Raw genomic sequence first — 72,089 nt, forward strand, 5'->3', positions numbered from 1 at the left:
ACAAGCTGCTATAGCCATCTATTTAAAACATTCTTGTTCTTTTTTGAATGCATGCAAAACATATTTGTAATATAGTGTAGAAAACTCCTCTTGCCTGTGGCAGAAGAAGGGAATAAAAAAAGCACACAAGGGAAGAGAAAGAAAGAAGGTGCTAGAAAGCAAGAAAGCCAGTAGGTCCTCTGGGCCTGCAGGGCTAACCTTCCTGGGGGTTGGCTTTCTGGGATTGAATGGCTTTGTAAATTTGTGTTTGATTTTGGGGAAAAAAAGGGGGAGTTTTCAAGGTCAGGCTTGGCCTCTGAGTCTTCCTTTTCCTACTTGGACTACTTGGGCACTAGATGAAATTTTGGCCTCATAAGGTAAAGCTCTCTTCTCTCCTGAAAGTTTTAGCCTAAACTTGTTATCCACAAGCAGAGTTTGTCAGCCTTGGCACTGTTGTTATTTGGAACCGGATAATTTTTGAGGAGCAGTCCTGTTCATGGCTATAAGATGATTGGCAGAATCCCTACTCTTCACCCATTAGATGCCAGCAGCAACTCCCCCTCCAATGCAATTGTCACGACTAAAAATGCTTCCAGACATTACCAAATGTCCCCTGGGGGCACCTGGGTGCTCAGTGGGTTAAGCCTCTGCCTTCAGCTCAGGTCATGATCTCAGGGTCCTGGGATCCAGCCCCACACCGGGCTCTCTGCTCAGCGGGGAGCCTGCTTCCCCCTCCTCTCTCTGTCTGCCTCTCTGCCTACTTGTGATCTGTCTGTCAAATAAATAAAATCTTAAAAAAAAAAAAATGTGCCCTGGGGTACAAAATTTCCCCCATTTAAGAATCACTGCTCTAAACTTATCATTGAAGAGAGATTAGAAGTAGGCACAATATTTGCTGGGTTCAGAGATGGTACAAAATTGTATAATGTTTTGAAAATATTTGATTTACAGAAGTCTAATCAACGCATATCTTATTTCTCCCCACCACCAAAAAAAGTGCTTAGTTAAGCAAAGTACACCTATATAAAAACAATGCTTTCTTGGGGAGCCTGGCCGGCTCAGTCAGTAGAGTGTGACTCTTGATCTCTGGGTCCTGAGTTTAAGTCCCACATTTGGTATAGAGCTTGCTTAAAAAAACAAAACAACACCTTTCTTAAAAATAAATGGCACAGGGCTGCCTGGGTGGCTCGCTTGGTTAAGCGACAGACCCTTGATTTTGGCTCAGGTCATGATATCAGGGTTGTGAGACTGAGCCCCACAGTCTGGCCTTCACAGGCAGCAGTGCGTCCCGTTGAGATTGTCTCCCTCTGCCCCTCCCCCCAATTGTACTCTTGCACTCACTCTCGCTCCCATAAATAACTACATCCTTTTAAGATGGCCCAATTAATACATACTATTGCTAGGTTTGAAAAAAAAGGCACCACCATGACCAATTCAACTTCAACCTTAGGATTTAAATAAAATATTGAGAAGGTGATTTCCCCTATGAGCCTCCCTTTGGAACAGGAACAGAAGTAAGTCTTACAGTAGAGCAGCCCAAGGAACAAGTCTCCTAGAATATGTCTTTGCGTTTCCTGTTCCCTCTGGCCAGTAGACTTTTTCCAAAGAGCTATGCGTCTCGCTTGCTTACTTCGTTCGGGTATCTGTTTAAATATGTCCCTATCGGAAAGGCCTTCCAAGAACAACCTTTGAAAATGGCACCTTCTCCAGTCTGGCACTCCTTTTCCGGGAAGGCGCCTCTCACTAGTAGATATACTGTCAATTTCATTTCTCTTTGTTGTCTGCCCTCTGCGCCCCTAAAATGTCAGTTCCAGGTGATCAGGGTTGTTGTTTTCTTCTCTGCTGTCTCCTTGCCCCTGCGAGTAGTGCCTAACACTAGAGAATTCTTAGTAAATATTTGTAATGGAGGTAGTGAGTGGTGGGCAAGGAGATGCCTGTCAGATCCAAGGAAGTCTCAAAAGTAGTCCCCTGGGCTGGGGCAGGAGGGAGACTTTTCACTGAGTAGGATGCCTTTTGAGTTTTGAATCCTGTAAAAACAGTAGCTACTTAAAACAACTGAAATGTAAAAGAAAAACATGGTCCGTTTGGTTCTTCCTTTCACCAAAGGGGGCCAATCACTCCTGCCCCACCATCTCCACACTACTGTATAGGAGGGTGGTACATCAGAGGTGTCTCTGCCATGTCTCATGTATCCTTGGTGTAAAACTGGCTTGTGTTTATTGTTTGCATAACACAAAATGATAAGATTGTTTTAGATGTTCGTTCCTCATTTTGAGAGCCTTTTGGCCTCTTAAGTCATGCATCAGTGTTTCTTCAGTTCTTCAAGTATTTTCAGCCTTATAAAAGCAAAAAAAAAAAAAAAGCAAAACTATCACTATGTGTCATCTACAATTATGAAGAGCAATTATTTGAAGCGTATTATATCCACTTAACTTGATAGCTGCTTTCTGAGAAAAGTGAAGTGCAAATTCAAATTTTGTAAATCAAAGAGTCTAAATGCATCATGGAGACATTCTAAGATGATCCTGTGGTGAATATTTTTATTTTTCAAAATATGGAACAAAAATCCTTGTATGATGCAAGTAATTATTCCTGGGGTATTGTGATTTATAATATGAAATATATATTTGGTCTTTGTCCCAGGTTTCCACTGGAGAGCTCCTAAAACCCTTAGGATTTTCAAAAAGATGTGAGTGACACACGTGTCTTTTGTTATGTTAATAAAGTGACTTTTGGACCACACCTAAGGATGGGGCTGGTTGCCAGGGGAACCAACCTAGGGATTAGAAGGTTGGAACTCTCAGTCCCAGCTGGAACTTCCCTTCCCAGCGAAGGGAAGAAGGGCTGGAGTGGCCAATGATTTAATCAATCACGCCTATGTCCATTCTGGAAAAATCTAAAAGGACAGGATTCAGAGAGCACTTGAACACGTGGAGGTTTGGGGAGAGTGGCACCCTCCCAGAGGGTGTGGAAGCCCCTGGTCCCTTCCTTATACCCTGCCCTACGTATTTCTGCCATCTAGCCGTTCCTGAGTTATCCTCCTTTTATAATAAACTGGTGATCTAGTAAGTAAAGGTTTCTTTGACTTCTGTGAGCCATTCCTGCAAATTAATTGAAACCTAAGAAGGGTGTCGTGGAACCTCTGATCTACAACCCATTGGTCAGAAGCACCGGTGATAACCTGGACTTGTGGCTGGAGCTTGAAGATGCGGGGAGGGAGCAGTCTTGTAATAGGGAGCCCTTGACATGTGGTAGCTGATGCTATCTTCAGGTACGCAGTGTCAGAATTCAGTTGAATTGTAGGACACCCAGCTGGTGGCTGAGAATTGCTTGGTGGTGTGAGGGAGAAAGCTCCACACACATTAGAAGTGGGTGTGGAACTGTAATCCCTTATTCTATCCTGGCCCATCCTTATCAGACTCAAGCTTCACGCAAACATCACATCTGGCTTCTTGAGTGACATGACTGAAAATACAAAGGGCAGGGTAGAATTACAAAGATCCTAAAACGCATCTGCCTGCTCAATGCATTTGAGCTCTGGTGGGCAGGGTACATGGAATGGTCAGGGTCGGGGTGTGCAAAAGTGAATAAACATATAAATGAATGAGTGACAAACAGATAGTAGGACTGCTTTATGGCAAAGCAAAAGCAGAAGTTTATTGCACAAGTCATTGTATCTTTTTGGAACTCAGTGCAAGGGAGCAAAATAATGCGGAAAGCAATTTATGCAGAAAATAATCACTTTAGGCAACTTTTGGGTAGCCTGATAGTTTTTCCGGAGTGCCATAAGTGTGCAGAAGACAGACCAGCCTGACATTCAAAATTTAGAGAAGTGACAGCTCCTGCTGTGGCCAAAATGACCACGGGAGGTGACGAGGCAAGCTGGGTATGCTCAAGGCATCCGAATTTGCCCAAACCTAGAACTAAGGGGTAGTACTGAGAGCCTCAGGGCCAAGCAACCTTTTCACCTGCTTTTACAAAGAAGAAATAACCATCAGCACTGTCATTTTGAAATTCAAAAACAGACTCTTTAAGGAAGTAACATGCCCAGATCACCTGCGATGATACAAGGATATTGGGTGGCAAAGGACTTGTTGCTTCTTCGGAGCTTCTATGTCCCTCTGCTCTCTGGGCAGCTCAGTGCGGCAGGAGAGAAGGAGGACAATAGCTTAGTGTCCTTCAGGATACAGCCTGAGCACCTCCTTCAACTTCTCCTTGCACACTTAATGTTTGATCCTTCCAAAATGACAGTGTTGAATTGGTTTGTCCCCATTTAAAATAGACAGTTTCACATCAAGCTGCCTTTAGTCTACATATGGCTGGCTTGGGCTGTGGACCCATCCCCTGGCCAGCCCCATCAGCTGCAGCGAAAGAGCATGGTTAGTCGTTCAACACAGAAGGCACAAGCCATGACAACTTGTGCAGAAAATGATTCTGCTACTTTGAGTAAAAGGCAGGTGTGCTTACACTGGGAAGAGGTTATTTCCCAAGCAAACTGTGTCTCTTGATGGTAGGGCTGTCCTAGCCTTCAGGGTTATCTGCAACCTCTTGTCTGTGTATCTGACCAATCGTCAAGACTTCTCAGGACTTCTCTGTCAGATTGTTCCATTCTTCCCCTCTCAGAGCAGATAGACATGCCTTGCTCAGAGCCTGGTGCAGGAATTGACTTGCTGTCCAGCTGTGGGGAGTGTGACTTGTCCAATAGCCTCCAGCAGTCGGCTGTTTCGGGCTCTGCCTCAGCTTCTCAGGTCAAAGTACACTCTTTTGGGGAGGCTCCCAAGCCAGTAACTGAACAAGATGGTGATGCAAACACCTAGCCATTTCCCCTCAGTGCAAGATTCCTCTAGCAAGCTATTGCTGTGACGGGGCTCCTCATGGGGCTAGCCAACTTGGTCAAATCTGATGGCCTTCTGACTGCCCTGCCTGCCCCAGCTCTGCTTCCTCCCCTTCTCCTTGGTAGGTCTTTCCTCTCAGTAAACCTTTTGTAGGTGTGTCTCTTTCTCACCCTCTACTTCCTGGAGAACCTAGGCTTCGACAGTGGCTCTCTTCCCTCAACCCTGAGGGTTTGTCAGATCCTACAGCGGATTGTGGTGTCATTTGAAAAAGTCTCCCAAGACCCTGCACCCGCCCCAGTGACTCTCATATTTCCAACTGGAAACGGTGGAAAGTACTGCTGACTTTTTCCTTGAGAGGAGGGGTGTCAAGGAAAACACAACTGATGTGTTCAAAACTTGAGTAATCATCATGTGAAAACAATGAAAAATGGGTACAAATCACCAGGTTAAGGTTCCATGTCAGAATTTTTTTCTTTTTTCTTTTCTTTCTTTCACTTAAAAAAAAAAAATAGCAGAAATATTCAGCAGCAGTCAAATTAGTGGCTGCCTGAGATGGGAAACTCCTAGCACTGGGCTATTCAAAAGGCTGTATTTATTGAGTGAGCGATTGGGCCACATGAATTCTAAAGTCTAGGTTCTATGATTCTAATGAGAATTCAACTTTCTTCACCTGCTGCAGGTGACACAAAAAAGAAAACTGTCCTTGACTCTAATAGTTCACAATCTAATTAGCAGGACCCTGTCTCAAGCGGATCTCATTTAAAGTTATTCTATATAAATAGAACTGTTTACAATACCATCCATTCTATACCAAATCTGTGTACTCCACCAATATGTAAAGTCATAAAAACATACTTAAAAGCTAGAATTGAGCTACACACAACCACACACACACATATTAGAAGCAGAGACCCCTTGCTCCTGTCATTTCCTCCCTCTACTACAGGTTTGGAACTTTGACCTTCAGGTCGTGGAATAAGAACCATCTATTTCTTTGAGCTTTTGTCCAAGTAGGAGCCAGACTAAAATGGAAAAGGGGAACTATCAAGATTTGAAAAAAAAAATTGTAGTTCAAAATTAAAATTTTAAGAAGTGCAAAGGTGAAAAAGAAAAGAGATAAGCAAACGTTATAAGATAATACTCAAACTCGTTTGTTGCTTTTCAATATGCTAAGTAAAAATTAATATTGGTAAATAGCAATATTCATCCTTTACACTAATCCTTGGGAATTTTTTGATATTTTTTAGTTGAATGGAATATCAGTTGGAAGAAATCAGCTTCTAGATCTTAGGCCTATAGGGGAGAAAACCTAGGTATGTTTACCAGATCACATATTGTTCAAGTTTATACATATGAGTTTCCAAGAAATGTATAGGATAATATATATGTTGATATCTGCAAACATAGTTGAGGGCAGGTTTAAGGCAAGGTGAGTTCTAGGATAGTTCAAGCTTAGAAGTACAAATAAAGATGGGAGGCAGGAGACCGAACTGCCTAAAATCCTAGTGCTTAAAAAACCAGTGTCAGAATCTGGCTTTGTTTGGATTCCTGCTCTGCCTCTTCCTAACTGAAGAATCTTGAGGGAGTTACTTCAATTTTGTGTGTCTCTGTTTTCAGTGAAATGAGAATAAAGAAACCTATTTCATATTAGTTATAAAGCACTTAGCACACAGCTTGGCACATGGTAAGTGGCCAATTAATGAAAATGACCTATAAAAAATGCAACACTAAAATAAAAATCTTATCACAATAATGACTTCTAATGTTTAAGTAGTTAACTTAAGCTATAGACTAGGAAGACTGAAATATGAAAATAATAGTTATTATTGATTGACCCTCTACTGTGAGCCAAGCATATTAGCATATATTTTGTTTACAAAATACTAATTTTCATGTTATTCTGATATGATTATCTCCATTTTATAGATGAAGAAACCAAGGATCAGAAGTTCAGAGAGGGGGCAAGAGTCTCTACACCCCAATCTCCCTACTATGCCAACTGCCTCTAAGAATTGTGATGCAATCAAATCAATCTATAAACAAAATTATGAAATTTTTAAAAAGATTTTTATTTATTTGACAGACAGAGAGAGATCACAAGTAGGCAGAGAGGCAGGCAGAGAGAGAGGGGGAAGCAGGCTACCCGCTGAGTGGAGAGCCCGATGCAGGGGTTGATCCCAGGACCCTGAGATCATGACCTGAGCCAAAGGCAGAGGCTTTAACCCACTGAGCCACCCAGGGACCCCAAAGTTATGATATTTTAAACAATGTAACTAATTGTAGACTTCCACATCATTCCTGTCAGATATCATACAACATTTGTGGGAATATTTCCAATGGTGGGACGCTTACTGTCTTTGAGGTGGCACATTTCACTACCAAAGGGCTTGATGCCTACAGAAGTCTCCTTTATTTTAGTGAAATATGCTGTAATGGTTGATTGATAGCAGTGAAAGTAGAGGAATTGCCTCTTCTGTAGTCGGTATGTTAACACATTTTACAGTGTGATTAACTTGTATTCCTGGGTTGGCATCATAGATCTTGTAGAGCCTGGTGGACCCTGATCTCAAGTCTACTGCCAGTTTTTAATCTACTGGATTGAAATGAAAAGCAAGATGGGAGATTCCACTGTCCTCCCTCCCTCTCTAGTGCCTTACTTTCTGGATTTGTGGCACTTACTGCTGTTTCTAGAAGAGGCATGCATCGAGACACATTTTTTGCAAAATAGAGAAGCTTTTCAAAGTTAGAAGAAGGAATGATTACCTTTGGGAGGGGTTGGAAAAATTACTAAGAAGAGTTATTCACTAAAATCCTAAAACACTGGCTTAAATAAGTTAATTCCTTCAACATGTAGTTAGCAGTTTGACCACCAAAATATCATGTTTATTTTAAGTCATCAAAGAATGAGCAGTAAGCACTATATGTTTTTTAGTTATTCGATTATATACCCTTCTTTAAACAACTTAGTACTGTACATGGAAATCCAAATATATATACCAGATAAATTACAATACTTTTCTCTCTCTCTCTCTCTCTTTTTTTTTTTTTAAGATTTTTATTTATTTATTTGACAGACAGAAATCACAAGTAGGCAGAGAGAGAGATTGGAGGAAGCAGGCTCCCCGCCGAGCAGAGAGCCTGATGCGGGGCTCGATCCCAGGCCCCTGGGATCATGACCTGAGCCGAAGGCAGAGGCTTTAACCCACTGAGCCACCCAGGCGCGCCCTCTCTCTTTTTTTTTTTATGAGGGGCAACATTTTGTTTTCTGAAAGACCTGAGATCTTTAGAACCTGGAAAGAACTACTTCAAGATTCCTTTGAAGGTACGCTTCCTCAAAACACTTACTTGGTATTTTTTAGACACATAACCAGTAAGACCAAAAAAAAAAAAAAATTAAAAATGAGGAAAAATAAGAAGTTACACAAATGGCAAGTAAATACATGAAAAAATGCCCAACATTACATTAGGGAAATGCATTTTAAAACCACAAGGAGATAGCACTACCCACCCAGTAGAGTGGCTATTATCAGAGACCGATAGTATTAAGTGCTGACAGGATGTAGAACAATTGGAGCTCTTATATATTGCTTGTGGGGATATAAAATAGTACAGCCACTTTGGAAAACAGTATAGCAGTTTCTTTTCTTTTCTTTTCTTCTTTTTTTTTTTTTTAAGATTTTATTTATTCATTTGACAGACAGAGATCACAAGTAGGCAGAGAGGCAGGCAGAGAGAGAGGAAGGGAAGCAGGCTCAATGATGTGGGGCTCAATCCTCATGACCTGAGCCAAAGGCAAAGGCTTTAACCTACTGAGCTATCCAGGCACCCCAGTATGGTAGTTTCTTATAAGATCAAACATATACTTACCATACAATCCCTCAATCCCACTCCTAGATATTTATCCAAGAGAAAAAAAAGCATATGTCCATGTAAAAATTGGTATGTGTTCCCAGCAGCTTTATTCATAATAGCCAAAAACAAAAGCAAAAACAAACAAACAAAAAAATAGCTAAATGTCCAATATCCAGTGAATGGATAAAGATCTTTACTATGTCCATACATGGGATACTATTCAGTAATAAAAAGAATGAACTATATAGACCAGTGCTAATAATGCCCAACTGATTTTTGGCAAAACTGCTAAAGAAATTCAACGGAAGAAGGATAGACTTTCCAAAAAATGGTTCTAGATCAATTGGACATCTATAGTCAAAAAAAAAAAGACCTCAACCTTGAGTCATAGTATCCATGACAAGTATACAGAATAGATAACCATTTTAGGGCTGTTTATACCATTATTGGTAAGGATTAGGTATGACTTAAATGATATAAACCCCAAATTAACAGGGACTTAATGACATAAGGGTCTAGTCATTAACAACTAAAATGTGGATTAGGGCTAGCACCCCAATTCCCATAAGTTGTGAGAGCCCCAAGCCACTTGTGCTTTGATGTTCACTTTCCTTAGAATTCCAGCTTGGTCCAGGTTGGCTGCCTGAACCATCCCTGGGTTTACATTCTGACCATTAGGAAAGAGAAGGGACAAAGCAGTGGTCATCCTTCTCCTTTATGGACACTTGTCAAGAGTCTCATGTGAAATCTCTCCTTCCACTTCTTGGCCATCAGTTAATTTACAAGGCCCACCTTGGTGAGTGCGCTGTGATAAATATGATCTTTATTCCAGGTAACACTGTGCCCAGATGTATATTAGAAATTGCATTGCTATTACTAAGAAAAAAGGAGGAAGGTATATTGGAGAAAACTTTCAGACTCTCCCACAGGCTACATTTACATTTTCTTCTTCAAAGGTTCTCAAGCCTCTATTATCTTGAAAGATCTGAACAAGAAATACACTTTTTCTATAAAAATCTAAACCCAACCTTACTAACTAAAGTATCATTCATTCAATAAACATAGAAATAACACAGAAATACTTTCCTTTTTCAAGAATCTGTGCTAGTCCAGGACCAACAAAAACCAAGAACTTGTGATCACCAAACCAGCCCTACAAGAAATATTGAAAGGGCTCCTCTAAGCAAAGAGAGAGCCTAAAAGTAACATAGATCAGAAAGGAATGGAGACAATATACATTAACAGTCACCTTACAGGCAATACAATGGCACTAAATTCATATCTTTCAATAGTTACCCTGAATGTAAATGGGCTAAATGCCCCAATCAAAAGACACATGGTATCAGATTGGATAAAAAAAACAAGACCCATCGATATGCTGTCTGTAAGAGACTCATTTTGGACCCAAAGTGAGGGGATGGGAAACCATTTACCATGCTAATGGACATCAAAAGAAAGCTGGGGTAGCAATCCTTATATCAGACTAATTAGATTTTAAATAGCATCTTTTCTTGATTAAAACTCTTCACAGTGTAGGCATAGAGGGTACATACCTCAATATCATAAAAGCCATCTATGAAAACACACAGTGAATATCATTCTCAATGTGGAAAAACTGAGCTTTTCCCCTAAGGTCAGGAACATGGCAGGGATGTCCACTATCACCACTGCTATTCAACATAGTACTAGAAGTCCTAGCCTCAGCAATCAGACAACAAAAAGAAACAAAAGTCATCCAAACTGGCAAGGAAGTCAAACTCTCACTCTTTGCAGATGATATGATACTTTATGTGGAAAACCAAAAAGACTCCACACCAAAACTGCTAGAACTCATATAAGAATTCAGTAAAGTGGCAGGATATAAAATCAATGCACAGAAATTGGTTCATTTCTATACACCAACAACAAGACAGAAGAAAGAGAAATTAAGGAGTCAATCCCATTTACAACTGCACCCAAAACCATTAGATACCTAGGAATAAATATAACCAAAGAGGCAAAAAATCTGTACCCAGAACACTATAGGCTACTCATGAAAGAAATTAAGGAAGGCAAAGAAATGGAAAAATGTTCCACGCTCATGGATTGGAAGAACAAATACTGTGAAAATGTCTATGCTACCTAGAGCAATCTACACATTTAATGCAATCCTTATCAAAATACCATCACCTTTTTTCAAAGAAATGGAACAAATAATCCTAAAATTTATATGGAACCAGAAAAGACCCTGAATAGCCCGAGGAATGTTGGAAAACAAAGGTGGAGGCATCACAATTCCAGACTTCAAGCTCTATTACAAAGCTATAATCATCAAGACAGTATGGAACTGATACAAAAACAGACACAGAGATCAATGGAACAGAATAGAGAGCCCAGAAGTAGACCCTCAATTCTATGCTCAACTAGTCTTCAACAAAATAGGAAAGAATGTCCAATGGGAAAAAGAGTCTCTTCAACAAATGGTGCTGGGGAAAATTGGACAGCCACATGTAGAAGAATGAAACTGGACCATTTCCTTACACCACACACAAAAATAGATCAAAATGGATGAAAGACCTCAATGTGAGATAGGAATCCATCAAAATCCTTGAGGAAAACACAGGCAGCAACCTCTTCGACCTCAGCCGCAGCAACTTCTTCCTAGACACATCACCAAAGGCAAGGGAAGAAGGGCAAAAATGAACTTTTGGGACTTCATCAAGATAAAAAGGTTCTGCACAGCAAAGGGAACAGTCCACAAAACCAAAAGACAACTGACAGAATGGGAGAAGATATTTGCAAATGACACATAAGATAAAGGGCTAGTATCCAAAATCTATAAAGAACTTATCAAACTCAACACCCAAAGAACAAATAATCCAATCAAGAAATAGGCAGAGGACATGAACAGACATTTTCTGCAAAGAAGACATCCAGATGGCCAACAGACACATGAAAAAGTGCTCAACATCACTCGGCATCAAGGAAATACAGATAAAAACTTCAGTGAGATACCACCTCACACCAGCCAGAATGGCTAAAATTAACAAGTCAGGAAATGACAAATGTTGGTGAGGATGAGGAGAAAGGAGAACCCTCCTACACTGTTGGTTGGAATCCAGGCTGGTGCAGCCACTCTGAAAAACAGTATGGAAGTTCCCCATGAAGTTGAAAATAGAGCTACCCTATGACCCAGCAATTGCACTACTGGGTATTTACCCCAAAGATACAAATATAGTGATTGAAAGGGGCACATGCACCCCAATGTTTATAGCAGCAATGTCCACAATAGTCAATAGCCAATAGCCACAATAGCTACCGTGTTTAATCCCTACCTTCTTGTAGCCAAATTATGTAAAGAGCCAAATGTCCATCAACAGATGAATGGAAAAAGAAGATGTGGTATATGTATACAATGGAATGTTATGCAGCCATCAAAAAATGAAATCTTGCCATTTGCAATGATGTGGTTGGAACTAGAGGGTATTATGCTAAGCAAAATAAGTCAATCAGAGAAAGATAATTATCATATAATCTTGCTGTTATGTGGAATTTGAGAAACAAGGCAGAGGATCATAGGGGAAGAGAGAAAAAAATGAAACAAGATGAAACCAGAGAGGGAGACAAACCATAAGAGACTCTTAATCTCAGGAAACAAATTGAGGGTTGCTGGAGTGCAGGGGGGTGGAAGGGATGGGGTGTCTGGGTGATGGACATTGGGGAGGGTATGTGCTATGGTGAGTGCTATGAAATGTGTAAGCCTGATGATTCACAGACCTGTACCCCTGGGGCAAATAATACATTATACGTTAATACATTCAAAAAAAAAAAAAAAAAAAAAATTTTTTTTTGACCCAAAAAAAAAAAAAAAAAAAAATCAATGGAAGAATAAAAAGAATAAATGTGGTCTTTCCAGAACCCAGATCCATCGATGGTGTTCTGTTTTCCCAAAGATGATGAAAGTGATCCATGGTTATCTTGCTCATTTCACTGATGTTCCAGAATCCCCTGGTTCCGATAATATTTACTTGCCCTTCTAGAAAGTCCTTTGAGAATTTTCGGCAAAGGAGAACAGCAGGATATCATACTCAAGGCCTCATAATAGAACATGCTCTTCTTTCTGGCTATGCAGAAGACATCAGGTGCTTTCCCTGCGTTTAACATTCCCTTAATTCTTGGTCAAGTGCAACACCCAATTCTCCCTGACCTCTGACTCTCAATTTACTCTAATAAAACAATCAAGCCTTTTTTTTTTTTTTTTTTTTTGTCTGTCAGCAGCTCAGGGTTAATTGTTCTTTCTAAAGCTTGACCTTCGTACTGTTTTTAATCCCTACCCTCTCGTAGCCACAGATGCTGCCTAGCTGCTATATTTATATATTTTAACTTATTTATGCTGCTCGTATGTATAAGCTCTTGCTACCTGTGCTGCTGTGATAGGAAGAGTCACCAAAGGAAGGTGACCTCTTCTTATAAACTGCTTAGATAGATCTTTTAACAAATGGTGGTTTAGAGAAATAGTTGTACGCCTGTGTCCTTTCCTTTCACTGATCACTTACCAATTCAAATGTGCCTCTAGTTGTTATTTATTCTTTTTTTAATTGTTCAAGCCTGAAGCTTACAACTATGTATTAGCCTGACTGAAAAAAATCAATGTTTAACAAATAAGTGAGGCATTAACTGTATGAAAGTTAGTCATGTCAAAAACACACATCTGACTCACTCAGAATAACCATCTTACGTCCCAGAGAGAGGGTTTGATGTAAATTTCTTATCAAGTTGCTGAAATATTGAAATATTTCAGGGATTCCTGAGGATTTCATGGCCAAGAAAGTGTGTGAACTCCTAAAAATTATTTCAAGTTGAGAGCAATTGCCCAGAGGAAGATCAGGAAAACTAGAAAACAGAAATTCTGCTCTTAGGTCCAGGAAAAATTTTATATCAGGGCCTGGGAAAACTGCCAGAAATTCACTTTGCCCTTGATTCCTTTTCCAGATGCCTGTTTTACTAGAGGGGGGATTTTTTTTTTTTAAGTGCCTTTTGATATGTATGCATTCTTATTGTATTTTAAATCCTTAATGAATTCCAAATGTTCCCTTTGCTTATTCTTGGGTACTCTGAGACTGAAATACATGCCAGAAAGGAACAAATTCTTTTTCTGACCTCTTACTCCATGATTGCCACTGATCACTTCTGAATTGTAAATTATGCACTTTTGAAACTGTGAGCTCCCAGTTGCCTTTACCTTCCTCAAGCCATTGTCACCTGGTGACAAACTCAACTGAACAAGCAGGTATGGTAGTACCTGTCTTTTTTCTTTTTTCTTTTCTTTTTTTTTTTTTGTACATATAAGTACCTCTCATATGAAATGACTCCTGAATTTAGACAAAATTCCTGGTATGTATTATAAACCAATACCTTCATCTCAGATTACCACTAATCTCAGTGGTGACTTCCAAAAGCTGTTCTAATACTTAACATCAAATTAAAGTCTTTACCTTTGCTTTTACAAAATATAAAACTATGATACCTTAAAAAATTTAACAGGTCAAGAGAATTAGAAGACAAGCTACATACAAGAGAAAATATTTACAAAAGACATATATGATGATAAAGGACTGTTATCCAAAAATATACAAAGAGCTCTTAAAACTCAACAATAAGAAAACAAAAAACCAGATTGAAAAGTGGACCAAAGACTTCACAGACACCTCACGAAAGAAGATCTACAGATGACAAATAAGCATATAAGATGTTCCATATCATATCTCATCGGAGAAATGCAAATTCAAACGGTGAGAAAAATAACACCAACAACAATAAGGAGCTACCACTACATACCTATTAGAATGGCCAAAATCCAGAACCCTGACAACACCGAAAGCTGACAAGGATGTGGAGCAAGAGGGACTCTCATTCACTGCTGGTAGGAATGCAAGATAGTACAGTCTCTGTGGAGGGCAGTTTGGCAGTTTCATATGAAACCAAAACATACTTTCATTATACGATCCAGCAATGGTGTTCCTTAGTATTTCTCCAAAGCAGATGAGCTTTATTTATAATTGGCAAAACCTAGAAACAAATAAATAAACTGGTAATCCAGACAATGGAACATTATTCAGCACTAAAACAAAACAAAAAGCTATGAAGGAAAGCTATGAAAAGACATGGAGGAATATTAAATGCATACTACTAAGTGAAGAAGTCAATGAGAAAAGGTTAGATACTCCATGACTGCAACTCCATGACATCCTGGAAAAGACAAAACTATGGAGACAATATAAAGATCAGTGGTTGACATGGATACAAAGGAGAGATGAACAGGTGCAACAGAAGATTTTTGTATGATACTATACGGTATGTGTGTATGTATGTATGAGATGATTTGCACGATACTGTAATGGTGGATACATGTCATCATACCTTTGTCCAAACCCATAGAAAGTACAACACCAAAAGTGAACCTTAACGTAAAATTTGGACTTCAGGTTCATAATGATTTGTGAATTTATTTTGACAAAATAAACCATTCAATTTTAACAAATCAATTCTAGGAATTTTAACAGATATACTACTCTGGTGCAAAATGAAAACCGGGGGGCTGTGCACGAGTTGGGCTATGGGTGAGTATATGGGAAATCTCTGTACCTTCCTCTCAATAGTGCTGTGAATGTAAAACTGCAATAAAAAGTAAGTTCTATAAAATATATGTTAAAAATATATACATATGTTTATAAACACAATTTAACTGAATAAATTTTAAAGATCCAATTGGCTTTGTTCAATAATTCATAAATTGGGTAGCATCCTATCTGGCATATAGAAAGAACCCTACAAAATGGAAGACTTTTATAGGCAGAGGGGGCAGGACAAAACAAAAGGGGGTTAGAAGCAAAGAGTGGGTTGATTCAGGCAAGGTCACCTTCTTTTTGGGTACGGCAGGGGTCTATCAGGTGGATTGCCTCTGGAGTACTGACCAGGAAATTCCAGACTCACTGGTTAAGATTGCATTCCTGAGAAAAGCTGAAAATGCAATTACATTAGGGATTAAATCTTGGTTTAGCGACGTGGGCTTAGTACAAGTGACTCCATTTGGGGCCTGTTGTCTCTTTTTAAAATATATATATATGTAGGAGAAGAGTAAATGAAGCAAGATGGGATTGGGAGGGAGACAAACCATAAGTGACTCTTAATCTCACAAAACAAACTGAGGGTTGATGGGGGTAGGGGGGTTGGGGGAGGGTGGGGTTATGGACATTGGGGAGGGTATGTGCTATGGTGAGTGCTGTGAAGTGTGTAAACCTAGCGATTCACAGACCTGTACCCCTGGGGATAAAAATATATTATATGTTTATAAAAAATAAAATAAAAAAATATATATGTATAAAAGTGTGTGTGTGTGTGTGTGTGTGTTTGCATGTATACACACAATTGACTGGAGACATGAAGGTTAAGATAGTAAAAATGGTGTCAAGCTAAATTCATCTTCCCATTAAAATACCATGAAGGAGTTTCTGAAAAATAAGAGTCGACTATTTATAAGAGGAGTTTCCATTTACAGTTTGGAGGAGGCTAAATCTAGAAACTTTATCATGGATCATTTATCCTTTGAAAAAGAAGAGTAAGGGTTCTTGGCTGACTCAATAGGTAGAGCATGGGGTGCTTCATCTCAGGGTTGTGAGTTCATGCCCCACATTGGGTGTGAAGCTTACTTAAATTAAAAAAAATTTTTTGAAGTTAAGCCTTCAAACTGTTACTCTGTCGGAGTCTACAACCCCCCAAAGGTGGCGCCAAGAAAGGACAGAGGGCTAGGGAGGCAGGGGAGGCAGGTTACAGAATGTGATGGCTAGGCCCCAGAAATAAGGAGCTGCAGATAAAGCAGCCTGTGGAAGCACACTGAGAGCCCACAGTATTCATCCTTGCTGTTTTTACATTTATCACAGCTGATTAAAAAAGAACCACGGAGAGGCTCTGATTCTTGACAATGCAAATTCTCATTGCGGACAACTGGACAGTGAGTCAGGACAAGATCTTGTCACAGTGGCTGCTCAGCAGGCGATAAATGTAAATGCCTGCTGGATTCCAGAATTTGGCCAAGGGAGCATGTACTGGCACGCTCCTACAGCTTCAGACCCAACAGTTTTCAAGAGTATGGTAAAGAGAAGCAGAGGAAATTTCATCTATCTGTTGGCCAACTCAGACTGAAGGAACTTCCCTCCTTGTCATGTAATAGGAAAACAATCATCACCACAACATAAGAACGACCAAAAATTCTACACTTCAAGGAAACAGAATGCTATCTGAAGATTCCAATGAAGGGCACATATTTGAAAATGACTTGCTGTAGGTAAAGAATACTCTAGAAACTGTCTGTGTCCTTAATAGAATGCGAGGAGCCATGATATCTATCAAATAGTGACCCATCAATTAAGAATGCAAGGAAACTAAAAATTTCACTGGGGAATTAAAAATTTCATTGGAGGCCAGAAAGCAAAATAGACTCTGCTGATAATCAAGTCAGTAATTCATAGGAATTAGTGTGCGTTTTTTCAGGGAATCTTCCTCACCTTTCTATGGACAGTTAGTGCTTACAGCTCAGATTTCCCCCCCACACACATAGCTGTTACTTCACCATCCTTCACTGTAATTGCATTTAGTGTCTGTGTCTGTCCAAGACTGTGAGCTCTTTCAGGGAGGGACCATGACCTACACATTCTTATCCCCAGTGAGCAACATAACCCCTAATCAGTGGGACCTCTTTTTTTTTTTTTTTCTTAAAGATTTTATTTATTTGACAGACAGAGATCACAAGTAGGCAGAGAGGCAGGCAGAGAGAGAAGGGGAAGCAGGCTCCCCGCTAAGCAGAGAGCCCGACGCGGGGCTTGATCCCAGGACCCGGGGATCATGACCAGAGCCAAAGGCAGAGGCTTTAACCCACTGAGCCACCCAGGCGCCCCCAGTGGGACCTCTTTAAGTACTTAATGAATTTACGAAATGAGAGCTCACAGTTGGCTTGGTTTTGCTTATGTCTTTGACTTTTTAAATCATTGTGCAAAAAAACCTCATCTATGACCAAAGTAGAACATAGGGCCAGAATCTGGGCTGTGAGGCTAGAATTTAAAAGGTATGGGCTGAAAAAAATACAAATTTTTTTTTTTTTTAGAAAAACAAAGCTAAAATAACAAAGGAATGAGGATGGCATCAAGAGTAAATTGTTTTAAATTTTATTTTCATTCCAGTATAATTAACATGTGGTATTAAATTAGTTTTGGTGTACAATATAGTGATTGAGCAATTCTATATAGTACTAGTGCTCATTAAGATAAGTGTACTCTCGGGGCACCCAGCTGGCTCAGTCAGTAGGGGCACATGACTCTTAATCTCGGGATCATGAGTTTGATTCCCACAGTAGGCATAGAGATTACTAAAAAAATTTAATTAAAAAGATAAAGTGTTATCCCTCAATAAAGTCTAAAATGATCTATATATTGATCATATATATTTTATATATGTATATATATATATTATATATATATATATTCCCACTCTCCTCTAAAGCCTTGCAATCCTCTCCATTCAGTTGGCAGAAAGAGGTTTATTCAGGGACTGAACAGAGGTTCAAATGGGAAGATTTTATGGGACAGGCCCCCAAGTGCAGTGTGTCGCTTTGGTCATGCGCCATTAGTTAGTGCTCACTCACATGGCCACACCAAACAGCCAGAGAGACCCGGGCAATGGAGTCCAGTTGTGGCTCTGAGAGAGCACAATGGGTTTGGTCAAGAGCTGATGAGTCTGCCTCTGGCACAAACTCCAGATTATTCCAACAATAGATAATCATAATCTAGAGCACTATGTGCAGCTCTCTCCTTTCTTACTTAATGCTTGCAATAATCTGATGGAATTGAGTATTAGTATATGCAGTTTAGTAGCCTAAGGTCACATAGCTCTGATAGACAAACCAAGATTTGTACCCAATTCTGATTCCAAAGCCCACTGCCCTATGCTGCATTTCTCCAATTAAATCATAATGTTAAAAAGTGAGACTATAACCTGACTGATTGGCAATTAAACTTAAAAGATCACCTAACTGTTGCTTCATCAGTACAGTCCATCTTTTGCGTTTTTTCCAATTTGAATAATGCACCTGTGCAAATTCCCCTGAACCCTTATTTTAATATATAGCTTAGATATGAAGAGGTCACGGAGTCCCTTGTACATGAGTGGAGCCTATTCACTGTCTCATCCCTTAATTCTCATTAGTGCTAACGAACTAACACAGATTTGTTTCCAGAGGGAACATCCTTATACCTCATTTTTTCTTTTTAGAGATTTTTATTTATTTGAGAGAGAGAGAGAGAGAGAGAGAGAAAGCACAACCAGGAGGGGCAGAGGGAGAGGAAGAGAGAACCTCAAGCAGGCTGCATGCTAAGCGGAGCCCAGTATGGGGCTCCGTCTCAGGACCCTGAAATCACGACCCGAGCCAAAACTAAGAATCAGGCGCTTAACTGACAGCACCACCCAGGTGCCCCTTATCTCACTTTTTAAAGACAACTTAAATATATCATTCATTTAATATTCATTACCTTTTGAACAGTAGAGACATCAGATATGTCCACTTATTAGTGAATAATAGTTCTATTTGTGCAACGAATGATGCTAAGCAATATATGATTATCACTTACATCTCTTATAATTATGAAAGACGTATCTTATATATAATAGTTATTATATAAGATACTTACATCTTATATATATATATATAAAACTTCATTTAATCCTCAATACCACTTAATAAGTTAAGTGTTTTTATTACCAGTATTTTATTGATATGGCAGTTAAGGCATAGAAAGTTGAGTAAATTGACTCAGGCAACAAAGTTCATCAGTGAAGAAAATAAAACAGGTCAGGCTACATGAAATTCTCCCAGTAATTTTTCCCAAGTTCAAGTTCATAGTTCTTTTTTTTTTTGTCATTATCCTTGCCATATATATTCCTATTCCTCAAAATACTTACCACTTGAGGCTTTCGTGACTCTCTATTCTTGCTTCCCTGCAACTGCATTACACCTTTATTCCATGAGCTCAAATTCCTTGAGTATGTAAACCTAATAATTCCTATTGTTTCACACACACATGCCTATTTAAAACACGAGGTGAACACCTAATTTAGCTGTGTCCTAAAGTAAATCCAGTTTATTGATGCAGAGAAATCCCTACACTTCCTCTAAAACAAAAGGGAATATATTCTATCTAGACACATAGTTGAGATTAGAGAAACATCGATTTCCATTTTAATTGAGATTTAACTTAATATCTTTTTTATTTTATTTATTTAAGTAATCGGCACACCCCATGTGGGGCTTGAACTCATGACTCCGAGATCAAGAGCTATAGGCTCTTCCAACTGAGCCAGACCTAACTTATATCTTCTGTCAAATTTCAGGTGCCATGCCTAGCACAAAGCCAAAGACAACTTAAAAAAAAAGGAGGGGGGTTTGAAATATTTTAAATGAAAAGACTTTACTTGGGAGTAAGACTTTACTTGGGGACTTTAACATCTCAGAAATAAAACCCCGATCAATTAAATCTAGTATGAATCTGTTCTGATGTGAAGTTGGGAAAAAAATAAAACACTCTGAAACTGAACTGGTCACTGGGAAACTCTCTTCCTGGTTTATACTTTACTATCTAAATGCCAGCTGGAACCTCAGGTAAAACGTAATTTGCATAATGGTCTGGGGCCTGTACTGTATCCAACAGAACAGAACACACAGAGCAGACAAAGTGCTGGAAGAGTGAGGACGGATTTTATGTGTCCGCTACTGATAAACTCAGTCCTCTGCACAACTTGAGGCTGAACTCTTTAGTGAGGCTCCTTTGTCAGCTGTTTTTTAGGCAGGCCCCCTAGTAGGTGCTCAATAAAGGTGTGTTGGGAGAAATAGACAAACCAAGAAACATACTCTTGACTACGGAGAACAACAAACTGATAGATACCACAGGGGAGGTAGGTGGGGAGATGGGGGAAATAGGGAAATAGGAATACACTTACCGAGGTAAGGGGGAAATGATTTTCAAAAAGGATTTGTTGGAAAACTCAGGCCAAAATGGCGTTTGCAGAGAGGTAGTAGGAACAGTTCTGACTTTTCATTGCTAACTATATAAACTCTAGATGACTTTTGCAACTGATTTTGCAGGTCACTAATCTTTTCGTAGCACTAATCTTTTCGTAGCTCTAACGTTCAAAGGGAGAAGAGGCAGAGGCATTTTACACTGTGCATGTATCTCTCTGAACTTCCTTAAGTTGACTGGGTGGAGGCTCTACCGTTTTAGGCTGGCCCGTTGGTAGGCACCTGCAATTTCCGCTCCTCTTTCCCCCTCTTCCTGGCTCCACTGCCAGCTGGGTCAACGGGGGCTCTGGGAAATACCACACCCCTCAAACCTTGCTTTAGGAGAAAACAGGTAATCTTTATGTTTTAAATCACTGCAACATGAACTCTTCCAGTGGATGCTTTATTTGAATAGAAAAATCTCATCTACGAGAAACGAGTCGGTACGGTCCAACCTGTTCTTTGCTCTGGCCTCCACCATCCCCGGAGCCCTCCGTCTAAGAAGGCTGCCGTTTCCCCGCGGGAGCTGAAAGCGGCGGCCTCTTCTTCCAGGCCTCACCTCCCACCAGCTCCGCCCCAGCCGACCCACCTCACCCCCACTTAGCGCCCCCATTGTCCCCTTCGCAGCTGTCACTGCGCACGGATCCGGAGTCCCCGATTGGAAAACTTTCCCGTCACTCAGCCCATATACTCCGGGGCCAGACTCCTCACTCTCTATTCCGAGCCTTAAAAGGTCTAAGGCCGCTTTCCTCCAGCCGGCAGGTAAAGCCGCCGCGGAAGGGAGGAAGGGAGGGGCCGCGCGCTCAGGTAGGCCCCGCCTGGCGACGGGGTGCGGCGGACTGGGAGTAGCGCGCCACACCGCCCCTCCTCGACCGTCTGACCGCGCCCTCCCCCGCCACCCCCAATTCCTGATCACAATGCCAGAGCGGCGGAGCCACTCGCGTAATGCAGCCCCGGGACGGCCCAGGAGGCAGTTACCACCGCGAAGCCCGGAGGGCGGGGCGAGCCAGGGCGCGGGGAGGGGGTGGGGGAGATGTGAAAGGTCCCGGATGTTGCTGAACCGGAGCCCCTTCTACAGGGAGTGACTGGCGCAGGCGCAGGAGGGCCGCACGGAAAGCTAAGGTGGGGGTGGGGAGGAATTTCCTTGCTGGTTTGGAGGAAGAGTGAGCCTGTAGAGGTTGCGGGGGATTGGAGAAGGCGAGGTAGGAAGGCACTGGTAGGAAGGAGAAAAAAAAAAAAGGGAAGACGCTTCCTGCCCAGGCTCACTCTACCAAGAGCAGAGAAGTTGGGAGCTGAGCGGGGTGGGGAGGAGCGTTGGTAGCGGGAGAAGTGGTACGCTCCTCCGCTCGCCCTCTAGCGCGGGCGGGCAGGACGCGCGCGCTAGGGAGCGGCGGTTGCGCTGGGCCCCCAGAGCTGTGGGCACCAATCAACGGTTGCCATAGCAGCGTTTGACGTCATCGTGCGTGTGGTGCCCCTGCTGTCGGGGCTGGTGATTGGAGGAAACCCCGTGTCTGCGGAGCCGCTGTAGCCTGTGAGCAGCGAGATCTACGGACAGAGTCTCAGCCTCGCCGCTGCCGCCCAGAGACTGCTGAGCCCCCGTCCGTCCGCCGCCACCCTCTCGGGACACAGGTAAGGGACCCGGCTGTCGCCACCTATTCCCATTCCTTCCTTTCCCAAACCAACCTTCCAAAAGCCTGAGGGCGGTCCCCGCTCCACAGCCCCTCAGCCCCGCTCGCCCGGCGGTAGCGGCGCTGGGCTGAGGCGGAGTCTCCTTAGGCGGAGACGGGCGGCGGCTTTTCCGCTGGGTTCGGGCGGGCGGCTCGCGGCTGCCTAGGGCTACTTGCTTCCGGACTGATGTCTTGGCCCCATAAGCGCCGGTTCCCGGCCCCCGTCCCCGGGCTGGAAAGGGCGCCCACACGCGAGATCCCCGGGGACCCGCCCGGTCGCCGGCTCCCGGGGGTGACCGAGGCTCCTCTGGGCGCGTTCGGTTCCCACCCGCACCCCCTCCTCGTCGCCGCCCCGCTCCCGCCGGAGATAATGACTTGGCGACTGCGGGCATTGCAGTGGCGCAGGTGAGGCCGCCCCCTCCCCTCGCGGTCCTCCCCTCCCCCTGCCTCTCCCGCTCGCTGCTGCGCGCAGCCTCCGCGCCCCGCGCTGCGGCGACTGCACCCAGCCCTCCCCCACCCGGGCGGCGGCGCGTTAGCAGGACCGGGCCGCGAGCCGAGGCCGCCCCGGAGGCGTCCGCCAGGTACTCTAGGGCGAGGCCTCGTTTCTGGCACGAGGGGGAGCCGGCTCTGGGGTGGGGCTGGCCTGGGACCTGGGGCCTAATTTCCTGGGTTCCTTGGCGGGGTGGGGGATGGGGCTCAGGTTTTTTTCTTTTTTTCTTTCTTTCTTTCTTTCTTCTTTTTTTTTCCTCACCTCATGGTGAGTGGGGGGCTCCGAGTCCTGGTCGGGATAGAGAAGAGAATGGGGGAAGGCGGTGGACCGGGGTCTGGCTTGCCTGCCCGGTGGGCTTGAACGGGAGGGTCGCTGTGCTGGCTTTTTAGACTGTGTCCCCCTCACGGGGGGTGAGGCTGAGCGTAACAGCCGGCGGTGGCCCAGCTCGCCTGGGTGTGGCTCTTGTCCCCTCCCCCACCTGCTGCAGCTGTCGGGTCCTTACAGCCTAAATGAGCACCAGTGGTGTCCGGTGGCGGAGGAGACGCGGGTGGGAGAGTGGGGTGTGTCCGCCGCCCCGCGGGTCGTGGTTCCGCTTCTGCGGGCGGCGCTGGCGTCTCTGCCCCCGGGGCGGGCGAGCGGCTCCCCCCTCCCTTCCCCCGGCTCGGGCGGGGGCGCGCTGCTCCTCCCTCTTGCTCTGGTGGGGGGAATTAACACTCGGCAGTAGGTTGGGCTCCTTGACACAGATCCGCCATGACAAAGAGGGAGAATCGGGGACTTGGGCGGAGCCAAGGAGGGGTGGTTGCGGATAGCGCGCATGCTAGGATTTGCACTTTAAAAGTCAAGGTCTGTTCTTGTTGGTTTCACCTCAGTCTATGTCTCTCGTCCGTTAAGGGTTAAAATGGGTGCGGCGAGTCCTCTCCGCAACACAGAGGCGAGGCTTTGGAGTACTACTCTGTGAGAAATGCACTTCCCCTTGTACCCGAAGGGTTGGGGAGAGAAACCTTTGTACTGGGGTTTGATAATTTTTCGTTAGAACCAGCATTAACCTGAGAGCGTTTTGAGTTCCTAAGGGAAAAATCAGTTATTTCAGGGGTGTGTGGGGTCAGGATATGAGATCATAAATTTTAAATAGTTTTGCATTGACACGGTATACCTCACAAATAAGCTAGCTGATTACGTCTTTACCCTGTTCGATTTGGCTTTTTAAAAAAGTGTTGTGGGATTTCCCTAGGAAGGTAAAGGATGTGATACTGGGGAGTCAATTCTTAGACAGTGGCAGTGGCTCTTCTGTTCACCTTTTATTAGAGCACTTCAGACTGTATATTTACCTTTAAAATCACTTACTCTGTTGGATCAGTGTATGGCTTAGTATCTTTCTGTGCTGTTTTAGCACCATCCAAAAGGGTATCTTTAAGGAAAAGTATAACGTTTAAATTAGAAAGGTCTAGGGAGCTTAAAAATGAGAGAAAGGATTAGGTGAGAAGTTAACGGTAAAGGCAGCTTGAGTGATAATTAAATTTTGACTGCTAAAAACAGTGTAATTCTATATTTAAATTGGAGCAGTGACAGAAAACACTGATCACACAAGGTGCACTTCATATATTATACATTTTAGTGTTTATGATGGTAAGTCGTAGGACTCAGGTATGTATTAAGCATGTATGGGTGTTTGGGGTGGGGGTAATACCAATAAAATTTAAATTTAAAGCATTTCTGACAAGAATAGCAGGTATTATTAAAGTAAAAATACATAAATTACATTAAACTGACCTGAATCATGATTCTGGAAGTATGGTAGAGGTTGTAATATTGTTCGCCGACAGTGCTTTCTCAGTAAAACAAAACAAAACAAAAAAAACTGCTTAATTTTGATATGATATTGGAATTGAGATTTTGGCCAAGTAAGGTAAGGGTTGGATTTTAAGGTAGCCTCGTTACCAAATGTGCTTTCGCTTTATGTGAAACTAGGATCTTCTGAACAAAGATGATGCAGTGCAGTTTTAGTTTTGCTTCTCATTTGTTTTATATTAATGTATTTAAATTTGTCCCCTGAATGCTGAGTATGCCCTCCCCCCCTTTTCCCCCCACATTCTGGCCATCCTTTTGTGAGGCTGCAGTCAGTTCTCATGTGAAGATGCTTCCTTGGGCATTTAAGTTTGAGGTATTAGTATCACTTATTTACAAGAGGTATAATTTTGAGTCTATTTATTTCGATGGAAAAATCTAAATGCTGCTTTTTTTCCCTGCAGAACATCCAGTCATGGATAAAAATGAGCTGGTGCAGAAGGCCAAACTGGCCGAGCAGGCTGAGCGATATGATGACATGGCAGCCTGCATGAAGTCTGTAACTGAGCAAGGAGCTGAATTATCCAATGAGGAGAGGAATCTTCTCTCAGTTGCTTATAAAAATGTTGTAGGAGCCCGTAGGTCATCTTGGAGGGTCGTCTCGAGTATTGAGCAAAAGACGGAAGGTGCTGAGAAAAAACAGCAGATGGCTCGAGAATACAGAGAGAAAATTGAGACCGAGCTAAGAGATATCTGCAATGATGTACTGGTGAGAATCATTCAGACTAGCTTCATTATAAAATAAGGCTCCTATAATGAATATCAAGTGTTACTTTCAACTTCTTTGGTTTTTCTTTTCCTTTCAAAAATTGAATGTTCTAAATTTTGAAGTCTTCAAGGTGTCATTCCTAAAAGGTATTAAACAGTTGTAGTTAAATTGGTATAAAGTAACTGCAGTACTGATTATCAGTTCAGGTAGACTAAGAAAGACTGGTAGTGTATTTTGTACTAATTGAAAAACTATTACAGTTTCGGTTGTGGTTAAGGTATTTATAGTAGTTATAGAGCTCATTTTCTTAAGCGTACATTTGTGGATATAGGTACCTTGCTTTATGTAAGAAAGATGTAATAGGAGACTCATTATAGACATAATATCCTCCCTGGTTTAGCCACTTAGCTATGCAGAAGACTATGGCTTCAGAGTTGCTTTTTGCCTCTTCCTGCATTAAATGTTAGAAGTTAACTTTGTACACAGACAAAGATTATGAAAATACCAAACTTGATTTTTCTAGGTTCAATCAGGCAGTATTTTAAGAAGTTAGTACCTACTGCATTGAAGCCCTGCTTTTCTAAAAAGCTTAAAAGAACAACATTGCATTTTAGCTAGTTGTAATCAACCTTTAAATGATAGCTTTCTTATTCGGAAAAGTTTAAATCTTAGGATAAATTGGTAGGAGATCCAATCATTTAGATATAACATAGATACGTTAATACTTTTCCTTTTTAATGATGCAGGAATGATTTTACTAAATGATTACCTGTAGGGCTTCCAAGTTATACATTGGGTCTCAGTATGGCAGTATTGAGTATCTGATTTTCTCTGGACAGGTTACTGATTCTGGGCTTCAGAATAGAAACCAAGGTGCACATTTACTTGAAACTTGTTCATGGAAGGGCTACTCTAATGAGCAATATAGGAGTATTTCTGATGTGGTTTTAGGTTTAGGGCTTTTGTTTAAGTTACGCTGGTAATATTCCTTTACACAAGTTTTTAATTACTAAGGGGATAGCTTTAAGTCCTGAATTATCCTTAAATGATAATTTCTTTAAGCTGTATTTTAAAGAAAAATATTTTTTATCTTTACCTGGGCTTACAAAATCTTCTCTTGTAGTGTCTGTCTTGGGTGGGGTCTGTTTGTGGTTATGTTTTTTTTTGTTGTTGTTGTTTTTGTTTTTGTTTTGTTTTGTTTTTACATGAATAGGAGTCATTTCTAAGGTGGGAAAGGATTTTCTGTGTCTTTATTAAGGCTAAATAACAAATGTTTATCTTGTGATTTGCTAAGGTAATAAGAATATTTAAAATTCAAAAATAATGTCTTTCTATAATAAAATGTGTTGGATTTTTCTCTTTTGCTCTCTTTACGGACTAATACCTGTGTACACGTTACTGAATTTTGTTCACTCTGGTGTTTTTCCTCCAATTATTATACCTGATAGGTCAGATAATTTTTACTTTGGTTTCAAAGAGTTTGTTTTGAGTTACAATTTAAGACAAAAGCCAACCTTAGGAATAAAAGGGGATGAGTAACATTTACTCTTTACTAACAAGCTTCTTTGCTATTCCAGGTAGGTATTTGCATGTTTTTCCTACACAGAATACAAAGACTGTAGCAGTTTTTACTTTGCTTCCATTTGATTTCCTTATTCCAAAAAAAAAAAAAAAAAAAATTACCGCATAAAATGAGTGGATGGTAATAACTAGATAATCTCTAAATAGCTTCTTTGTTGATATGATTATTAAGGGGATTTGATATTGGTGACTTCCCATGTTCTTCAGAATAGTACTGGCCTCTTGCTAAGTCTAAATGAAATTTCCACCTTGAGCGTATCGATAAATGAAAGTTTAATTCCTTTGCCATACCAAAGCTAAACAGATTTTTGCTTCCAGCTTTGGTCTTTTAGTGATCTAAAAGCTGATCTTTTAGTTCTGCTCTGTTAGTGATCTTTGCGTAGTTCATGCTTCCTGACATAAAGTATCTACTCAAGTATTTGCTGAGTAAATGAACAAAAAGTCTTCTTTCGGAAAAGAGGATAATAGAACTGGTCTAGCAGCACTGCTAATTTTCTAAGGCCTTTTCTGTTGTTTCATCTTGGGAAAATTCGGTATTTACAGATACTGTGGTTTTTCAAGTAGACCTATCATCTTTTTTTCAAACAGGTCATGCTGGCTCTGGGAAAATACCACGTAAAATCCCTTTTCCCCCTTTGAGGAAAATGAAAGAATAAAATACAGCAGAACTGATATTTCTCCTAGAGAAAAATCTTTTTGATGTACTTGATGATTAGTGAAAGTCTGCCTTAATATTTTAAGGTCTTACATGGTTTTTTAAAAAAAAAAAAAAAGAAAGAAAAATACAATTTTTAGTATAGTTTTTTCCTAAGCTTTGATATCCCCCCACTGGCCATTTGAGAAAAATAAGGAGGTAGTCCCTTTTCGGAATTAAAGTTACTGATTAGTTGCATCAGTGATGAACCAGACTTAATTATTCTGTTGAGTTTTTGAGTATCTGTATCATACTGGCCAAAGACCTCTTTCCATAAAAAGGAGCTCAGTTTTTCTGAAGAGCTCTTTAGTCTTTTATTAAGTGGTTACTGCCATTCTAGTTAAAAGCATTTATCGAGTGTTTGATTAACATCATTTACTAAACAGAAAGGGTAGTCATGTTACTTTGTGCAAGAGTTGTAGAACATTACTGTGGGAAATGGTCATAGGCATTCACAACATGGACTTCTCTTTTTGCAAGAGAACTTGGTTCTTCCTTATGTTGTTAATTTGAAGTTTGCCATATGTGAACCAAAACCTCTCCTGGTAGTGGGGTAGGGACTAAATAGTAGTGATCTCTACTACTTCCTCTGCATAAATAGACAAGAAGCAGCCAAAAACTGGATAGTTTTGTCTTGAACGTGAAATGACAAAATACATACTAGAAAACCCAATTCCAGCTCAAAGAAGAATGTAGTGGTGTAAAAAGAACACCACATTCTGACTCAGGCCAGCTTTTACCATCTAATAATTGCAAGGCCTAAGGAAATTACTCAGTTCTCTGAGAAAACTGAGTTCAATTAAATGACAGTAATGTCTACCCCATAGGATTGTTACCGGAGAATGAAAATGAGGAGTCTCTTAACTCGAGTCCAGGAATGGGATTTAAAAGATCTAGGAAGCCTTAAAAACTATTTTTGTGGGGCAGAGGGTCCATACTGACCAGTGAATTTTCCAAAGTGTCATTAAAAAATTTGAAAGCCACTGGTATAAGGCAAAAAACAGCTTACAAGAGGTGAAGCAGTAAAATCTTGTATCTAGCATCTAACAGTTGGCAGCAGTAGTTGAGTAATAATAGTAATACATACTTAGTTAACCTGAGTCCCATTTTATATGCTTCTCTACATTTTTATTTGCCCAAGGCAGTTTTAAGGTGTGGTTGCTGGGCACTCACTCTTATCTGTAGCCTACAGAATTGCTGTTAAGCAGGAACAAGCTAGGAAACCAGGTAGCTTTGGGGGCTTTGCTGGCCTGAGTATATTACGTGCCTTGGGCTTTAAAAACTGCTGTATGGAATTGTAAGCTGACAGTCACTAGACAGTTTATTTATTGGAATTGGGTTTCTCAAAAGAATCTACAGAGTTATACTCATCTTTACTACTTAATATATTTACATGTTTTTGTCAAATGGATTTTGGTATGTTTGAAAATACAAAGTCCTTTTGTTGCATAGTAGATACCTCCAGCCTTCCAGGGAGGAATACATTGGACAGAGTCTTTTTGATAATAAAATTCATTATTTTTGAGGAGTTGTCATGATAAGCAATAAATATTGCACCTGGTGAGCAGTTTTATACAGTTAGAAAGTCTAAGGTGTATGATGTGGAAATGAAAGGAAATAGAGGATTGAAAATAGAAAGGTACTACGTTTGCTCTTTGGTGGGAAGGGGAAGAATTACCAACAACTGAAGAGCAACAGGCTATCCTATCCCTTATCAGTATAGCAGTACTTCACTAAGAATCTCTTTCTGCCTGTTAGAGTAAGAGATACAGATGATAGGAGATGTTTAGTTTTAGTGATGAGCTGTGATGGTGATGATGATGAAAATGGAATTAATGTGTTAAAAGTGAACTAAGGAAAAGTTGAAAGGATTTGAAATTAGAATTAGAGTGAAAAACCTGAGTTAAAATCTCAAGAATAGGAAGTACAGACACACATAGAAAATAATGATTCAACCTCTAATCTACCGGAGAAAAAGGAAGAAATTGTATGTGGCCCCCACAGAGGCATTTTGAATTAGAAAGGTGGAAAATAAGCTATCGTTGAGTTATAATAGCTCACCAAGAGTAATTTTGCTTTTCATTTTTTCTTTTAAGAACACTCAAGTTTACTAGTAAAGAAATCCTAGTGGTAACACCTCAGTAGTGGTACAATAGAAGCATCCTAATTGGCTAATTGAAAAGTAGTTTTATATGATCATACTTGTTTTAAATATTTGCTTTAAATTAAAAAAAATATTCATGTATATGTTCATTTGTCCATTTCTAATGTGAGACCAAGCCTTTTCAAATAATTTGCTTAACTACCATTATCAACGTATCCTTTACAAAATACAGTTTGAGTCTGCATAGTAGAGTGAGAACTTAAATGTGTGGTAAGCATTTGCTTCAGAATCCTTCTAGAAATGTGTAATTTTTTTCTTTTCATTGTTCAACCCAAGCTGTTTTTCTGTATGTAACTCCCGTTAAAAACTAGTTGCCCCCCCCCAAAAAAACTTTAGTTTTTCTGAAGCACTCCATTTAGTTTTCATAGTAACATATCTTTTCACCCTTGTATATTCTAACATTTAACATAACACTTTAAGTAATTATAGCCAATTTAGTGGCATCGTTTGGGAAATAAATATCGACTCTTAATCGGGTATCTTAATAAATAATCAGTAACTGCTCTTAGAAGCTGAGGGGGATTCCAGAGAGTAGCTGAAAAGTGTATCCTCAAGCATTTAGTCTAAGTCATGGGTATTGTTGGGTTTGCTTACCTAGGAGTGAAGAATATAATGTAATCCAGGTTATCAATTAAGTGAAATTTGGTTAATCTAGCATATTAAGGGTTTTGTAGAAGAGTTGTGGCATTCCAGATCATTCTGTGTGATCATTGGTGGGGGGGGTGGTTATTGCTTCCCATAAAAGGCTTTTTCTCAATAATTTTCGCAAGAGATGAGACTAGAAGAGCTGGGTACTGGCTAGATTATACTATACTGTTCTACATACCTTGTATAATGGTATAGCAACTAAGGAGTGGTGATCTAGAGGCCATGGAAAAACTTCAGGCCCTGGAAGGTGACACCAAATTTTGCCTCTTAGGTGATTGGTAGACATGCAAAAAGAGTTGTTTTTATAAGGAAAATCTGCTTTTAGAATTTTACAAATTTTTTAAAGATTTGATCTGGTTCTTTGGACTCATGTCTTTTACTAATATCAGAATAGATTCTCAGTGCCTGTATAATAGATAATCCGTTTATATACTAAACTTGTTTTTTTACTTGGGGTTTAACCCTTGAAAGACTTAGGTCCCCCCCCCCATGAATATATAGTATCTTTTCATATCTGGTGAGTGGTTCTAGCATATAAAGGGAGCCCAGTATATGACATAGTTTTGCCATTATAATATTGAGTTAAATGTTATTGGGCTATTGAGATTCATTTAACTACATTTTTGATCCTAAAGTAAGTAATCTTTGGCACATTCATAGTGAAGAATGCGTATGGATATGAGAAATTCTCTTCTAAAAGTTAAAATTACAGATGTTCTAATGTCAGCCACATTAAAAAAAAAAAACTTGCCTATTGAAATTACAATAGATATTAGAATTTTTTCCCCCTAGAATTACTAAGGTCCCTGTTTTGATTTCATCCTAGTTCTTGTACTTTCTTTAGTATGATAGTTTCACATTGAGAATAAACAGTGCACTTTAGGGGATTTAGAATTGCTGTAAGTTTCAGTATGCCAAAAGCCAGAGTTCATCTTTCTTTTGAAGTTACCTTTTCTTTCTGTCGACTTAATTTTGGCAGTTCTGTGCTGCATACAGCTCTTAATTATTTCTGTAAAGCACGGATTGCCTTGTCCTTCTGTTCGATCTTTGCCAGAATCCCATATATAGAGCCTTTCACTGTAGTTTGGTCTTAACCGCTGTCCGAGACTAGCAACTGCTAATTCCCGTCTTTATGGCCTAAGGGTTTCTGCTTCAGTACTCTGATTTAGAATTTACTTTAATCTTGTTCATTTCCCCCCCTCCAGCTTCAGGGGATTGACTCCATCTCTTCATCCTCCTTGAAAACAGAAGGGAACTTTGATGTTTGTGGTATTTAATTTGATATTAAGCATACTCATATTTTTTAGGTAGCACAGATTTTAATTTGGCTTGGGAGGAATGGAGTATTTAGCCACTGTATCACAGCAATTTCCATGGTATTAGCACATATCTGTGCAACAGGTCATTCTTAATTTGTTCTTTCTGAATCAGAAACGTGTATCTGCAAAAATGTAGTACCAGTTGTCATTTGTCATTGATTTAGTTTTGCATTTAATGTGACATAAGTAGTAACGTGTTATAGAATAGTCTTTTTTAAAAAATATTTTAGTTATGTATTTGACAGAGAGAATACAAGCAAGGGGAGCTGCAGACAGAGGGAGAGGGAGAAGCAGGCTCCCTGCTCAGGGGCTCATTCCCAGGACCCTGGGATCATGACCTGAGCCAGAGGCAGTTGTTAACCAACTGAACCACTCAGGCGTTCTATAGAATAGTCTTATATCTTGCCATAGTTCACTTTTGTTTTCTGTTGGCTTATTTATTTATTGCTACAGTTTGGCTCCTGAGGCAACAAAGCATGGATATATAGCTGATTTGGTATCAGTATGATCCTATGATATGGACATGCACATTTGTTTACACTTGAATAGATTATACTAAAAGGTTTCAGCATATAAACTTCTGCAACTTTCTTTTGATAGAAATTGTTATGAGCATTTTTCCCTTCTCCCCCAGTTAAAAATATGCTTACAGTGGTGTTAGCCACAGGTAGGATGGCAAGGTAAGACTGTAAGGACAGTCTGTCAGATGTTAATATGTAGAGTTGAATAGACCAAAAATAAGACTTTGTTCAGTGGGTTGACCTGTATGCCTGTTCATTTCTTTTAAATGTAGGAAAGACCCTATTGCATTTAATTTGCAAGGAGTACTCAATTTTGTTTTATTGGGATTTCATTTACTTGAATTATTTAATATAAATAGTTAAAAATGTTTTTTAGTGGAGGTTAATTCCTATCTTAGAAAACAAGTTTTGGGATCTAAGAGGATTTTGTTTGTTTGTTTTTTAAATTAGCAGTATTACCAAGGAACCTAGTCTGAGTTGAGTGGGTCTCATCTTAATGGATTAATTACAAATGCTTTTCTGAGAAAAACCTACTTGTTGATCCAAGACTCATGAACTGTCTGCTTATAACTTTTTTGCTTCTTTAAACATATAATAAACACCATTGCCCAGAGTTTAGGGAGGACATAGACATAAAATTGGACCACATTTTAATATTTAACCCAGGGACATTTGGTGAAATCCTACCCCAAATGATTTTGTAAAATGTGACTCTGTGAAATTGACAGCAGTATTTTACTACTGTTTTACTACTGTTTTTGATAGCAGTATTTTACTACTGTGTTTGGAAAAATGTTCAGAAATAGGACTTCTAAAGTAATCCTGTTCTTTGTTATGGGTAATGAATTTTCCCTCCAGTTTCCCTTTTGGTTGTTTTCATCTGATAGAGGGGCTTTTCATCAGACAAACTTGTAAGATCACAGGGATAAGACTTAAAAGAATAATCTTGTGTAATTTTTCTAAAAATAAAGGAAGCTAAAGTGTGTACTACCTTTAAAGGGATGATAGAATCTAAATCTAGCACAGGCTATGCAAACTTTTGGGGTTTGAAATTTTTATTCATTTTATGACTTGGGGCAAGTTATTCCATCTCTATGACTGTTTCCACATCTTCAAAATGGGAATGATGATAGTATCTACCTCAAGGATGTTTTTTGTTTTTGTTTTTGTTTTAAGATTTTATTTATTTGACAGAGATCACAAGTAGGCAGAGAGGCAGGCAGGCGGGGTGCAGGGGGGGTGGAGGCAGGCTCCCCGCTGAGCAGAGAGCCCAATGTGGGGCTTGATCCCAGGACCACAAGATCATGACCCCAGCCAAAGGCAGAGGCTTAACCCACTGAGCCATCCAGGTGTCCCAACCTCAAGGACGTTTTGGAAATTATTGAGTTAACACACACCCATGGTGATATTAAATAGCAAATACACGGCTTACCTTTTTTTGTAATCGTTTCATTATTGTTTGATTTATTAATTTTGAGGTTAAACATAAGACTTTAAATTAACTGCTTAAATTACTTTTATTAATATTTATTTCATAAGCTCCCTGTGCTTTTGAAAAAGAAATATATGTGATATGTAATATACATATATAGAAATAAAAGAAATACATATTTAGTAAAATTTTAATAAAAGCCCCTGCTCTTAAAAAAATCTTGATAACTTAGGGAAGTGGGCACATACACAAATAATGTAACAGAAAGACTTCATGTTTGGTTGACTGCGAAAGAGCTGGTCTTCACCTTTTTTTTAAAAGCAACTGATAGGGGCGCCTGGGTGGCTCAGTGGGTTAAAGCCTCTGCTTTTGGCTTGGGTCATGATCCCAGAGTCCTGGGATCGAGCCCCACATCGGGCTCTCTGCTCAGCAGGGAGCCTGCTTCCCCCTCTCTCTCTGCCTGCCTCTCTGCCTACTTGTGATCTCTCTGTCAAATAAATAAAATCATAAAAAAAAAAGCAACTGATAAAATCTAGTCCCACTAGAAAGTTTATAATAATAGTGTGCATATGCACATTAAAAAACACTAAAAATGATGTGTTTTAAACAAAAGTTCTGTGGTGGAAATACTGAGAAATGGGGCCTTGGTTGGTGGTCAGCCCAGATCAAGGTTGATGCCAACTATAAAAAGAGTTCTGTGTCAAGGAAGGAGGAGGAAAGCCCCCTTCCTGGGAATGGTAGAACAATTTTAACAGTTATCCTTTGGTGCTCTATAAATTCTTTTTGGTACTTTCTACAATTTACCATTTTATCATTAGGAGCTACATTTTGAATGTGAGGTAAAATATAGATTACCCTGGGATTATTTTGCCTAGTATTAAGGATCCAAAGGTAGACAGTTCTCTGAACCTGATTTAATTTAGCAGTTTTTCATCCCACTTACTGTGAGTCCTTTCACCCAGTTGTTTTTTTTTTTTTTTTAAAGACATACATACAAAATGTTTTAGAACAACAGGCTTTTTATCAGCTTTAAGTTTTCTGCAGATACCTTTTGATTCATTTTAGGGAAAATTTAAGGAGCAGCTACTCTAGCTTTCAACAGGAATTAGGATGAATATTTTAGGCTTGCTTTAACATTCCTTAACACCAGGGTTAATATATCTTGGTTTTCTCAAATTCGGTGTTGATTTTTTTTTTAGAGACTAAATGGTGAAGATTGCCATTTATTTATTAATGGAAAATGAGTTCAGCTAAGTGGTTACACTCCTCTGTGATCCCATCCTTGAAGTTAAGTGGCTCTGTCTTCTCATTCTAGATGACCGTATTCATAGGACACCTAAAATTTTACTCTTGTAGGCCAACATTGCCTAGAAAGATGAGTTTAAGTCAGAATGTATGCAAATTAATTTTTGGCAGTGGCCTGATTCATTAGCATTTCTGGTGGAACATTTTTCTCATTGGTTGTTTGGAAGCAACTGCAGTCGAAAGAGGCCATTCCAGCCACGAGGGGGAGCAAGAGACTAATTTCCAAGTTGGTGGGCCCCAAATGCAACAAAAAGCCGGCTTGCTTTTTAGAATTTTAGATGTAGGAATGATAAAAGGCTCAGTGGCTCTGCACAATACAGTGAAAATTCTGGTAAAATTCTCTGCACAAGGAAATTGTGCAAGACTAGAAATTTGAACTTACACGATGTGCTTAAAATTGGAATTAAATTTCTTACTGAGGGTGTTATTAAAAATGACTTTAGGGTGTTACGAGTTTTGTAATTAATAAAATAAATTGGAAGTTGAGCTTTATAGAATCACTGAATTTTAGGCTTGAAGCTGCATCCATTCTAGATGTTTTATTTTCACAGGTAAGAAACTGAAGCTCAGAGCTTCAGTGACTTATATTAGGTCATACCATAAACATAGTATTTTGTCTTTTCCTGTATCACTTTAGTTGTAGATTGAGACATGATGTTTACTCTGGGTAAATGCTTAAGTTTCTAGGAGGGATTGAGGATTGTGCGAATAACTGGTAAAATTAACAACTTCAGTTTCATTAAAAACAATGGCTTCAGTTTTAGGCTGTATTTTAGGATTCTGTACCTAAATGAAAGTAATGAGAATCTCATTTGTGAAAGCCTTTGTGCCTCAGCTTCCTGCCCCCTTTTTTTCTTCTAACCACTGGCATTTTTCATGCATGATTTGTATGAAGTAGAATATCTGTATACTAACCTCTCTTTATTTGTTTTCATGGAAGAGGGCCATGGTAGTACAGTCTAAAACAGGAATGGGTTATGGAAGCTTGATGTTTCCCATTCACATATTTGGTGAGGTTAAGTCAAAGGAGACATACTCTACGTATATTTTCAAATTGCAGTCTATAAATGTCTCACTAGGGGTTCTTTTGCTTTGATATTCAGGGGCTACTTACTATTTGCTAAAGACATTTTATGTATATTTATTTTAGTAGAAATTAAATTTAGCATTATTAGGGGAATACTTTTTAAGAAAAAGTGGGAGCCTGCTTTCTATCCCTCATATTTTTGTTTACAAATGTATCAGCACTTGTTTTCGAGCTTTTTCTCTCCTAAATACAACTTTTTACCAATCCAATAAGGAAGCTTGAAAAACACGATTTAGCAAAAAAGGATATAAAGGTAGAGAGCAAACTCACTGGTATTGTCATGTTTTAAAAGTAGTCACTCTTAAAAAGAATTTTTCTTAAACTTATTTTATATACTATTAAATAACCAAAAGGAAAAATAACTTTTTTTTAACCTGTGGTAGTTAAATTTTTTCTAACCAGTTACCCTATTTTGAACTTCCGATTTTGAAATAATTTCAAACTTAGGGAAAAATAATAATACCCTTTACCTGACTCCCTAAATATTAGCATGTCCTATATAACCACAGTGTAATTGTCAAAATTAGCATTTTGTAAAATAACTGATGAAATAAACTGCAACCTATATAATTTATTCACAGATAAAACCACTTATAACCTCCTAATTTACTGTACTGGTTTTAATTTTGTTGACTGCCCCTCAATTTGGATTTCTCTGGTGAGTTCTTATAATTCAGATTGTGCATTTGAGGAAGAATTCCATTTCCTAGAAGTGACATTGTGCCCTCTAGGAGACATATACTCTCCTGTTAGTTAACCAGTGTATCTAGATAGGATACTAATTTAAACCACCGAGGACTTGCAGAAATCAGTTGAGTTTTTTAAAGATACATGCCCTGTTGTATGATTGTTCTGTCAAAGGTTATGAACAATGTATTTTGACAAAGTACTTTCTGAATGGATTATGTCATTTTCTGATGGATTCCTCTTTGAAGAGGGGAAGATATCTCTGTTCTATAACTTGTACTTTGAAATACATAGTTCATTAGCTAGCTGGCTTCATGTATTCTAATTGGCAAGCCCATATCACAGCACATAGGCCAGTGATTTAATTGAAGTGCATAGTCACTGTTCTTTAGGGCTGAATAAATGTATAAATACTTGATAACGGACATTCGTTGATTTTTAGAGTTTAGTCTAAGGACCCTTTGTCTATAAATTCTGATTCTCATTTAGGAAAGAAAGGAAGAAAAAGTAAACTTGAATTTAAAGAAAAACTAAGGAATAGTGGTGGGATAGGAAGTGCATTAGAGAAGTTTCCCTGGAATAAAATTGGTTTTGAAATTAATGTTGGAGTGAAAAGCAGGAAGACTTCCTCTCTGGATTTTTGCCCCCCTTAGTGTCCTTCAGGGTTATTACATAGAACCCTAGAAGGGGTCCAGAGGTCCTGCAAGCATATTAGGATATATATGTACCTAGCCTGCCCCTTGGCTGCTGTTTCTGAATATAGTTGGCCCTTGCTGGAATGATGTGGGGGTTGAGGTGCAGACCACCCCCCAGTGCAGTTGAAAATTGTATAACTATTGACTCCCCCAAAACTTAACAGCCTGCTGTTGATTGGAAGCTTTACCAGTAACATAAATAGTCTTTTAACACATATTTAGTATGCTATATGTTTCGTACAATGTATTCTTAAACTAGAGAAAATACAGTGTTATTAAGAAAATCATAAGAAAGAGAAACGTCATTTTTTTTTAAAGATTTTATTTATTTATTTGGCAGAGAGATCACAAGTAGGCAGAGCAGTGGGGGCGGGGGGAGCAGGCTCCCTGCTGAGCAGAAAACCCAGCGCAGGGCTCACTCCCAGGACCCTAAGATCATGACGTGTGCTGAAGGCAGGGGCTTAACCCACTGAGCCATCCAGTGGCCCCAGAAACGTCATTTTTGAGCAATGTCTTAAGTCTTTAGAGAGAACAATATAGTTTTGTTTTGTTTTTTTTGGCAGAGTAATCATTATCTAATGTATAATACCAACCTTAAGAATTCATATTATACCAATGATAGACATACAAAATATATCTTTCATATTTTAACTAGAAGTTCAGTAAGATGATGAACTCTTGATAGTTTTTAGGTTGCTAAACTAAGTTTATTTCCTCTTTTACTCAAGATTATTCTAGGTTTCTTCTGTTTTATCAAAGTGAAGCTGTTTGAACTATGCATATGTAATTCAGCCTGGGGATTTAATATTTAAATGCCTAATATGTATAAAACATGATTCTTTAAAGAGCCTATAAGTAGGTTAAGAATAGATACATATGTGAAAAGTTGAAGGTACAAAATTAAATTTTCTTTATTTTAAATTATAATTACTCTGGATAATAATTTAGGTGTTACAGAGCACATAGGATACGAAGTAAAAAAATAAAGATTTTCTGATTTTTGTCCTGCCTGCTCAGAGGTAATCTATATTAGTCCTGGTCCTATTTTTATCCTTCTGGGAATTTATCGTTCCTATGCAAACAGTTCCATCCTTGAAGAAGACTCATGAGTTAGTATTTATATACAAAGTATTCTGAGGGCACCTGGCTGACTCAGTGGAGTATAGGACTCTTGATTTTAGAGTTGTAAGCTCAAGCCCCACGTTGGGTGTAGGGATTGCTTAAAAATAAGAAACAAGCAAAACCAAGGAACCCCCCCCCCCAAAAATAATTCTGTAAGTTGTGCATAAACAGACTTGCACACGTACATGCACTTCGGTGTGTGTCTTATGCTTCATTCCATACTGACACCTCTTTTTTTTTTTTTTAATGTTTTACAGTGTTATATGTGGGTGTCATATAATTTATTTAACTAGTCTATTATTGACAGAATAGGATATTTCCTTTTTTTCTTTAATTAAAAGCTCTTGGGTTAACCAAATGAGCCTAGATGGCACATTTGGTTAAGCATCAAACTCTGAATTTCAGCTCAGATCATGATCTTAGGGTTGTGGGATTGATCCCCATGTGGGGCTCTGCTCAGTGCAGTCTCTCCTTGTCCCTCTCCCTCTGCTCCAGTCTCTGCTTGTGCTCGCTTGCTCATTTGCTTGCTCGCTCTATCTTTAAATAAAATCTTAAAAAAACAAAACAAAAAAAAAACTTCACTAAACAGTAGAGGTATAGAAAACGTAGGCCTTAACTGGATAGTTTTGAGAATTAGCTTTAGGGAGAACATTGAATTAGAGCTGGATATTGAAAGGTGGATGGTATTTTAACACAGATAACTTTAAATCAATAGTTCTTTTTTTTTTTTTTTTTTTAAGATTTTATTTATTTATTTGACAGACATCACAAGCAGGCAGAGAGGCAGGCAGAGAGAGAGAGAGAGGAGGAAGTAGGCTCCCTGCAGAGCAGAGAGCCCGATGTGGGGCTCGATCCCAGGACCCTGGGATCATGACCTGAGCCGAAGGCAGAGGCTTAACCCACTGAGCCACCCAGGTGCCCCTAAATCAATAGTTCTTAAGAGTGATGCGTAGGCTCCTTGTAGAGGGGGTCTGTGAGGTCACAATTATCTTCATGATAATACTGAGTCACCATTGACTCCGCTGTGTGGACATTAGGACTGATGGAAAAACTGCCAGTCCCAATACTAATAAAGATAGTGGCACCATACTGTATTAATTTATATATTCCTCACCACCACCCATCTAGTTTGGGGGGGATAGATACTGGCTTTACTTACTGTTCTTGAAGCTATAAAATCATTAGTAGCCCTTATGTAGATATCTTTTTAATATTCTGAGGCATAATGGGAAGTCTAGCAGTTATTTCCAGGAAAAGTTGGATTTTTTTTTTTTTTTAAGATTTTATTTATTTATTTGACAGAGATCACAAGTAGGCAGAGAGGCAGGCAGAGAGAGAGGGGGAAGCACAACCAATGTGGGGCTTGACCCCAGGATCATGACCTGAGCTGAAGGCAGAGGCCTCAACCCACCGAGCCACCCAGGTGCCCCAAGGAAAAGCTCTTGTGATTATTTGAATCATGAGCTAAACTAGCTGCTCCCTTATTTTCCCCCACAGAACACTCTTCAAAGAATGACAGACAGGCAAGCTGGTTATTCATACTTGAGTATTTGGCAGACATCTTGAAAATGAAGGAGTGAGCTTGTCACTTTAATGAAAACAAATGGTATTTGTGACCAGTGATAAAAGTTAAGGTTTAAAGCATAAATAAGAATTTTGAAAAACTCCTATCCACTTCTATGATCTTGACAGCTTTCCACATTTTCTTAATGAGTATAAAGCAGTCCTAAAACCAAAAGTCTTTAAACTTTAAATTAGGGGGCATTTATTGTTATTACTTAGTTTTTTTCCTAGAACAGGTATCTATTTTTTTAAAATTTTTTAAGATTTTATTTATTTCGAGAGAGAAAGCCCAAGCAGAGGGAGCAGCAGGCAGAGGGAGAGGGAGGAGTGGGGAGCCCAATGCGGAACTCAGTCCCAGGAGCCTGGGATCGTGACTTAAGCTGAAGGCAGATGCTTAACCGACTGAGCTACCCAGGTACCCCGAAAGTGTAAATTTAGAGCGCAGTAATAAGTACTGTGGTTGGGAGGAATAAGTTAGATTTTTGAAACATAAGGAAATTAGAGCACCTGAGGAGGAGGGCAGTCTGGAACTAAGGTGGGTTTCTGGGATGTTGGTGGGTTGGCTGGTTAAGGTGTCATTTTAAAGTTAATTATCTATAGTCCAAGTATTTCCTTTGATAACTTATACTTGATTAGTTTAGACAGTACTTAAAAGAAAATATTTGGTTGGAGAATGCTGGATCAGATTATACTGTTCTGTCCTCCAAAGGGTATCCTTTCTTGCTCTGTTTAAATGCTTTTTATATATTAATTCATTTAATCCTCTCAACACCTTTGTATATTATATCTACTAATAGTTTTATAGTTGAGAAATCTGAGGCCCAGGGACATTTCAGAACTTTGTCAAGGTGATGCAGCTAGTATACTAGCAGTGAACTGGGATTTGACTTTAGGCAGTAGGCAGTCTGTCTCCATAGTTTACAAGTCCGCTATAAAAAGAATAATTAAGGAAAATGATCCCTTTCCTTTAAAAAAAAAAAAGAATTTATTTATTTGATAGAGACCACAAATAGGCAAAGAGGCAGGCAGAGACAGGGAATCAGATTCCCCGCTGAGCAGAGAGCCTGATGCGGGGCACGATCCCAGGATCCCAGGACCATGACCCAAGCTGAACGCAGAGGCTTTAACCCATTGAGCTACCCAGGCTCCCCATACCTTTCATTTGATATGATAGTACTGTTTTAAAATGAAAGCTTTTAAAAAAAAAATAAATAAAATAAAATGAAAGCTTTTTGCATGTTATTTCACCCCCTTAATAGTTACACAAATTTAGATTATTGAACTCAGAGTGTTAAAAATGAGATTATTTGAATGTCAAAATCTCATGTTATATCTGAATAGCGTGCCTGCTCTCAGGAACTGTGATTGGTGCTTTTCTGTTTACACTGTCATTTAAACCTCTTAGCAGCCTTTTGAAGTAGATTTTCATGTAGATCATTTTATATAAATTTTCATTTAGTTTTATAGATTAGCTCGGAGATATAAATTTGCCCAGTTAAAATTAATGATGAGCAAGGCATTCAGAATCTGTCTGATTTTAGAGTTTATGCTTTATTACACCAAGCTGATGTTCTAGGAAGTGCTTGGATACCCAGAGGTTAGGGTCTTGCACCAGTATAGGTAGTAGTTTTGATGATCTGGGCGGCTTCTAGGCCAATTGTTGCCTGAAGTTTTGATGTTTTACTCTTCCTCTTAATTTCAGACTGTAATCATATTAAAGGACCAGTAATAATGGTGTATCAGTAGAATAGAGATAGGTTTTTCAGTTTATAAACGTTTTATTAGAAATACTTGACCACAGTCAGGATTGAGTGTTTAAGTTCTTGTTAATGAAGGCAGGTTGAACCTACCCCAGGAAGGGCAGTCATATTCCACAGTCAAAGCATTGATGGTATGTAGCTCATCCTTTGATGAAAGCATGTGTTAGAAACTTGCTTATATATTCTGCTTTGGTAAATTGACAGGTTGAGGGGGGATCATTACTTGACCCAATATATCTTAAGTGTTTTTACAACCTAAGAGGTTAATTGTATCTGTAAAAAGAAAACGCTTATCTCTTAAGATCTCAGGGGTCACATAATTTATTCATTGATTAGATTAAATTTCAGTGCCTTCTCAAGAACATATCATTTAGCATTGGATTATGAACCATTTACAGAAAGATGTTGGATGTCGGCTTCTAGTAGCATCTTTCTGCTTCTTGTCCCACTTTACCTTATTAGGTTGACTACTGTATAAAGTCAGAATATGTGTTAACTCTAATTCTGCAAATTAATCATAGATATTTTTGCAGATGTTGGCCCTGGCATCTTTAAAATACAGTGGTTGTCATCAAAAGCAGATTTTTTTAAATTGCTGAGGCAATACTGTGAATTTTTAAATCAAATTATATTTTAGCAAGATTCATACAGGTTATGTAGCCTCCTTGTTTGAGTGGAAGATGTTCTTTAATTTTGTGTTTGACTTAAATATCCTTTTCCATTTTAATTACATTTGTATTAGAAAGTTAATGTACTGTGTTATATGAAGAATTTTGTAAGTGGAAGTACATCAGTGGTCAGCTTACCCTTTCTTTCATGGTTGGAAGTTGTAATGTCTCATCTATCACTTACATAATACTATGTTGCCCAGAGTAATCATCACTTTCATTATACTATAATAGATGAATGAAACTTACTAGAAGGTTGCATTATGTATTTAGTAGGATATTCTCTTAAGCTTCTGTATGTTTTGAAAATAGCTACTACTGGTCCTGTCTTCCATTTGACTTTTAAGTTTGTTCACCTCCAGTTTTTTCCTTGTCACTACTGCTTTCTGGTAAGTGCTGCTTCCTTTTTTCATTTTCTTCTTATTCTTTCCATCTTGGTCTTTTCCCTACATTTGGGTCTTTCCTGTGGCTTCTAAATCTGGAAAATGTAGCTTTTATTTCTCTTTGGTCAGTTTGGCGAATTAACATACTTAATCACCTCTTTAGTACTAAAACTAACTAAATTGAATAAACTCTATCTCTTCCATATCTTATGTTAGAGTTGAATGAAATGGCATCTGATGTGTGAATCTCTATAAAATATCCCAAGTGATCACCTTATTTTTCCTTAAAATATCTGTAAGAGTAGATGGAACTATTTGACTAGGTGGCTTATTCCAAGTTTGGACCACTCATACAAATCTCTTCTTATTGAGCAGAAATCTGCCTCTTGGTAAACTTAACTAGTCTTGTCTAGAGCCATCCTTTAAATCATCATGACAAGTTTCTAGTTTCTCTACCATTCTTGCTTGCTTTCCTGGATCTTCTCCAATTTGTGAATGCCTGTCTTGATACATTTTTTTTGAAGAAGCAATATACCGTAGATTTGGTCTAATTAGTACATTATAGAACTGAATCATTTTCCTTAATTTTGATTCTTAATTGTATTAGTAATGTCTTAGAATCACATTATTCTTTTTAGTAGGCATAGTACCCTATTGGGGCAGAAAAAAATGCTGCGTAATTATAGTAGTACAGGTTAAATTGCCTAGTTGGAGTTGTACCTTCACACATTAGTTGTGGTTTTGAGCACATTGCATAATGTAGCTGGGCCCCATTTCTTCTGTAGGGTAGTTTAGTTTATCTCATGGGTGGGATTATGAAAGGATCAAATTAAATAATTTAAAAATTGGAAGTGTCATCTTTATTATTGAAATAGCTTTTGTCTGTTGCTGCATGACCATTCAAAACATAGTAACTTAAAACAATGATTTATTCTTTTTTATGATCCTGTGGTTTGCCTCAGCTGTAGCTCTACACATGGTGTTGGCTGGAGTCACTCATTGCTGCATTTGGCTGGGGCTGAAATATCCTAATGGTGTTACCTGACATGTCACATTCCTGGGGCTAGCTTGGCCTTTCTCTCCGCAGGGTAGTTTGACTTTTTATATGCTGGCCTAGAGTTCCAAAAGCAAAAGGGGAGGCTGCCTGTCCTCTTAAGGTTTAGGCTCAGAAATGGAACTCGGTCCCTTCCACTGCATCTCTTGGTCAAAGCAAGTCATCAAAGTTAGCACCAACTCAGGAGAAAGGAAGTAAATTCCGTATCTTGACAGGATGAGGAATGGCATATGTGGACAGGGATGGCAAGGGAATTAGTGGAGCCTATCTTTGGAGACTGTTTTTTTTCTTAGCCTATTGAACCAAGTGTTAGCCCTTTATTTAATCTTTAATATCTAGTTTGTCTTCTTGTGTTTAAGTTTTAATGATTCTTAGTGGTATGTCATCAGAAGATGTGATAGACAAAAAGTATGCCATTTATCCTGTTCTCAGCTTTTTACTTGAATGGCTTTATTTTGAGGTTTAACTAACATACTAAGAACTTCACATATTTGTAGTGTTACAGTTTAATGAGCTTGCTTTCTCATCTTGTAGTCAGTATTCACTAGAAACATTCGTTTGCCACTGTTGATACTTAATTCTTGGTCCTTTTGGTCTATTGTTGGGGCAGTAAGCTGCTTGGTTACTGTTGTCTTGCCTTCCTATTACTTGTAGTTTCTGGTTAATATTTTTTAAAGTTGTTTTTGTTCTTGTTTTCGGTGTTATGGCTTGCGCAGTGTTCACTTTGGGGGGTGAGGTGCTTAACTACTGTTTAAAAAATTTTCCTTGTGAGTTACTGTAGTGTAAAACAGTGTTACTGGGGATACAGAATTAGTTCTCATAAAAGATGGGTTACTAAAAAAAAAAAAAGATGGGTTACAAAGGATGGGTTGTAACATTTCTTGTCACCTTGCCTTAGTAACTTCTACAAGTTGATGTACTGTAAAGTTTTACATCTTAAGTGATTCACTCTTGACTGCAGGTGTTTGTGGTCTTCCTCTTGACATAAAATGGATTAGTCATTGAAAAGTGAAGGACGTGAGTAGGCAATGTTACTCAGTCTTATTTTTCTTCCTTGCTAGACCACTTATGGACAAAGTTAGAGACGATCTTATCCACCATTATATTCTCAGTGTCTAGCATAGGCATTTAAGTATTTAGAGAATTAAGTGAATGTGAAAAATACATTGAAGTAGTAAAATATGAAATAGAAATGCATAGGTGAAAAATAACTTTCATGGTTGGGCTTAGTTATTGTTAGTTGTTTTATTTGAAGATATTTTAGTATATAATCTTACATATGTGAATGAGCCAGAGACTTGTATATGGAGCCTTCTTTAAATTTATGTATTATTCTCTTGCTGTTTGAAGTTATTTGTGAATTCTGGTTAATCACATTATACTTTTTCTTTAGTTAGACTTTGTAGTCTAACCTTTACCTTAGCTAGTCAGAAATAGAATTTACCCTTTGACTTATGGAATGCCACCATTTAAACCTAGACGGACTCCAAAGCCATTAGGCTATACCATTTTTCCATAGTTGAATGAATAATGTATTTGTATTAGGATATAACTTGAAAAGGCCTACTCACTTGTTTCTTAAGTGAAAAATTGATACTCAGTTAAGTGAAAAATCCACTTATTATATTAAATGGAACTATGTTCTCTTTTTTATTATTACTATTTTTTAAGACTTTTAATTATTTATTTGACAGAGAGACAGCAAGATGGAACAAGAGCAGGGGGAGTGGGAGAGGGAGAATCAGACTTCCTGCTGAGCAGGGATCCTGATGTGGGGCTCGATCCTAGGACCCTAGGATCATTACTTGAGCTAAAAGCAGGTGCTTAACGACTGAGCCACCCAGGTGCGCCACTGTGTTTTGTTTTTGAGGCAGATCCCAAAAGAGCCGCCATAGTCAGCGTTCAAAGTGCTTATGTCCTAAAGAGCATGGTGTTCAAAGGACAAAACACTTGCAGCTGATAGGTCTTTGAATAAGAAGGTATGGGTGTGGTGTAATATGAAGTTTTTGTTATCCTAACCAAAGTGTTCTTCTGATTTTAGGCTACTGTTTTCAGATATTGGTTAGTAACCACAGGAAACATAGTACTTTGACTTCTTACCTTCAACCCCTTCCAGTAATGCAGTGCAGCTTGGCCTTACTGCCATGTTGGCCCCTACCCATTTCATGTGGTATCTGTAGCTTCAAACTGTTCTGCATAAAAGTAGACTAAAACTGTTGCGTAACTGCCAGAAAGATAGAAACCGAGAATTCGAAAACTCTTCTTGTAAAAATGGACTAGTTTGGGACTAAGCCTAGTTGAAAACTGATTTTCACCTTGATTCCTGGGGTGTATTTAGCTAGGAGGAAAATTTGGGGTGGTGAGAATGGTTTTGTTTGAGTATTTTTATTAACATTTGCCTAATTGTACTACTGGAATTCTTTTTCCCTCTTAAAAAAAAAAAAAAAACACTAGTTTATTGTACTTTCTCCCCTTAATACAATGATCTGATTTTTTTGCTTTAAATCAGTTGTAGAATGTAATTATTATTAACTAGCATGTTAGGATTTAAATTAGTTTAGATTGTTAATAGTTTCAAACAATTATACAGGATGAAATTTTTAGCTGGTGTGATCTGTAAATACTCATTTTATTAGCTAAAAATCACTTTAAGGAAATTAAAGGTTCACTCTTCAGATCTGTAATTCTCATAAATCTATCTACCACTGTCTCCCCCTCTCCCCCCCCCTCAGATTTACTTATTTGAGAGATAGGGAGAGAGCGAGCAGGGATAGGGTGAGGGAGAAAATCTCCAGCAGGCCCCCTGCTAAGTGGGGAGCCTGGTGTAAGGCTGAATCTCAAAATCCTGCGATCAGGACCTAAGCCAAAACCAGGAGTGCAGTGCTTAACCAGCTGAGTCACCCAGGTGCCCCATACCACCGTCTTACTTTAATTAGGAACAGTGGAACTTCAAACAACTTTTTACCTCTTGAGGTTTTGCTTGAATTGTGTTCTTCTAAATAAAGTTAATTTTATTCTGCTTTCTCGGTTTGGGGCTCTGGTAGTATCTCTTACATTATTGGTTTTTGCTTGAGGCATAATCCTGGAGAGTCCCAGAAGTTTCATCTCTTGTGTGCTTTCCATTCTAATGACTACCTTGAAAATGGAAAGTTTGTCATCTTGTTAGAAAAAGCTTGTTAGGAGCTGTCATTGTTTCACATTCACTGAAGCATATGGTCGTTATCAGGATGTAGATAGATAGCACTGTGCAGGGTGGTCACATACTCAAAATGTGTCCTTAAGTAGTGAACTCAACCTTAACTTCACTTTTTAAGTATTGCTGTCCAAAGCATTCTGCTTTTAAACCACAAATTCATGAGCCTACTGCAGTCAACTATTGTAGTACTGGCAATAATTGGGTATTAAAATTTTATAACTTAGGTTATATTATAATATGCTGTTAAGAAATGAGGATTTTTTTTTTCAGTCTTGTAAGTATTTTCTTCTTACTGTGACTGTTTCTTTTCTTCCAAAGTCTCTGTTGGAAAAGTTTTTGATCCCCAATGCTTCACAAGCAGAGAGCAAAGTCTTCTATTTGAAAATGAAAGGAGACTACTACCGTTACTTGGCGGAGGTTGCTGCTGGTGATGACAAGAAAGGTAACCTGGTTTTCAACATGTTTGTTGAACTTCTATAAAATAACATATTATGGAAGTAGTCTCTCTGAAATGTAAACAGTTGTAGGGTTTTTTTTTGTTGTTTAATTGCTTAGAACACTAGTTCTAAGAAGAGCAGTAATTAACTTTTCTCTTTACTATAAAGGTAGGGGCAGAAGAAAATCCTAAGCAGGCTCCTTGCTGGGCTTGATCTTACAACTCTGAGATCATGACCTGAGCCAAAGTCACCCACATGCTCCAGTAATTAAGTCCTGCAAATGTATATCTGCTGCCTAATACTGGTATTCTAAAATGCTTGCTTGCTGAAAAACCAATTTTGGGCATAGGAATGTTTCCTTACAATTTTAAGAGATCATGATCACAGCATAACTGTAGAGCAGTGTGAACTAGTTATTAAAAATATAATAATTCTGAGATGATCGCAAGAGTTGTTTTTGTATTGACATTGACTAATGGTTAGTGTGGTGTTCCTTTGAGAAGGTTTTTTATCTTTAAGATCTTCATTCAGTCAAGGTTGCTACAGCTTAATATTTCACAGCATACATTGGATATTAAAGGTCTGGCTTGAGTGCAGATTGTCAATACGTTTTGGCATATTTTATTTTCCAGGGATTGTAGATCAGTCACAACAAGCATACCAAGAAGCTTTTGAAATCAGCAAAAAGGAAATGCAGCCGACACATCCTATCAGATTGGGTCTGGCCCTTAACTTCTCTGTGTTCTATTACGAAATTCTGAACTCCCCGGAGAAAGCTTGCTCTCTTGCAAAGACAGTACGTATTTTACCTGTTTTCTGGAAATTTAGTAATCCTTATTAGTTGAGCACTGACATGTCCTTTTTTTGTATCATAGGCTTTTGATGAAGCCATTGCTGAACTTGATACATTAAGTGAAGAGTCATACAAAGACAGCACGCTAATAATGCAATTACTGAGAGACAACTTGACAGTAAGTACATAACAGCATCATGAATGGCCAGTGTGGTTGAAATTACGTTCTTTTATAGATTATTACTAAGAATATTTCTGGACTCTGTGTTGAATATGAAATCGTATTTGCTATTAAAACTATGAAGAAAAACTGCCTTATAGAAATTGAAATACTAGATCAAGGACCAAAAATCTGTACTTTAATTAGTTGCATATCTATTGTTAGAGTTTTTGTTCTTAAAATAATTTTGTAAGCTGTGGTTTTGGACTTCCAATCACATAGGCTGTTTCATTTCCCATTTCAATTTGGTTTTTCCGTTTGTTCCATTTTAGTCACAGAATAGTTTTTACTATCAAAACTATGCAAGTTCTCTTCATGTTTAATTTCCATTAAAAATGGTTTTCTTGGGGCACGTGGGTGGCTCAGTCAGTTAAGCATCTGCCTTTGGCTCACTCAGGTGGTGATCCTGGGGTCAAGTCCATGTCACGTTCCTTCTCAGCAGATAGCCTACTTCTCCTCCCATTCCTCCCAGCTCATGCTGTCTCTTGCTCATTTTCTGTCTCAGATAAATAAAAGCTTTTTTAAAAAGTAATTTTCTTGATCATAAAGTTGCTTCCATATTTAGACAGCTGTAGTACTCCCATCAGTAACTTCAGTTACAAGATTTCAGATACTCTATGGAATTCAAATGGAAACGTTTTGCCTAGTTAGCCTCTTAGTAAAAAAAAAAAGGCTTATTATGGAATCTCATGCTTATCCTTAACATTCTCCAGACCAAGAAAAAGAACCACAATGCCATTAACACACGGAAAAAATTGGCAGTAATTCTTAGTAATGTTTAATATCTAAATAGTACTCAGACCCCAGTTTTTTTTTAGTTGTCTATTTTTTTTTTAAGTTTTTTTTTTATTTGGGGCGCCTGGGTGGCTCAGTGGGTTAAAGCTCTGCCTTCGGCTCAGGTCATGATCCCAGAGTCCTGGGATTGAGCCCCGCATCAGGCTCTCTGCTCAGCGGGGAGCCTGCATCTCTCGTGTTGGGGCTATTCAGAGCAGTTTGATATTCCCATAGCTTATTAATACTTAGTATTTTGTAGCAGTTCGGTATTTTTTATTTTGTTTTCTTTTCTATGGTAACCAAGTTTCTTGTATCCGACTTGGTTGAAAACAACTTGTTTTGTACTTAACAGTGTTTACCATACAAAGGTTAGGGAGAAAATGAGGGTGTTCTGTATCTTGAAGCTGTCCTCATTGCTGTAATCTTTTAAAGAAAGCTTTCAGCAAAAGCTGTGTTTACAGTCTGGTACCATGACAAATTTATTAAGATTTTTTTCAAACTGAAACATGCTGAAAAATCTTTCCTTCTTTTATCAGTTGTGGACATCGGACACCCAAGGAGACGAAGCTGAAGCAGGAGAAGGAGGGGAAAATTAACCGGCCTTCCAACTTTTGTCTGCCTCATTCTAAAATTTACACAGTAGACCATTTGTCATCCATGCTGTCCCACAAATAGTTTTTTGTTTACGATTTATGACAGGTTTATGTTACTTCTGTTTGAATTTCTATATTTCCCATGTGGTTTTTATGTTGAATATTAGGGGAGTAGAGCCAGTTAACATTTAGGGAATTCTCTGTTTTCATCTTGAGGTGGCCAATATGGGGATGTGGAATTTTTATACTAGTTATAAATGTTTGGCATAGTACTTTTGGTACATTGTGGCTTCACAAGGGCCAGTGTTAAAACTGCTTCCATGTCTAAGCAAAGAAAACTGCCTACATATTGGTTTGTCCTGGTGGGGAATAAAAGGGATACTTGGTTCCAGATACAGGTGTAGTTTTTGTGGGTACTTTTAAGGTTTGGAGCACTTACGAGGCTGTAGTAGAAATGGGTATTCTGTAGATACCGTGTGTGGAACCATGAGGATCTGTGGAATACTCAACTCAGTGTGCACACCTTTGATCACAGTTGCAGAAGTGTTCTTCAGTTGTGACCCAGTTTACTCTGGATAAGGGCAGAAACGGTTCACATTCCATTATTTGTAAAGTTACCTGCTGTTTGCTTTCATTATTTTTGCTACACTCCTTTTATTTGTATTTAAATGTTTTAGGCAACCTAAGAACAAATGTACAAGTAAAGATGCAGTAAAAATGAATTGCTTGATATCCATTACTTTATGTGTATCAAGCACAGCAGCAAAATAAAAATCCCATGTATTTAACTTTTCTTTTTCTTTCTTTCTTTTTTTTTTTCTTTTTTTTTTTAGGGTTTTTGGTTTGGTTTGGGGTTTTTTGGTTTGGGTGGTTTTTGTTTTTTTGTTTGTTTTTTTTTGTTTTGGGGTATTTTTTGGTTTTGCTTTCGTGATTTTTTTTGTTTTTTTGATACTTGCCTAATACCATGCATGTGCTGTAAAAAATAGTTAACAGGGAAATAACTTCAGATGATGGCTAGCTTTGTTTAATGTCTTATGAAATTTTCATGAACAATCCAAGCATAATTGTTAAGAACACGTGTATTAAGTTCATGTAAGTGGAATAAAAGTTTTATGAATGGACTTTTCAACTACTTTCTCTACAGCTTTTCATGTAAATTAGTCTTTTGGTTCTGAAACTTCTCTAAAGGAAATTGTACATTTTTGGAAATTTATTCCTTATTCCCTCTTGGCAGCTAATGGGCTTTTACCAAGTTTAAATACAAAGTTTATCGTAACAAATACTACTAATAGAACTACTACTGTTCCCAACCATGTCCCATATTCTTCCTCTCCTCTAAAAAAAAAAATATAGTTTTGTTTTGTTTTTGTCTTTTTTGTTTGTTTTTTTCAGAGACCAGATTGATTGGGAAAAAGTAATATGTTCCATTTAAAGTTTTGGTATATGGCATTTTCTAACTTAGGAAGCCACAGTGTTCTTGACCCATCATGATATTGGGTAGCATTAACTAAGTTTTGTGCTTCCAAATCACTTTTGTTTTTAAAGAATTTCTTGATATTGTTAAAGCCTGCCTTCAATTTTGATCCTTTATTCTATTTGTCAGGTGCACAGGATTACCTTTTTTAGCCTTCTGTCTTGTCACCAACCATTCCTACTTGGTGGCCGTGTGTACTTGGAAAAAAGGCCGCATGATCTTTCTGGCTCCACTCAATGTCTAAGGATACCTTGCTTCCTTTGCTTGCATCCCACAAACTATTTCCCTCATCCTATTTACTGCAGCAGATCTCTCCTTAGTTGATGAGATTGTGTTTATCTCCTTGTAAACCCTACCTACCTGAATGGTCTGTCATTGTCTGCCTTTAAAATCCTTCCTCTTCCTCTCTTTAAATAATGATGGGGCTAAGTTACACCCAAAGCTCACCCCCAAACTATTTCCTCAGTACCTTGCAGAAAACACCAAACAAAAATACCATTTTAAAAGAGGTGTATTTTTTTTTTCTTTTAGAATGTAAGCTCCTCAAGAGCAGGGACAATGTTTTCTGTATGTTCTATTGTGCCTAGTACACTGTAAATGCTCAATAAATATTGATGATGGGAGGCAGTGAGTCTTGATGATAAGGGTGAGAAACGGAAATCCCAAATAACTCTTTTGTTGCTTGTTTTATTATGACCTCAGATTAAATTGGGAAATATCAGGCCTTTGGCACAGTTGTCCCCCAGATAACTACATTCAAATAAAAGTGCAATGGAGGCTTTGGGGTCTTTCTTTCAAGGAGAAAAAAAATCTCTTAAATGCATTAGGGCAAAATAATCCTCTTCTTGGCTCTTTTTTTACTCATTTCTCCTGACCCCAGGCCAAGGACATGAAGTAATCATTTATAGCTAAGGCGCATTAAGCTAAACTTGAGATGGATCTCATTCAAGTATAAATTATAAATAAAATCTAAAGCTTGTCATATTTGCCTATTTATGTGCATTAGTCTAATAGTTTGATTCTGAAATAAATTGTGATAATACTTCATTAATATTAGCTGTTAATGTTTCTACATACTAGTGCCCAATAGACTGAAGGAAGATTCTTGCCTTGGGATTTGAATAATAAATTTTTATAACATTTCTTTAATTGTCCCAAATCCAGGCTTCATGTCTGTTTTTGTCAATATAACGATATTTCCAGGAATTTGGATTCTGTGTGTGGAGTATTGGGATTGTTTTTTTTTAAAAAAAAAAAAAAAAAAAAAAAGATGTCCGCTTCACAGTTGTCCTTTGAGAGAGGAGCCACCGTTGAGGTCAGTTAAAAGTATGGACTTGGCTGCAGCTCTGACTTACAGTCCTAGCTTTTCCATTTAATTGTTTCGCTACTACTTCACGCCATAAAGATCATAGATATGGGTGGGGGTGATGGGGGAGTATAAGAGAATTAAAAAGAATGTCAAGTAGCTTAATTCTTTTTCTTTCCTGTCTTCCCTACAAAATAGTAATCCTGCCATGGCCCAAAACATATTTGGAGCTAGTAATGGCCTATTTGGAATCTGTAGTCTTGGATTATTTGTGGTTAAACCTCAGTTTGAGAGTGAAACCTTGATTGGGTAATTGAGGATCTCTGACCAACAGTGAAAAGCCATGGGGTGCAAATCCAAGAATTTTGGAGACTTCCCAGCAGTGGCAGTATCATTGAAACAGTTTCAGGTCTACATTAGGGGAGAATGGCACTTCATTTGGATGCAAGTATATCATCACTGCATGAGAGCCTACAGTGTGTTAGGAACTCTAACTGGTGCTGTGTGCTCAGAATCTTACCCATTCCTGCAGAGAAAGATCAAGGAACCACAAATGGCTTTATTTTCTTGTCTGTGGGAAAATACGCGGTGGAATTGAAACATCTATAGTTTTAAGGTGGTCACTGAAACGGCACTTGGAAGATGGCTAGACTTGGGTCTTTTTCTGAATGTGAAATTAATGTCAATAAACTGCTCTTCCATTCTCTGTAGTGTGGCTTAACAGCAGTCACAGTATTACTGGTTAATTGTAGCTCTCCTTTTAGACTAAAGGCCTAAAAACAAAGATACTGCTGGGTCTGCGTAGGTACTTTTAAGAAACTTAACAGGCCTCTAGGAAAACGGTACTCTTGACAAAATGGTATTCAAGATCTCACCACAATAGATCGACTTCAAAAACTTGAAAAAAAATGTTGCTGAGTACATCAAACTCTAATCATGCTGCTCAACCTGGATTCTTTTAAGTCTTCTTTATATATGATTGTCCACCCCCAAGTGTTTCAGAACTTGAAAGTCACTGAAATAGCAAGACTTGATATGCTAACTTTCTGGAAGACATCTGCACCTGCCCTATGTCATTACCATAATTACTCAGTTTATAAGGATGTCTGTCATCCTGGACAAGCAAGCGTATGTGTCTTTTGGATATAGAAACCAAATTGAAAGTGGATATATTTAGGCACAGCTATTACCAACCCTAGGTAATGCCAGAGATTCAGTTAATAATACCTTTTTTCCGTATTTGAGCTCATTCTATGAAATTTCTGAAAGCCCAAGCTTATCCTGTCAAATGTTCTTAAAAGACTTAAGTATGAATTTCCAGACCTTAGAGCCCATCAGTATTTTAAGTAGGTGCTTGACATTTTTTGTTAATGAATGTTGGTTTGGGCCAGCCGCTTTTCTGAATGTTTAAGAAGGGCTTCTCGGATTTATGTTTTGAGTCAAGACTGAATGGGATCCAGACAGGTTCCAGCATGTGCAAAGGCATCAAGTTATGAGAACTTGACAAATTGCACTCACAAGTGAGGGACTCTGTAGAAAGAAGAAATAGGCTCCCATGTGCTGTAAGATTGAGTGTCCTTGCTGCCAAAATCGGGGGGGGGGGCACAATATTTGGCAAAACAAAGTAGTGTAACATTACATTTTGAGTCAAAAAAGGCTATTTCTAAAACTATTGGTCTGCAAGACAAGTTCATGGTTCTGCTCAGCAGATGATTCCCAAAGCAAGGAAATTAAGGATAAAGTTTCCCTGTCCTAACAGGTTCTTCATGTTAATGACTGATTTAGTTTGGAAGCAGGTACCATATAACTTCAACTGTGTCAAGAGGAGAAAGTAACAAGTTTTTGTGTGCTTTAAGAAAATGCTATTTGCACTTCTAAATCGTGCCATGCACAAAAATCAAATCCAGAAGAATGAGAGAAAACTTCAGAATGTTCAGAAGATGTAGGTGATAGGATCTCCTATGTGATGTGAGATGTGAGAAACCATCTCTTAAAATGGACATAGCCTAACTAGGAAAATTATATGTAAACTCAGACTCCATATATGAACCTCAATATAAATTCAACTACATAAAAATTTAGATAACTGGGAGTGGAAAAGTACATAACTTAAAAAATTGGTATACATATGTAAACAAAAAAATTGGAAAGTGGGCAAAGGTTTTGAACAGGCATTTTTGGGGAGGAGGAAATATATGGCTAGTAGATATGTGAAGAGAGGTTTAACCGGGAAATGCAAACCAGGACCACAGTTAGATATCACCATTTTACCCCCACATAATCCTGTTTGAAAGTCTGGTCTTACCCAAATGTTGGGAGATGTGGTTTGAGATCGCCAGTACTGATGGGAGTTTAATTACTACATCCCTTTGGAAAATAATTTGGCATTATCTCATAAAGTTGACATTCACATCCCTATAGTTGAGCAATTCTCTCCTGGATGTATCTCCTAGAACACTTGCCGCTGTACACCAGGAAATTTACAGCTGTTCTATTTAAGCAAAAAAGGAAACAATCCAAATGTCCACTGAAAGAACAGTTATTTTACCCAATGACATAATCTTCATTAGTGAAAATGAATCAATATTTAGTGAAAATACAGTATGATATCCTTATTAGGTTAAAAAATGAACAAGAAGCTTAGGCATACATATACATGATAAAATTTTCTCTTTCCCATGGATATTTCTGAGAAAATTTAGAACAGAGGTTACCTATGGAGAAGCAGGGAGACAAGCTAGGGCAGGATGACATCAGTAAATGTAGTTTTTAGGTAATGTGACCATTGTGGGAATGGGATGGTGAGTTCACAAATACTTGTTAGAAAGCAACCCTTTCAAGCACAGGGATAATACAAGGATTGTGTTTAATCCAGCTCTGGGCACTAGAGGTCACAAAGAAAGGAAAAGAACTAAAGGGGAACAGTACAGTGGGCCAGTAAGTTCAGTAGTCAAAGGCTTGCTTGATGGCAGTAAGATCAGGAGAGAAAATAGGAAAAGTAGTCACCAAGTTTGGTAAAACAGCACACAAGATGGTTAATTGCTGTCCTATTCATTACACCCTAAAATTGTCCTACTGTCCCTTCCATTTGACTCTGGAGAAGCAGGGAGCAAGAACTGGAGATTTGGTCAGAGGAGGACAGCCGGGAGGACAGTTTATCAGGAAACACTGAAACAAGTGAAAAAAGTACAGGTCTCCAAAGTGAAGGAGCAGAGAGTCTGTAAGTACTTCGGGTAGCACATAGCCTATCTTTGTAGGGCCTAAAGAATTTTATGTCCAGCAGCCAAAACACGTCAGTGAATTCAGACTGAAGATTCCGTGCTTCTCAACCTTTGGAGGAAAACCTTTAGAGGAAATGCACTGCATTCAGTCCTGAATCGCTGAGATAACTATCCCACCTCCTGAATAACCAAGTCAAGATTCTCACTATTTTTTCTCCCATTCCTCTGGGATTCTTCAAGAGTTTAACTGGTTTCTGTAGGAAGTCTACTGACGATGAGAGTTGAAAGTACAGAATCTATTCATAATCCTTAAATAGTACTAGACAAAATATAAATATGGTTGTTAGTTCTTTTTTTTTTTTTTTCTTTCCCAGGATTTGCAAGGGAGCTGTTCAGAAAGTCATTTTTAGAGACCTTAGTCCATTCTTAGAGAACTTAAATAAAGGGTCAAAGTTGAGCCCAAAAATTTAGAAGTGGAAGAATTTGGAGAAAGCTTTGGAGTGCTGGGCTTTGGAGTTCTCTGCACCATCACCTGACTGCTCAGGGAAGGAGGGGACGGTGTTCCAATGGGGACACTTCACAGACTATTCCAGAATCTAACCTATGTGGCCCAGAGGGACACTGGTTAGGCTCATTGGACATTCTCCAGTCAAAAGCTGTTGTCTAGCTGACTTTGCTGACAGCAGAGCCGGGAGAAGTAACTCCATTAGAAATGGCCTGCCCTCTCAAGGTTTGTGGAGGCAAAGAATGTAGACATGTTTCTAGCCAGCAAGGGGCAAGACCAGAAACTTGGCTTCAAAGGGCTGCCTGGACACTGGAGTCTACAGGGCAGTCAAGCAGCAGCTGGCAGAGACAGAATTGGTGACTGGCCTCCAAGGATCAGTGAGTGACTAAGAAAGTTGGTTTTAACATCTGTCCAGGGCAGAGAGAACAATGGCCCAGTTCCCTTCCAGTCAAGTTAGACCTTTCCAGCCCCCACAGAATGCAACTTGGGCGGAGCTATGCCGTCAGCCACTGAAGAAGGTGAGGCAGTAGAGAAGGAGGCTGACCACAGGCACCCAGCCCCTGGACCACGGAGAGGAGAGGTTATCACAGGAAGCCCTGCTCACTTGTCAACAATCTCAGCTCCCAGTGGAAAGTGACCGCAGCTGGTCCACAGGTGATAAACCGAAGGAGTAACACACTGGGAACTCGAGTGAAAGAGCCACTCAGAGATACCGTAACACAGAGATGTCTGATAGGATGAAGAGCCTGAAAGAAAGAATGGAAGCCAAAATGAAAAAAATAAGACACTGAAAAACAAAAACAAGGTGACACTAGGTAATTGAATAATCTGGCAGGTAATCCAATTTAGAACTGAAACCCAGTTCTGTAAACTAAGAAAACATATTCCTACTCCCTACTTGGTTGGTTGGTTTTTCTTTCAAGGCGCTCCTATGGCAAAGCCCTAACCATGCGGAAGTCTACCTGTCCCTGGGACATGATACAAAACAGCTTTATCCTGAGAATACAGTCTCATCATTCTCTAATTAAGAAATAAAAATTCATATTTTAAGATCTAATATCTGTCTTATTTTAAATAACTTGATTGGATCATATAACAAATACTTGAGAATGGCTTCTCTTCAAAAGAAGGCTGTTCAACGTCGTGGAATTTCAGGTGATTTGCAGTTAAAGGCCTTCTTTGGTTGCATATTCTAAACTATGGTAGCAAACAGTAAGCTTTTTTATTTTAAAAAATTTTAGGCCTGGGGCGCCTAGGTGGCTCAGTGGGCTAAAGCCTCTGCCTTGGGCTCAGGTCATGATCCCAGGTCCTGGAATCGAGCCCCACATCGGGCTCTCTGCTCAGCAGGGAGTCTGCTTCCCTATCTCTCTGCCTACTTGTGATCTCTCTCTCTGTCAAACAAATAAATAAATAAAATCTTTAAAAAAAAATGTTTTAGGCCTACAGAGAAGTTGCAGAAATAGTACAAAGAATTATATATACCATTTTACCCAGATTTTCCAAATTTATCCAGATATCCAAATCTGGATAAATTTCCAAATTTATCCAGATTTCCTAATATATACACACCCTATTACTGTTTATATACAAGTATCTTTTCCAGAATCATTTGAGAGTAAATTGCAGCTATGAGTCCTCTTTACCTGTGTGTATTTTGGTGTTTCTTTAAAAGATAGTTTCATATAAAACTATATAATTATCAAAACCAGAAAATTTACGCTGATGGGATTCTAGTATCTAATATACAGACCTTATTCAACCTGGGGATTGTCCTACTAGTGCCGTTTGTGGCAGAAGAAAGAAAACTTCTCATGGGTCTAAGGTCTAGTCCAGGATCTTCGGCTGCATGTATTTGCAATGTCTCCTCAGTCTCCATTAATCTGGAACAATTTCTCAGTTTTGACTTTCATTAATTTGTAGACTCTGTAGAATGCCCCTCTCTTTTGTTTTGTTTTATCCTGATGTCTTCCCATTAGTTTCGGGTTGTGCCCTTCTTCCAGGAATCCTCCTGACGTGACGTCGTGTCCTTAGGCCCTTGCAGAAGGAGGCACATGACATCTCTTTGTCCTGTAACTGATGCTACTAAAAAAAAATAGCTTCTCAGGAAAATGGAGGACATTGGGGCGCCTGGGTGGCTCAGTTGGTTGAGCAACTGCCTTCGGCTCAGGTCATGATCCTGGAGTCCTGGGATCGAGTCCCACATTAGGCTCCCTGCTCTGCGGGGAGTCTGCTTCTCCCTCTTACCTCTCCCCTCTTGTCTTCTCTCTCTCTCAAATAAATAAATAAAATCTTAAAAAAAATGGAGGACATATCATGCAACATTTTCATTGGTTTAAAATTGTACAAGTAACACACACTGCTAAACCACCACACTCTCCTTGTTAACAGACCTCTTCCACCAGCAGCAACTATCCTGATCTCCAGAAGGAACTCCTGATGGCAAAAACCATCCTCAGCCAGAACCTGCACGCACAAGAGGACACGGGGATGAAGTATGCTGTGCCTACTGCGGGGAGGCATTCTGGAGGCCCTCCAGCCAAATCCTATACATACTACAGACTGCCATCAAAGCTTCTAGAGAACAGCCACTGTGCCCTTCTGATCATTCTGCTGTCCGCTCTCCGCATACAACCTGGCCCAGAACAGATAAGCTAGCAAACGTGTGTACATAAGCCCTGACTCCCTTCTAACACCTGTGCTAACAAAGATTTCCCTTTCTGAATTTGTAAATAGCTCACATAGTGACTTACTCAGAATAGGTGCTAAAAAAAAAAAAAAAAAAAAAAAAAGTTGGATTAGAGAGAAGGAATCTCATGTGTGGTAATCTGTTCCCAAAACCTTATTTCCAGAATCAAGTTTGCTTTGTAGTCTAACAGCTACTTCGTTTTTAATATTTAAAAAAAAATGTCATAGGGATATTGATAACGGTAGCATCCCTTTGAGTTATTGGTTAATTTGAAGAGGACTTCAGAGATAAATGCACTTGGCTTCTAGTCCAAGGTCAGTTTTACTATACATGTCCATCCTCGGGATTGGTGGGGGCCGCTGCTCTTGTTCACACGGAGGCATGGAATTGTGGCCTTTTCTGCTCCCCGACCTCTACCAGCATCTGTTTTGCTCTTTTTAACCTACAACCAGCGTGTTATATCTACCTTCACATGCTTGCAGTAGTTCTGACGTTCATTTGTGGTCGCAGGATTCTGTTGGGACTTAGTCCTCTTTGAGAATGTAGAGCTCATCTCTAGGTATGACCGGGTCAGGCTGGGACCAGAGCCACATTTACCTGGTGACACACAGAAATACAAATGAAACTTCTAGGGCCCGTGTGTGTGTGTGTGTGTGTGCGTGCATGTGTATGTGTGTGTGAGACAGAGACAGACAGAGGGAAGGAGAAGCTAGACCCAGCAGAAGTTTGCCAGCTCTGATTTGGAAAAAGCAGTTTCATGTGTGGAGAGAAGCAATATCCGACTGTTCCCACACTGGCAATAAGTCTTAGAGTCTTAAGGAATAAACACTCTAGAACGGTGGTTCCTAAACTTGGCTGCCCATTAGAATCATCCCAGTAGCACCCAAGACCTACTACTTATCAGTATCTGGGGTAGGACCTAGGTATCATTCTTTTAAGCTCCCGTGTGTATAAATTATACGTGAATCAAACAGCCTTTGGAAAGAATCTACTATCTGGTGTTGAACATTCATCCTGGGCCACTGGGAAGATCAGGCCTCAGCCCACCTCCCACTGCTTGCTTGTGCGTGACAACTTCCTCTCTTCTGAGCTCAGTCTCCTCATCTGTTAAAATCCCAGAAGAGGAAGGGGATTTGTAAGAAGCTGGGATCACGCAGACATGGCTGGGGGGCTCAGGCAGCTGATGGCTTCCAGAACAGCTGTTTGGAGCCTCTGTTGTCCTTCAGGTGTAGGAGCTGAAGACATAAAAAGAGAAAAAAAAAGTCTTTGCTTATTCATGTCATCTCTCTAGAACTGCAGAGTGCGATGTTTTCCACATCAAAGACTCTTAGGCTGGAAGAAAGAGAAAAACAACCCACTGTGGATTTATCCTCCAAAATCCAGAGGAACTAGTATTAGATTTTCACGATAAAAATGGAACAGGGGGAAAAGTACCAAAGGCCCTTCACACCTTCTCACATTTAATACACCTGCCTTGCGAGAAAGCGACCATCTAGATGCCTCTTACACCAGCGCAGAATTAGCAATCCCACAAATCAAATTCCTTCTAAGCCCTCACAACAGACTTTAAAAATTCAGGATTACCAGATGGGCCTGTGCTCGCTGGTCCTTTAACATCAGTATTACCGTAATCCTTTACACTTTCGAGGGGCTTTGCAATTTGAAACCATTTTGACAATCGGGAATTTCTCACTCCCACCTTATGAGCCTAATGGGGCTGATAATAGTTTCCCCATCTTGACACTGAAAAAAACTGTTTAGATAATTAACTGGCTTGTTCCAAACCAGTTATCCCTGCTGGTTGAGCAGAGCTGGAGCCTGCGTTTGAAGGGGGAGAGCAAGTGAAGGGGAACAGATGACGGGACAGTCAGAGAGGGGAATGTGGGAGGCATCTCTGGAGAAACTAGGGTTCCTACATGGAAGCAGAGGGCAGGCAATGGGCATGGAGAGGCAGGCTGGGACCCCAGAAGATGTGTAGGGCATTGGACTTTCCAATGCGGAGTCACAAATATCCCTTAAGCTCCAGGGAGCATTTTCTGGAACTTTCAGGGCAGAAAGACAGTTGTTTATTTTAGGCGCCGTGAGCTGCTTCCACTGCCCTCCGCCTCCACGCACAAGCTGAGAAGCCCAAGGGGGCCCGTGCCCCCAGATTTATATCTGTGATAGAGAACTCCTAAAATGAGACTCTCCTTCCAGACACAAAGGGGTTCTGAATGCACCCCCCAATGGTGGGCTCTCAGGCAGTGGTGGAGGAGAAATATTGTGACTCCCCCAGCAGCTCACAGATCATGCCACTCACTTTGTACTTCTCTTGCTGTTGTGAGGGGTCCTGGAGAGGACGTGACCTCTGGTTGACCCGTGAGCAGGACCCCCACCATCAGAGGCTCCTCACCCCCTCCCATGACCTTGCAGTGTGGGCTCCTCCTGCCTGTCCTGCTCCCAGAGGCTGCTGCACGGACATGGCCTTAAGATAGCGCTGTGATGGTGAGAACACCCACAGATACCCCTGAGTGAACCCAGATAAATCCTCTAGATCGATGAAGATCTGGCCGGCTGGTGCAGAGGTTTACTCATGGGCCCCCACCCAAGACAAGCCTAAGGTAAGTTCCGCCACTTATCAGACCTGCCATGGCCCCATCTGCGGAGGCCAGCCTCCTCTCCTGCATCTCTCTACCATCCGTGCGTCTGTGTGTGGGGCCAGGCTCCCAGTACCCCCGGGAAGCTTTGTCTGTTATTTCATTGTGGAGTCCCCACGGGACACACATTTTGTTAGGCTGGGGAAGGCATATCCAGTGTGGTTTCCCCTCGGTGATTTATTTAAAAGGAACATCTGCAGACTGTCTTAATCTAGGGCTCCAGTGACTTTCACCTACACAAGTCAAGACTTAGTTACAGCTCCTTAAGGGAGCAATCACTATGCAGTTTCTCTTTCTTCTTTGTTACACACTCACTTCTAATTTCCTGTACACTCTCTTGGGGATCCTCAGAAGGGAATTAACTTCCTTTATCTTCTGTTGCTTAAGATTAACTGTAGAACTCCATGAAGCAAGAGATCCCCCACCCCCCGCCCCACAAAATACACTTTGAGGCCACAGAGGAAGATCACAGGCAGCCTGCAGACCCCCAGCCCTGCACGTGGTAACTCTGATCTCCCCACCTGCCCAAAGGGAGCAGCCCCTTCTGGTTGAGCAGGCAGCCCCTGATCTAGTTTCCAGCCTCTCTAACACCATGTATTGTAGAGATCGTGGAACGCAAACCCAAGACCAGGAAGAAATCTCAAAAGTACCTGACAACTTCCAAGAGCTTCCCTCCCCAGAATGTGCTACCCAAACACTTTCAGAGAATATCCACAAGGATGCCAGAAGGGACCTCGGGGATCTTCAAGTTCGACCTCTTCATTTTACAAATGAGGAAACAGAACCAGAGAATGGAGGTGACTGGCTCAAGGTCATGCAGCTGGGGAACACAGCAGAGGAAAGAACCCAAAGGCGAGATAAGGATTTCGTGAGGACGGGAATATAGTTCCGGGTACATTCCCACTCCCAGTGGACCTATGTTGTCTGCGCAGAGAGAGCTGCTTCCCACTCACACACGAACCCTGAATGTCCGGAGCTGCCTTCATTGGTTGGCCATATTCTCTTACTTCTAAGGAGAGAGTTACAACCTGCCCTGTTTAGTACGGCGGCAGCCATTCACCACATGCGACTATTAAGAACTTGAAATGTGGGTTTTAAGGAGGGCACAAATATTTGCATGGAGCACTGGTTGTTGTACGTAAACAATGAATCTTGGAACACTGCATCAAAAACTAATGATGAATTTTATGGTGACTAACGTAACACAATAAAAATTAAAAAAAAAAAAGAGAGAGAGAACTTGAAATATAGCTGGCCCGAACTGAGACAGGCTAGATTTTTGAAGGATGGAGAAAGAATATAAAATATTTCATTGGTAATGTTTTAATCTTGATGATCAAAGAAATGATCATCTTTGGGGCATATCGAGTTAGATAACATACACTTTTAAGATTAGTTTTACTTTTTAACATGACTGCTAAGAAATTCTAAATTACAGGTGTGGCTTGCATTCTGTTTCTATTGGTGCTGTTCTAAAAGATAAAAAAATCACAAATCTCAAAAGATATAAAATGAACATGTATCAAGAATTTTTGAAGGCTCATTAATTAATGAAGGAACCAATAAGATACTATGATCAGTACAAAGGACGTATGAAAAGTTAAGCTATTTATAGGCAAATTAACAATAGAATATTAGGATACATTTACTTGGTTAGATATAAAACTGGTTAATGTCCAACAGGCCATACAGCTTACGTAGGCATTTTCTGTTCTAGTCAATAGAAATTACCTTCATCTATCCTGGACAAAAATATACAAATTAGCAGGTGACCTCACTCTAAGTCCCAGACTTAAAAGGAAAGGTCTGATTAAAAGGAAATAATGAGCTGGACTACATTGCACTGCACCAATGTTTCCAAAAGAGGTATAATACAAACCACATTTTTTAAAAAAATTATTTATTTATTTGACAGAGATCACAAGTAGGCAGAGAGGCAGGCAGGGAGAGAGGAGGAAGCAGGCTCCCTGATGGGCAGAGAGCCCAATGTGGGGCTCGATCCCAGGACCCTGGGATCATGACCTGAGCCAAAGGCAGAGGCTTTAACCCACTGAGCCACCCAGGTGCCCTGTACAAACCATATTTAACTTTAAATTTTCTAGTAGCCACATTTCGAGAAAGAACTGAAAAAGAAACAGGTGAAACAAATTGTAATAATGTATCTTATTTCACCCAGTACCTTCAAAATATTATCACTTCTACATGTAATCAACATAAAACTAGCAATCAAATATGTTACAATTTTTTTTCCCAGCTAGGTCTTTGAAACCTGTTGTTGAGTTTTTTCACTAATAGCACATCTCAGCTCAGACCAGCCACATTTGAGGAGCTCCCTCCTCACACCTGGCAAATGGCCATGGTGCTGGACAGCACAATCCTACACAATCCTCAGATGGTCTTTGACCTGCTCTGATACTCAAAGGATTGAAAGGCAGCCGTCCACCTCACCTGCCTGATTTCCAACTATTGGATGGTGGTTTTTTTGTTTGTTTGTTTGTTTTCCTGACGGTACCCAGATCTTCCTATGCATTAGATGGGCTCTGGGGATGTTCGGGATGAGTACGTTCATGCAGTGGGTCCAAATGCGGGCTGTGGAGGCAGAGCGTCGGGACAGAGTCCTCACCGGGAATTTGGGATGGCCTCTTGCACAGCGTCTGGAACCTAGGAAATGCTGGATCAGGTCCACTCCCCTCGCCCCCACCCCTCCTCACACAGCTGCAGTTAGGGGGGCTTCCCCCAGCCTCTGGCAGAGAAGAGCTCGATGAGTCATCTGGACACACAGAATGGCAGTGACTAGCCCCAGCCTGGGCTAGAGGCTGAGAAGCCTTTCTGGAAACTTCCCACGCTTGTAGTACTTACGTAGAACCCTCCATAGCCTTCAGTGGGGCTGCAACACTGAGCTTCCTCCTTCTCTTAATTCTCAGAAAGGCTGAGAAAGGGAAGAGCAGCTGCTAAACTTCCTTGGGCAAACCAAGTCCCCTAGGACCCAGGAGGCACCCAGAAGGGCCAGCTGCCCTGCCCATTCCACAGGGGACCCACAGCCCTGGCTGAGCCCAACAGAGCCAACCGTCCTTCCCTGTTTTGGGACAGTACCTCTCCTAAGGGAGGAAGTGAGGCCACGGAAGGCTAAGAGGGGGCCACAGCCTTCTGTCCGAATGCACACAGGGAGGGTTTCAGGTAAAGGCTGGCCTGACCTTCTGGCATTTCTGCCATCCCAGCTGTTCACACCCATTGCCTGTTCTGACTGACTGGTGTCCCCACCCCACCAGTGGTGGGACATGTGGTTAGTGCAGAGAGCACCTGGGGACATAGGTGGCCCTAACTGAGCTTCTCTGGGAGCCTCCAGCCACCATGACCTGTCCCGCCTCCAGGCTTTCCTACGTGCTACTTCCTTGCCAGGTATGCCCTCCCTCCCTTTCCACATCTTTTCTTGTCCCACCTCTGCCAGATTAAACAGCAAACCAACCCATCACTCCTGGGGATCTTGCCTGGCCCATGGCCCTTGGAAAAGGGAACCCCAAAGACTGTATCGCTCCACCGATGGGACTAGAAGTGGTCACCAGAGCCCCGAACAGCTAACCACTGGCTGGCTAGTGACTTCAGTGTCCTGGATGGAAGAATTCAGCTGGACCAATCAGATTGCTGTTTCTTTCTAGCATTTGAACTAATTCTGTAAGTTGTGGCCAGGTAGTGATAAAACACACAAAGACAAAGCAGAACAAAAAAATGTAGAAGTGTATCTAGATTCTAGGCTTGAGGTCTGTGACCGCCATTTCGGGGTCATTTCCAAGCTGAGGAGCAGGCAGAAGAAGCCTCTACAGAGAATAACAAAGAGACACAGAGGGAATGAGAAATGAGAGAGAGAGAGAGAGAGAGAGAGGAGAGGAAGGAGAGGAAAGAGGGGGTTGGGGAACCACTGGGCCTCTAGTCTTTCCAGTGTCCTGTTCCAGTTCAGTAACCCAGGGCTCCATAACTCATCTCCTGAGCTTGGGGTTCTGTGACATTCCTCAATCCTTGCTGGAAAAGCTTCTTTTTCACTTTAACTAGAGTGAAGAGATCTCTATTGTTTGAAGCCAAAAGAAACTTGGCTGGAATATTCTCCTTGGAGACTCAGAGTGGATGACCGCCCCCCTCTGCCCCCCAGCTCTGCACACGTGCAACTCCAACATGGCCGCCAGCTGTCATGGCACTTGGCTCGATCACTCTCTCGCTCTCTCTCGCTCTCTCTCAGTTCCAGAGTCCTCCAAAGAGGGGTGTCTCCTCCTTCCTTTGTATCCTCAGCATGCAGCATGGAGCTGACTCGAGATCTCTTGCCCATACATGATTATTGGCCAAGAGAATTAAATGTGCCTGTGTTTTTAAGCTCCAGTAAAAATTCCTTATCTTTGCATACTCTTTATAGCTTATAAAACATGCTCATTCCCAGGCTTCTAGCTTACAGATGACCCAAAAAACCTAACTGTGTGTTTCTTAGAAGTTCAGTGACTTGCTTGACAGTGCACAGTTGGTGACATACCTGGGACTGTAAGTCAGGACCCCTGACCCTTGAACTGGAGCATTCCTGTACCCATAGCCTGTATCCTTGCATTTACCTCCACCTTTATGAAATAGGTTGTGCGATCCCCAAAATACCAAGGCAATCCTCAAAGAAATCTTTTAGTCCCACCTCTGAGAGCCCTAACCTCGCTCTAGGGACTGATTGGCGAATCTAGGGCAAGGTTTTAAAGGACATTGGCTCTCTGGAATTAGGGCAGCCCTGTCCTCTCAAAGCTTTGCACCAGCACTTGTCTCCTTGGTGCTCTCCTGGGTCTGTAACCTTTCACAAAACCATGAGATTCGGGCCTCAGATCTCCCCAGTGTCCCCATTCCCCGAATTCCCCCTCGATTCACCCAGTTCTTTGCCAAAGCATTCCTGGCGACTGCCTCCCAACGCATCATTTCTCAGCACCGCTGAGAAGGCTGAATGCGATGTCCAAGCTCCAGGAGCAAACGCCTCCCGTTCCCTGCTCCCATTGGCCACTTTCCCCCTGAAAGTGTTAACGTGCGGGATGTCTGTTCCTCAAAACGTTCTCCTTTAATCCATACGCTCCTAATAAGAGATCAGTTCTCTGCAGGATTTTAAGTGGAATCCCCAAATTCTAAGGGTTTACTTTTAAGGGATATTTTTTTCTACATATAAGCTATTTAAAACTACTGGGTACATCCCAATAATTAATATGATAGAAATCATTTTAGCATTTTGACAAAACTTAGAAAGCTACTGAATTTGTCAAAATGGCTTATTCTCATATTCTGCACTCCGTCGTGTGTCATGTGTCATTTTTGACAAATGCAAAATGTTTTCGGAAGCCCTATAGGAGGGGGAAACAAAAGATCCCCAGATTGTGATAAATACTTTGTCACACTCCACAAAAGCAGCTACATATTTTTTTCCATTGATGTGAAATTCACATAACATAAAATGAATCATTTTTAAACGAACTGCTCCGTGTTTATGGTGAACACCACAGTGGCTTTTAGTATATTTACAGTGACGTACAAATACCTCTGTGGAGCTCCACAGCGTTTTCATCACCCCAGAAGGAAATCTTGGACCCATCAAGCAGTTTTCTCCATTTCCCTCTCCCTCCAGCCCCTGGCAGCCACCAACCCACTTTCTGACTTTGTGGATTTTCCTATTCTGGGTATGACACGTCCCTGGAATCAGAGAACATGAGACCCCTGATGTCTGGCTTCTCTTGCTTCACATGGGATTTTCAAGGTTCATCCACAGGGAGCATCTGTCTGTGCTTCGCCCCTTTGAGGTTGAACGCTGTTCCATTGTGTGGCTCTACAGAGCCTGCCCGAACTCCCGGGAGGGGACATGGAACCCACCTACCAATGGGAGGCATGTCAGAGAGTTGGTGGCCCTCCTTACAACACCACAATAGGTAAAACGAAATCCATTTTTCCTCTTGCACTTTTTTTTTGGTGGGGGGATGCTGTGCAGAGATAGTTCGAGGGCCTCCTCTCAGCCAGGCACCGGCACCATGTCTCAGCATCACGGCACCATGAAGTGCAGATTCTTTTATGCCCATTTCACAGGAAAGACCCAGAGAGATTGAGGAACTTGTCCAGTGGCCAGGACTGCCAACCCCTGACCTCCACCTCCCCGGGCTGCTTCTAGATTTGCATTCTCTCCTTGGCTCCTGTCTTAGTCCAGTTGGGTTGCTATGATAAAATACCGTAGGCAGGGTCACTTATAAACAGCAGAAATTTATTTCTCATGGTTCTGGAAGGTGGAAGTCCTAGATCAGGGAACCAGCATGATCAGGTGAGGGACCTCTTCCGGGCTGTAGATTTCTCCATGAATCGTTACTTGGTGGAAGGGAAGAGAGTGCTCTGTGGGGCCTCTTTTGAAGTAATCGTGAGGGCTCCACCCTCATGCCCTAAGAACCCCCTAATACCATCACGTTGGGCATTAGGATTCACAGACGCCTCTGGGGGGGGGGGTAGGGTAGGGAGACACAAACATTCAAACTCTAGGTTTGCAGCTTCCTGGTTGCAGTCGTCTTGAGTAGTGTTCTCCCTGGATTATACAGCTCACCGAGTCCCTCTTCTGGATCCTCAGGTCACAGTCCAAAGCTCTCAGCCTGGCCTCATTTCCTGCCCCTTCCCACCTTGAGCCTCGCAATCCAGCAACACTTAACTGCTTCCCGCGGACAGAACATTCAAGGCTCCTTCACACATGCTGTTCCCTTTTGCGGAAGGTCCTCCCTGTTTTTGTACTTGTAAACACCTCTTTATCCTCAAACTCTCAGGTTCTTTGCTACAGCCTGAGCCCACAGGCAGAGACCCTGCCTTCCCGTCTTGGCATCCCTAATACCCAGCACGGCACTGCCCCTTGACCTGCTCCCCCAGTGACACTGTACCCTATCCCTGGCCAGCCCCCAAGGCAGTTATCCAGACCAGGAGGGAGGTCCTGGGATCCAGGGCCGGGTGAAGCCATTGTGAAACGTAGAGGGTATGAAGGGTAGCTGTGCAAGGGCTCCGCGGGGCCAGGAGAAGCTAGAGCGTTCCAGTTCTCTTTTTCGGAAATGCCCGTAGAACACAATTTCCTCCCTTTTCTGGTAAAGAGGAAAAAAACTCTCCAGAACTGTTAATCATTCTTTAGGCCATTCCTTTCCCTCCGCTTTTAACTCCCCTGTTCTTATTCTACCTTCTCATTTCCCAGTCCCTGGGTGGGGTAAAGATTGGGACCGCTTCTGGAGGGTGGGAGGAGGACAATAAGGAGAAGTTGTAGAGGGAGAAAGAAAATCTTACTTTCTTTAAAAATCATTGAGGGTTTTTTGTTGTTGTTGTTCTCTTGAATTCTGCCCCCTGCAAATAAGCACAGTGACTCCATGTCCTGGAGTTTTCCTCACTCCCTGCATTTTTCCCCTTTCTTGGGAAATTTTCCTGGGATGGGGCCATGGTTAAATGCTAGAGTTTCCCAAGCTTTAGCCATTGAGTCAATGCCAGAGAAAGTGGGTGTGTCTGCATGTGAACAAGTAAGTGAGCAGTAGCTGGGAAAACAGTATCTGAGGAGCAGGAAAACAAAACTTGTTGGGGAAGAGCCTTTAGCGGTGGTCTCCTTGCTGCGGCCCCTGCTCTCAGGCTCCCCCACTCCCAACCCTTGCTGCAGCCGTGTCCATCTAGTCTTCATGACTATAGGAAATCCTACTTCTCAAGCTTGTCTCAGATCAGGCAAAACCACTGGAATTTAGGAAAACATTGCATTTCCAGGACGTTCAGTAATTCATTGATCCTTCTGTTTAGTCGACAAATATCGTTGAACACCCTTCATACTCCAGGCAGGGTGCTGGACCCTAAGTTTACCCCAAAGAACCTGCTTTATGGGAAAACAGATGTCCCCCTATATCGCACATACTTCCTGCCTGGCTTCTGCCTGCCTGCCCCGATTCTAAACTAGAGTTTAGAGATCCCTAGTTCAGGGCATGTGTTTTATAGGTGAGAGAAGAAAGTTCCAGAGGAAGGTAGACTGCAGTCTTTATCGATGGGGGCCAGGAGGAAGTAGGGGAAAAGAAAGCCAGGTCTGGTATAAACGGCTTGGTTATAGGCTGAATTGTGTCCCCCCAAAAAGATGTTGAAGTCCTAACCCCCAGTACCCACAGATGTGACCTTATTTGGTAACAGGGTCCTTTTTTTCCTGCTTCTCCTGCCACCCCCACAGCTTTATTGAGATATAATTGACTTAAACACTGCGTGACGTTAAGGGGTACAATGTGTTGATTCGACATCTATTGCAAAATTAATAGAAATCCTTAGGACCCTTATTTGGACAATTACTTGAAAATAGGATCATCGAACACTTGACCAAGTTAAGATGAGGTCACTGGAGAGGGTCCTAGTCCAATAGGACTGTGTTCTTGTGAGAAGGGGGAAGTTTGGACACGGAGACAGGGGTGGGGGGGGCGTCGCGAAGGGATGGTTGGGGACCATGCATGAACACTTCAAAAAATACCAAAGATCGCCAACAAGCCATTAGTGTCGAGGAGAAAGACCTGGAACAGAACCTCCCTCGGAGAGAACCAACCCTACTAACTCCTCCATCTCAGATTTCCAGCCTCCAGAACTGAGACGATAGAGCTCTGTTGTCTGAGCCATTCAGGTTGTGGTGCTGTGTTAGGGAAGCCCCAGACCCCATCGGAAGTCAGCCAGACCGCACAGATCCGAGAGGGGCATGGAGCTGTTGAGAAATGCTCAGACACGTGGAGGAAAAATCAGGGTCCCCAGGGACTCACACAGAAGTAAGAAACAGCACTGGACAAGCCCATAATTCTGGCCAAGGTCTGCTGCAGCTTCCAGACCTGAGGGAGAGTCATGGTTCCTTGGAAAAGGATCTCCCGTCTCTGCCCACGGGGACAGAAAGCGGCTTCCACTTTATTGGGGGCAGAATCAATTTAAATTGCTGGTGGTTTGTCTTCCTGCTGTCAGCTCAGGACAGAACATCACATATTTTCCATCAATAATTCACTTATCTCAGAAATAGAGGCCCTAGGGATTCCCTGGGGAGCTGGCTGGTTCCATTCATTATTAAGCGGGCACTTACAGCCTTGCCCCTGAGCCGGGAGAACCCTGCTCCAGGCTGGATGCCTTCCCCATTCACTCCTTCTCCCTGCCCTTCTGCCCTCCATGTTCATTTTCTTTTTTCTCCTCTTTTCTCTGAGGCTGCTTCCTGTCCTCTGGTGTGGATACCTTCCAGATTTTACTGTTTCTGCCTCTCTAGCTTGCTGTCCAGCACAGGCTGAGATGCAAAAGTCTAAGATGAAAGGTGTGTTTAAGAATTCTTTTAGTTCTCTGCCATGCTTAAAAAGGGTTCGTGTGTTAAAAAAAAAAAAGGGGGGGGGGTTTGTGTGTAGGAACACATACAGGTTTTGTTTGTTGCTTTTTTTTTTTTTTCCCCCAAGATGCTTGCGAATTGTTCCAACAGGGTGTCTCGCTGGGCAGCTGGGAGAAGGATCACAGCATTCCTTCTGACGGCTCCTTTGCGCCCACTAGTTGCCCCTGAGCTGCTGGTAGCATGCGAGGAGTGAATGGGAGGCGGGGCTATGAACCGGAGAGACGACACCCAGGGACAGCTCCTGCGACAAGACCAGCGGCAGCGATGGTGAGAGTTTTTGGTGGCATGTCGGGCAGTAGACAGGAATGAGTGTATTTGGAGGACAAGTGGAGTAACGTTGAATACGTCATGGTGATACTGGTTTGAGGGCACAGAGGGGCTCTCCTTGAAGTAACTGGGAGAACTGAACAGAGGAAGGGGGACGGCATCATCTATGGGGCTGTAGTCAAGGGGCTGGGGGGCTCAGAGCTACTGTACTTTGACATTGATATTAATCTGACTTGGAACTCATAGCCTATAGAAGCCTACAGCATGACTTATATCCTAAATATAAGGCAATTTATTTTTATTTTTATTTATTTTTAAAAAATTTTTATTTATTTTTTGATGGAGAGAGACACAGCCAGAGCGGAAACACAGAGTGAGAGGGAGAAGCAGGCTTTCCGCAGAGTAGGGAGCCCGATGCGGGGCTGGACCAGGACCCTGGGATCAGGACCTGAGCAGA

The 72,089-nt window shown here is 40.6% G+C and overlaps 1 protein-coding gene across 1 annotated transcript; it reads left to right on the forward strand.

Annotated features, from left to right (window-relative positions):
* Positions 1-22,262: 22,262 nt before the first annotated feature.
* YWHAZ (tyrosine 3-monooxygenase/tryptophan 5-monooxygenase activation protein zeta) lies at positions 22,263-50,943 on the forward strand. The gene is made up of 6 exons (XM_032858579.1): positions 22,263-22,377; positions 25,155-25,459; positions 47,657-47,780; positions 48,408-48,571; positions 48,651-48,746; positions 50,099-50,943. Exons 2-6 carry the CDS (start codon positions 25,166-25,168, stop codon positions 50,156-50,158), a joined length of 738 nt encoding a protein of 245 aa, XP_032714470.1. The 5' UTR covers positions 22,263-22,377; positions 25,155-25,165; the 3' UTR covers positions 50,159-50,943.
* Positions 50,944-72,089: the final 21,146 nt, after the last annotated feature.

Source organism: Lontra canadensis, unplaced genomic scaffold (genome assembly GCF_010015895.1).
Source record: "Lontra canadensis isolate GAN:19392208 unplaced genomic scaffold, GSC_riverotter_1.0 scaffold15, whole genome shotgun sequence".
Classification (NCBI taxonomy): Eukaryota; Metazoa; Chordata; class Mammalia; order Carnivora; family Mustelidae; genus Lontra; species Lontra canadensis.

What these genes read in the sequence shown, in the direction of transcription:
- YWHAZ (XM_032858579.1), top strand. Translation starts at nt 25,166, where the DNA reads ATGGATAAAAATGAGCTGGTGCAGAAGGCCAAACTGGCCGAGCAGGCT. An exon ending in TGCTGGTGATGACAAGAAAG is followed by an intron (nt 47,781 to 48,407) that starts GTAACCTGGTTT and finishes TTTATTTTCCAG; the next exon opens with GGATTGTAGATCAGTCACAA. An exon ending in CTTGCTCTCTTGCAAAGACA is followed by an intron (nt 48,572 to 48,650) that starts GTACGTATTTTA and finishes TTTGTATCATAG; the next exon opens with GCTTTTGATGAAGCCATTGC.